At 39.9% G+C, this 72,089-nt stretch overlaps 2 protein-coding genes and 1 long non-coding RNA gene across 4 annotated transcripts in view; all 3 read right to left on the reverse strand.

Annotated features, from left to right (window-relative positions):
* Nucleotides 1–22,991: 22,991 nt before the first annotated feature.
* On the reverse strand, nucleotides 22,992–27,445 carry DMR6 (2-oxoglutarate (2OG) and Fe(II)-dependent oxygenase superfamily protein). 2 transcript variants are annotated; one of them, XM_088975623.1, is made up of 4 exons: nucleotides 27,188–27,445; nucleotides 26,773–27,020; nucleotides 23,546–23,822; nucleotides 22,992–23,445 (listed from the first exon to the last, which is right to left on the reverse strand). In XM_088975623.1, the coding sequence occupies exons 1-4, from the start codon at nucleotides 27,383–27,385 to the stop codon at nucleotides 23,200–23,202; spliced, it is 969 nt and encodes a 322-aa protein (XP_088831749.1). In that variant the 5' UTR covers nucleotides 27,386–27,445; the 3' UTR covers nucleotides 22,992–23,199. The 2 variants fall into 2 exon arrangements, with proteins under 2 accessions (XP_088831749.1, XP_088831748.1); XM_088975622.1 differs by having other exon boundaries at nucleotides 23,546–23,870.
* An 18,362-nt stretch (nucleotides 27,446–45,807) lies between these two features.
* On the reverse strand, nucleotides 45,808–53,022 carry PRPL11 (plastid ribosomal protein l11). Its single transcript, XM_088977577.1, has 4 exons — nucleotides 52,544–53,022; nucleotides 52,058–52,230; nucleotides 51,727–51,790; nucleotides 45,808–46,182 (listed from the first exon to the last, which is right to left on the reverse strand). Exons 1-4 carry the CDS (start codon nucleotides 52,764–52,766, stop codon nucleotides 45,974–45,976), a joined length of 669 nt encoding a protein of 222 aa, XP_088833703.1. The 5' UTR covers nucleotides 52,767–53,022; the 3' UTR covers nucleotides 45,808–45,973.
* A 16,865-nt stretch (nucleotides 53,023–69,887) lies between these two features.
* Nucleotides 69,888–72,089, reverse strand: part of LOC148864287 (uncharacterized) — a 2,943-nt gene continuing 741 nt past the window's right edge. Inside the window, exons 2-3 of the long non-coding RNA XR_016110401.1 lie at nucleotides 71,800–71,880; nucleotides 69,888–70,562 (exon numbers count right to left, since the gene is read on the reverse strand). This is a non-coding gene — a long non-coding RNA (uncharacterized LOC148864287). The remainder of the gene's footprint in view (nucleotides 70,563–71,799; nucleotides 71,881–72,089) is intronic.

A 72,089-nucleotide genomic window follows, 5' to 3' on the forward strand; every position in this document is an offset into this window, starting at 1 on the left:
CCTTGAGGTAAAGATGGTACATGGGACGGACCTCCGCGAAACATCACACACGATTTCTTCGAGGGCCCTTCTTTCACATTTCAACGGCATAGTCATTGCGCGGTTTGAGTAACCTCAACACAGGGGGTGAAGTCCAGGCAAGCCGGCATGGTGAAATGGTTTCGTCCTCATAAATGGACACCAACATAGGCAAGACCCGAGTTGGCCAAGCAAGCCCTGGAACTGGCATAGAAGTGGATGGCGTGGGACACAGATGCCCATTCATCAGAAAAGCCATTGTCGAGGATGACAATGGATTGAGTAGGGGAGCCTGTTACAGTCTGACACAGGCATAGCCTTGCCTACGCTTGGCAGGCTTATGTTAAGGGACATCACCGTCATTTTCACTTGTAAGTTTTTGAGAGAATTGATGTTATTTTCAAGCAGACCACCAAAAGCTTAACGTACTCTTTGAGGAGGGGTGGTCGACCTCCTTGGGTGCCTAACCTTGGCACTCCTAGACCAACTTCCCTTGCGGGAAAGCCTTGGTTAATGGCTAATATGGCTACCAAGGTTCCTCATGGGTGCACACATGCTCATGGGTACAGTGCATGGACTGGCACTGTGCTACCGACACTCAAGGGAGGCTTGGCATGCGGGCCTAGCTCAAGCATGACCCTTCACCATACCAGTCCCTTGCCCAAGCTGAATGAGCTATCCCGTTGCCCATAGCGCACGGGTGTGTTCCAGCCCAAGCGGTTGCCTATCATCATGCCACACAGGTGCCTACATCATCGATATACAGGAGATCCATCACATCGGTGCCCAATCACCTCTCATCGGTGCCCAATCGCCTCACATCATAGTCATCCCCCTTTAGCATGTAAGAGGCGCCTCCAATGAACCAGCAAGAGCCAGCCGAGAGCCTCGGCCATGTGACTTGAGGTCATGATACAGTGATACTGACCTTGGTGGAGCCATCTCATTAGGCAACTCCTATCCTCCAAGCATACAAAGGCTTGTCCTGGCCTACCTTGGCTTGAATGTCACACGGGTTTCTTCTGCTGTAGAACTACTCCCATGACACTATGGCACCTCCCACCCATGAATTGGGAACATCTTCCGAATGCGGAGATGTGCATGTGGGGCAAGGAAGCCATATCACCTAACTATCATGGGGCTATGCCACCCATGAATTGGGAACATCCCGCATCACCTCCCACACATTGTAGTGTTAGGGCCTATGTCTAATCTTTATATTTTAATTCTCTTTTAACTATTTGATGTTAAACTTTTAGGATTAAGACTTAAGAATGTTAAGAAAATCCTACTGATAATTATAATAATGTAATTGACAATCCCTCACATACAAAATGCATACATTTCCCTACCTAAAACACACACGACAACACTCATATGACATGATGATGGCGCGATCGATGAAATCAACTATGATGGTCTCTCTCATTGAATTCAATCTTTATCCTTGAAGATTCTTATTCAAGCACTCATTTAGCTTGAGTGCAAGGGAAGGAGGTCTTCTACAAGCTCCTAGCTAACTTCTACAGCATGCCCTTTCCACTTCATCAACTATTTCCATTGAGGTGTTTTAGAGGATTGGGATGTTCTATGGTTGAGGATGAAGTCAAAGGCTTGATTCTTGGGTCATCTGAGAGCTGGTGTGGACATTGAATCTGATTGCAAGAATCATCTTGGGTGTAAGCATGGTAAGGTTTAAGTTGGCTTACATGGTATATGGGATTGACTTCAAGCCAAGGGGTAGTTTGAGCTGATAAGTAGATTCACCTACTTTGGTTATGATTTCACAATGTTCCTCATATTTTCTTACAAGCCTAGGGTGAACAATCTAGAAAATTTTATAGCAATGGGTGTAGAGTTTAACTAGGTCCAAGTGTCCTACTTGGAGATCGCCTATCCTGATCCACCCATTTCTTCATTCTCCTTAAGGTTTTTTCTAGGGATACTTTGGTGAGGTCAAGATATATACTTCTTCCACTCCTAGCTAGTGAAGGCAAAGGCTCGTTGGCTTTCTTCTTTGATAGTCCATGCAAACATTCACAAACACCTTGGTAGTTGGTCATTCACGACTTCAAAAGGACTTTAGTTGGTGGAGGTAGGGTGGGCATTCGGTTTATTCAGTTAAAACCAAACTGAATAAATCAACTTTGTAAAGCATAAAATCAAACCTAATGAAGGGTGATTTGGCCCGATCTAGTGAGAAGGGGACATGTGGGCATGATTTGATCAAGGGATGATAGCTCAGCCTGGCAAGCCTAATTTGCAACATTTGAAGCTCAAGTATTTAGCCGTTTCGACCCAAAACCCACCTCAGTGTAGAGGCACCTCGGCATCCAATCCAGTTCAAGACCGAAGAATTGAAGTACTAGCTTGGAGCTAATGACAAAATCGCCATGTAACCGACTCCAAAGGTCTCCCCAACAGATCCCAAGATACTCGACATCACGATGAGCTATTAGATCCCAACTTTTCCGAGATCACGATGAGGACTCATCCCGGCTCTGTCAGAGTCAGAGGTGAAATGACAAACCTTATCTACGTGCTGCTCCTTTGAAAGCGAAATGAACCTTATCTCCATACCCCGAAGATCCTACAGCTTTTTCGTGAGACCCACGACTACTCCAGTATATAAAGGCAGAACCCTCAAGGCAAAGGTACGCGTGATTACTCTACTCTCTAGCACTCAAGCTCTCAAGCATTCAGCTTGCATTTACAGCATACTGACTTAAGAATCAGAATGACCTCGTCGGGTTAGCCACCTCGGGTTCTCTGATTGTTTTGCAAATCACTGATCCAGCTCGCCGTCCACCTGGAGTCTGGATCATCCTCCAACTAGGAGTAGTCAGACCGCACACCATCAATTGGCGTCTGCCTCAGCAACTGGCAATTCGGACGAATTTTGGAGTCAAAATACTCTAAACTACGTCGCCGCTACCTGAAGAAGCGGCAACTGCCAAGATGGTCTTCGAAGACGTAGCCTCCTCGGGCACGCGCGGTGGGGAGGGCTTGCCCGAGTCCCCCTCAACCAGATCTATCACAGGAAGTTGATCGGCAGTTGGTAGCTGCTCGGGCTCAGGAATGACAGCTGGTGGGTGCTCAACGCAAGCCTTCTTGGAGGCTCTCTTCTTCTTCCCCCTCTTCATGCTCCCGAAGAGCTCGTTGGCGGGGATGTCCATGACAGCTGTGACAAAAAATGAGCTATCAAATACAGTACCAAAGTAAAACTGATAGGGAAAGTACAGCAAACAACGACCTACCAGGAGGACTCAGACTGGCCTGCACGAGCTTCTCCTTGGTCACGAAGTCTTCAAACTTCAGGTCAAGCTCCGCCCAAGACTAGAGCGCCTCCCTTGTCTTCAGGTCCAACCTAACGACAGGGTCATGGATGGCTGCCCTCCAATGAGTCGGGAAAGGCCACCCCTCGGTGTTGTGGACCACAAAATAGTGCATCTTCCAGGTCGGGACCTTGTTAGGGAGCTCGTGCAAAAGTTTGAAACCAAAATCATGAAAAAGTGAAATGGTCCCTACGTTGTTGCGGATAGAGTTTGGGTGTAACTGATCTATGGTGATGTTGAAAAATTTTACGATCTCGACTATGAGAGGGTGAAGTGGAAGGCGAAGACCAGCTGCGAGCTGCTCCTCGAAGATCACGATCTCATCGTGACAGTGATCCCAAGGAAAGTTGCCTAAGGAGATGCTATACACAAAGTCGTTGGGAAGTTTCTACTGAGCTACTAAGGTTAGGAGCCTGTCCACCGTCATTGTCGACGGGCCAAAGTTGTCTGGCAACCAACCTCAATGTGAGGTGGAAGCCAGGTTACCTGAGGCCTCTCACTCCCGCCGAGGTGAGTTCACCTCGGGAGGACCGTGGACCGCATCCTGACCCAAAGTAGCCTCCTCGGTAGAACGAGGATCCACGGTCTAAGTCGAGGTACCCACCTTGGCTCTAGTGGATTCACCGCTACCATCTAAGAGACTATCAAAACTAAAGCTAGACATACTAAAAAGACACAGAATCGAAAAGAAAAAGGAAAGGGAGACTCACCAAAAGGAAGATCGAAGAAAGGAAAGCGACCTCGGAAAGTCTTGAACACGACTTCAAAGATTGCGGATCTGCGGGGATCAATGGTCGAGATCAACACGATCCGATGACTCCTAAGGGAACCGGTTGCACGACCCTCGAGGTTGAAATTGATTTAGCATGTGTTTTGACATTTGCAGAGTTTATATAACGGCGTGGCATCCGCGCGTAACTCAGATGTGACCTGGGTTATTCCTAGGTTGAGTCGGGCGACCGAACAGGTCCAACCAACGATTTGCCCGTCAAATTGCCTAGACCTCATGCCAAATCCTCCTGGACCCGTCATGAACTCCCTACACCGGGTTGAGACCCCTAGCTCAGGGAGTGGGGGGCAATTGATGAAGGGTGATTTGGCCCGACCTAGCGAGAAGGACACGTGGGCGTGATCTGATCAAGGGATGACAACTCAGCCTGGCAAGCCTAGTTCACAACATTTGAAGCTCGGGTATTCAGCCACCTCGGTGTAGAGGCACCTCGGCATCCAATCCAGTTCGAGACTGAAGAATCAAAGTACTAGCTCGAAGCTAATGATCGAATCACCACATAACCAACTCCAGAGGTCTCTCCAATAGATCCCAAGATACTCGAGATCATGATGAGCTAACAGATCCCGACTTTTCCGAGATCACAATGTGGACTTGTCCCAACTCCACTAGAATCGGAGGTGAAATAACAAGCCTTATCTACGTGTTGCTCCTTCGAAAGTGGAACGAACCTTATCTCCATACCCCGGAGATCCCAGAGTTTTTTCGTGAGACCCATGACTACTCCAGTATATAAAGGCAGAACCCTCAAGGCAAATGTATGCTTGATTACTCTACTCTCTAGCACTCAAGCTCTCAAGCATTCAGCTCACATTTACAACATACTGACTTAAGCATTGGAGCGACCTCGCCGAGTTAGCCACCCCAGGTTCTCTGATAGATTGTTTTGTAGATCACCGATCCAGCTCACCGTCCACCTAGAGTCTGGATCGTCCTCCAGCTAGGAGTAGTCAAATCGCGCACCATCAAAACCGAAACCAAATTATTAAAAAATGAAAAAAATAACTGAAACCAAAATTTTCAAATTAGTTTTCGGTTATTTCGCTTAAATTTGAAATTGAAATTGAAACCAAAATTTTAGAAAAATGAGTTAACTAAACCCAAAAACCAAAAATCGAAATAATTGAACCAAATAAACAGAAACCAAAATTTTCAATACGATTTTTTTGATTTAACCAAACAATGGTCACCCCTATGTGGAGGAGCTCTTTTATGTGTTGACCAAGAAACCTACAATGTCGAACAAGAGAACCCAATTATTGTCCCATAAGACCTGGAAACAATGTGGAGGTGGTCAATATGTTCCTTCAAAAGTTTACTATAAATTACAATATCACCAATGTGCACAACAACAAGTTGATCTAAGTGAGGATGAAATATTTGATTCATCAAGGTACAAAATGTACCAGGGGCATTAATGAGCCCAAAGGGCATTACAACAACTTCAGATGAATATATCTTGTTACACAAGTGATTTTGAGTTTATCACTGATAAGAGTAGAATTTATCATATTTTTATCCCCAATATTCTGTCTTTTATACTAAATTATCATCTAATTGGACTCATATCTCTTGTATTTTGGTCCAAGGTATGAAAGAAGGCATCAAGAGCAAAGAAAGACAAATCGGATGATTTTTTACAGTTTCGACATCGTTCAGTGATCTGGGCCTAACTCGCGTCTCTGAACTCCGAATGGGCTGATTCAAGATCCAATGGAAAGATAAGAGAAAAAGACACAATTTTCATGTTTTGGGCTTTCGCAGAATCGGCCTGCATCAAAGTCTAATCTGGGCCCGAAGTCAGGGCAATTTCGTAGGAAGGCCCAATCCGCAGCTGAAGCCCAACTCGCAGAAAAGCCTAGCTGAAGCCCAATTCGTAGAGGAGGTCTATTACGAATCTAAGAACAAGAAACTAAGAAGAATCCTTCTAGATCTAAATTTTTGATGTATTCTTAGAGTGAAAAAGGGATTGAGTTCAAGAGATAAAGAGATAATGTTAGAATTAGGAGAGGACTTTCTATTCTTGTAAGATAAACTTCAAGAGGAAGTAGGAGACCACCCCCTCCCCTTCAATCTATATAAAGGAGGGGGCGGACCAGCTAAGGGCATCACTTGATCACTTAATTATTCAATCATTCAACTTCTGATCTGAATCAAGAGCAATGAGCAATCAGTCAAGAAGGGTTCAAAAAGGTTCAAGAATTCAAGAAACTTCAAGAAGAAGAGATCTCAGCACCATGGGCGAATTCAAGAGTTCTTTCTTCCCCTTTGTTTGTTTTAATTATTCCATCATGAACTGATTTGTTTCTTGCTAGGGCTATGGAAAGCCTAACCACGTTAATGAATATATTTTTATTTTCTTGATTTATCCAAGATTGTGATTTCCATATAGTCTATGAATTTTTGTGCTTAATGCAATTAAGAGCTTGGTCACATCTTAATTGATTTGGGTTATGTGAATGAATTGAGAGAGGAATTCACATAATTGATAGAATAATTCATAGTGTGAACTGAATGGTATATAGAGATATAAATACATGATTCATCTGAATTTAATGGTTTTCTTGGACTTAATGAACTTCCATCTTGAGAGCTCTACTTGAGAGATCGAAGAGTTACCTGATAGGAGTAGGTTTAGTATATCTCGAGAAAGAATATTAAATAAATTTGTGAAAATCTTAGCTTATGGGAATAACAATTAGTCTTGGATAATTGAACCCATCAATATTCATTACATTGGTTAGGTGGACCTAAAGTCCTAGCGATTCTATCATTTGTTCCAGTCTTTATTTTTAGTTGTTCTTGTTTCCTCAAATCTAAATTTCGACTATCCAAATAATTAGGAAAGACTATGATTCTAATACTTATTTTGTTAAATCCCCGTGGAAACGATATTTTTTAAACTACTTGATAACTAGTGCACTTGGTAGGGTTATATATTTATAGCTATCAATCACCTTTTGCAATGTGGACTTGGTAGTAGCCAAACCTTAAGTCTAATTAGGTAAAGTACTTAACCTGACTAAGTTGGTCAAAGGGGTTAGCCACTAAGGGTATGGGATACTTGTTCTTGATGGTTATGCTTGTTCTAGGCTAAACAATCAATGTAAAGTCGAAGGGAACTATCGTGTTTCCTCTAAAATAGCATGAATGCTCCAAAGAGGGCCTTAGAAGGTTGAATAAACCTAGCATCCACCACATTCAACTACTTTTGGAGCTCAACTCAAGAGGAGATATTTAGTATAGTGGACAAGATGGGGGTTCAACACCAAGTTCAAATTCAATTCTATGGTCAACTTCCCTTCTTAGAGGTAGCTTCCTCTACAACTTGGAGGGCGTGACATCCTTGAATTCATCCAATACCACTGCAATTACTAAAGGAATGTCCTTTAGGGCTTGGTCCAACATAGCCAAGTAAGTGGTTTCACCCTTTCACACTCTATCTCTAAGCTATAAGGCTAAGAGCATCTTGGGGGTAGCTCTTGTCTCTAGAACCATTGGTGTAGGTGGAGCTTGGTCTTCAAAGATACATACTAAGTTAAGATAGGGCATGGGAACTGCCTTTACTTGTGTCAAGAATTCCATGCCTAGGACCACTTGGAAGTCATCCATGGACACCACTAAAACATCAATCTCTCCTTCCCAATCACCAATTTGTAGGGCCACTCGTTGAGTTATGCCTTGTATTGGTCTGTCATTTGAGTTCACAAGCTTCAACTGATTAGCTTCATTTGTCGGTGTAACTCCCAATTTAATGAAGATGAGGTTGTGTGTAATACTTGTATCCACCATGGCCTTCGTGTGTTTCTCGTTTAGGGAAGTTTCCACATACATTAACCTCTTTCGAGTAAATTTTATCGATTTTGGAAAACTTACCTTCTTCAAAGCATTGATCCTTTATAGCACCTCCATTTTTGTCCCCTTAGGGTCCTCCTTGTCACTATGTTCATCATCACTAAGCTTAGCGAAGAGGGCATTCAATTGCCCCTAGTTAGGGTATTCTTTCATCTAGTGCTTTCCTTTACAGATGCAACAAGGAGAGGGAGGAGTCCTCTTTGTGAACTTACCACACTTGTAGCTAGACTCCCCCTCTAGCCTCTTATAGAATTTGAAGTCATTCAGCTTGCTTGACCCTAAGTTTCCCTTGGGTCCATAGTAAGGTTTCTTATCACTTCTGACTTGCCTTGATATGTGAGTTAATGGATTTAGGGGCATATTTGTTTGACCATATTAGGTCCATCAATTTTTTCACAATTTCCATGACAAGTTTCTTCACGCCCCCGTTGGTGGAGTCCAAGGTTGACCTACCATTGCTAGCCATCCATGAAATTCAATAGCAAGTCTTCGTTAGATATATATGTGATCATGAACATTAGCATGAAGGACTCCTTCACATAGTCATGTAATAAACCATTGTACTTCAAGTTTTTGAGTTTTCGACAAAACTGGTATTCAACATTCTCCAAATAAAATTGGTGTTTTTATCTTTTTCTTGAACACGACCCAAGTATCAATGGAGCACAAGCCTTCCTCTACATCTGCACATCTCCTACACCACCATAATATAGCAACATCAGTAAGATACATAACAACAGTGCATACTTTATCCACCTCATCAATTAGGTTGATGGTAGTAAAATATTATTCCATTTTCTACAAGAAGTTGTCAAGTTCCTAGTTATCTTTAGCTCCCACATAAGGGGTAGATTCTCAGACTTTGATCTTGGGAGGATCTAGAGCTATTGATTGGTGTGTTGGTGGCACTAACCATCAATTTCTTCAAAAGGATCACCTCATCCTTCAATTCCTCAAGTTTTTTTTGTAGCTTTTTACCAAGATTTCTAGTGGGTTGCCTATTTCATCAAGGGTGTCAATGGAATGACCCTCCAATCTCTAACTACAATTGTTAATCTTTCAATATTGAGGTGGAGCTCACCAACATGATTACAAGCTTCACCTATAGCCACCTCACATCACATGATGCACTTGTCCATGGCCGCAAATTTGTCGATGGACTTTTCATGTTGCTAGCCTTCAATGTTGTTCCTTTGACTTTGGGAGAGTTGACTCTAGGCTCGTCCTCATTCAAATAAACCTACGATATTCCCTTTGTATATTGGCATGGATCTCTCATTCCTTCATCATGTTGGAATCGTTGTGTAGCATGTTGATAGACAATGCATGGTTGCTGGTACTTGAAGGTAATCATGCTCTGATATCAACTATCACGGGGCTATGCATCAAGTCCTCGTGTTGCATTCAATGATGATTGAATAAGTTTACGAAATGAACAAAACAATCAACAAGCAACAACAAAGGCAAACGAATTAGACAAAAAGCATTTGTATTGCATTAATGTGGAAAGCATAAACACATAGTTAAGTGTTAGAGGTCCCCCTGCTCAACCATTACACCTCAATTCTCTTCTAACTACTTACCTCCCTCTAAGGCCTTGTTCGCTTTTCGGTAAGTTACTTACCCGGGTAAATGCAGTTACCTGGGCAAGTTTTTCCTGGGAAACACTTACCCGGGTAAATGCATTTCCCATGTTTTTTTTATTTCTCATGTAAATAAGGCAATGACCAATTTAGCCATAAAAAAATCATTATTAAAAGGGACATTTTTGTCCCATTCAAGTGTTGGCAACTTTCCCCCTAGGTGGGAAAGTTATTTACCCACCTAGGAGATGGATATCACTTACCCGGGTAAGTGGTACCCAGGAAAATGAAATTTCCTTGGTCCCCACATAAATCTGAAAAAAGTACAAGGGAATCTTGGTCAATGGGAACCAAAATCCCATTGACCAACTTTCCCCCCTCTCAAAATCCGAAAAAAGAACGCCCCCTAAAGAGGATGTTAACATTTTGGGAATTTGATAGAATGATACATCAAAATGTTAAAAAATCATAGTAATAATTATAATATTGCCATTTGTAATCCCCACATACAAACTACATACATTACCCCACCCAAGACATACAAGATGACACTCAAATGGCATGTTCATAGCACGGTTGATGAAATTGACTATGATACAGTAGTAGGCTAGTACCATCAATTGTCTTTTCCATTCTAAGTTTGGATCACCTGCCAATGAAATAGGTTCCAACACCCTCCAAACATGATTTGGCACCACGCATCTCATACATGACGGATCCTAGTTTTAGATTCCAATTCCTCCATTCCACAATTCTCTGCCTCTTTAAATTAAAAAATGACAAAAATTAAAATACATGCATATGATTTTTATTAAAATGACGAATATGATATATTATATTTATATAAATTATAACATATATTTTATACATGTATCATATAATTATTTATATTATAATCATCACTGGCGAGGGTGGATTTGGCCCACCAATGATATTGTAACACATGGCACCTCGGAACAACTAGGTGACACCCGGAACCACTTAGGCAACAACTTGCCTTAGCCAAGTTGATGGTGTCCCACCTGGCGGCCTGGCACAGACGCCGACCTGGTGGCCTGGCCCAAGCGCGACCTAGCGGCCTGGCACAAACACCAACCTGGTGGCCTGCGAAATGTGCTCGCCGACGAATTCGGCATGCATATCCTAACACTCCCACGATCCTTGGAAGTTGGCCCATGTACCGAACGATCCGGAGGGTGGTCAATGTGCATGGCAGTTACCTCTGGGAATCTCAAACCACTTAGATGACCTCGCGAAAATCTCAGATGCGGTGCATGAAGCCCACGCCAATCAATGCCTATATAAAGGCACCAACCCCAATGGCATAGGGGGGGCAAGTAAGCATATTCTAGCTTTCATACTTTGTGATTTTTAGCTCGCAGTCTACTATGTGAATACTGACTTAAGCATCGGAGCGACCTCACCGAGTTAGCCACCCCGGGTCCTCTGACATTGATTCCTTGCAGGTCTCTAAAGAACAACAAAGCTCAACAATCAATCCAGCTCGCCACCAAGCAGCTCGGCACTCTGGTCAGCTCGGCACCTAACCTACCTAGCTCGGCTCAATCAGCTCATCACCTAACCTGCCCAGCTCGACCCAATTAACTCGACACCTAATCTGCCCCCAACTCAAACCAAATGACGAGGTACTTAGCACAAAAAATTAGTACATCACCAACAATTGATTCATCAATTGGCGCCGTTTGTGGGAAAAGCTACAAAAAGCTAAGTTCTCATCCTCCAAAAATTGATTAATCAATCACCTAAGCCTTTCTCCTAGTGCCAACTATATGAATTCATATATACATCATTTTTCATCATTCCATTATGGTTAGTGTCATATTCAACATTAGATTAAGAACACATAATATAAATCATTATATTAGTTACTTGGGCCTTTCAAAAGAATGATATTAGTGACTAAGGCTCAAAGCCCAACCAGCCCGGCCCATGAGCAACCCTTACTTCCCTAGTCATAAACTCCTAATTGTTGGACAGTTTTTGTATGCCCTTAGCTTCAATCAGTTTTGATGTACTTTTGTTATTTAATGTAAATAAATGAAGTACATGTTTGATTCATGTCATGTGGTATACTTCTGTGTGTAAAGCCCTAAAACTGGACACTTAATGAGACTTGTGTTGGTTTTAAATGTTCATAGCCATTGGATAAGTCTGTGGAGATTTATCCTGCCAAGGTTGACACTGGTGTGCTACCAACTGTTGGGGTGGCTTGTCTCAGCCGCCAGGGTGAGACCCAAGGCACATGCAGTGTAGTATTACTTGAACCCTTGAATCGAACCAAATTTCCAGTATTGCCCTAGACCTTGGAGATTGATGGGAAAAACTGAAAAGTTACACCTGACCCCTAGACCCGATTATGGTACTGCACTAGGTGTCGGATTGGGCTGTCTTTGATATGCCAATCAGTGAGATCTTTAGCGGGGTCAAAACCTGGGTACGTTGGGACAGTTTGAGAATTCATCTGAGTGGGTGATCATAGTGACGGGATCAACCCCTTTGTCAAACAAAGGTAATGATCGGGGATGCACTCTCTCTGATGGAAACCAAACTGCCGGCAGTTGATTTCAATCGTTGGAATTTTGTTTTGCAAAATTTATATATATGATATATATTTAAGTATGGTTTCAAAATGTTTGCAAATGGTTTTAATCTAGAGATCCGTGTAAGTGTAAAGCCATTTGGGATGATACCTGATGGGCTAATCTTACACCTGTCCACAGTCCCTGGGTTTTTATAAGATGGCTTGGCCAAGGACCACTTAGTGTGAGTGTTGGGCCCATAGGGTCCATATGATGGGTTCAAGGGATTCACTGAGCTCACTAGTGAATTTGGCTAGGCCTTGTAACAGAGGCTGGGCTAAACCCATGTGGTTGGTGTGTAGATCAATGCTTGGATCCCACGCCATAGAAAGAAGCCCAACTGGGCACCAGTTTGGAAGACATTTGAGCATATAACCTTATTGGGCCTAAAGCCCATTTCAAACTGGGCTGATTTGATCAGTCATTTTAAGGGGGCGGATCTGAGATTAGGATGAGCCCAAAAGCTTATCTGATCTGTAGATAGGATTAAGAAGAGTCCTAATCCAAATACAGATTTGGATAAGGGCAACTCCTGATATGTTCAGAAAATATTTTCTTAATCATTAAGCAACTAGAGGAAACCCTATTCGATTTACGAGAATTCGAACCCTAGGCACACAGCAGGCACCCTATAGTTTTGTGAGATAGGATCTCAGAAACCCTAGAGAAGAAAAGCAGTTCGCCACCTTCTTCTCTAGTTTCCTCCTGTTGCAGCCACCACCATCTGTTATAGTTCGTTTTCTCTATCAGAGAAAGATCAAGAAAAGTTCTTGATATCAGTATTTGTTGAAAGGCCGATTCGGTTTGGTGCTCATTGTCATCCAAAGGATTCTTGTGAAGGATTCAATGTGTAGGACGCACTCTGCTGGTTCTGTTCCATAGTTGTTGTGTCATCTTCAACAAGAGCAGATCTTGGTGCCTTCTTTGGGCATGAACACCAACTTTGGGAGATATTATTTCTCTGGATCAGGTATAATCACTCCCTTCTCTTTTGGTTCAGATCTGGTTTGGTTCTGGTTTAAGTAGGATCCTTGAATCTTGATTCTAAAATTAGGGAATGCGATTCCCAGTTGAAAGGTAGGTAGAAAATTTTTGAAAATTTCCCTCCCATTCCACAATTGTTTTGGCGTCCATACGATGGATTCTAACATCCCTTTCAGTGGTATAAAAGCCACATGTTCGAATCTTAAACCAAGAATTCAGATCTGAACCTATGCAATTCGATAGATGCTGTTCTATCCGGATATTGTGCAGTTTGCTGTTTTATTTCAAGAAACTCTTTCTTGTTGAGGGCGATTGATCTGAAATTAATTTTGCTTAAATCTGAGATTTATTTAAAATGGTTATTGATTTATTTCTTGATTTAATGGATTGTACATACCTGGAGATCGAAGTGCAGATTTGGCGTAGATTGTCTACGCATTCCCTTTTGTAATTTTTATTCAATTTGGTCTGTAAAATAATTATTTTTTTATTTTTATTTTTTTAGACTGGATGTATAAGATTCAATCAAGGATGTAATTAATTAATAGAAATAATATTTCTATTTTATTTTATTTTCTTGATTGAAGAAGATGGCGGCACTAGAGATTTGTAGATGGAGGGATTGCATTCTGCGTTTTGCAGCTTATGAAACTGCAACCCTAGTGACTAACCTTTGTTTTGCAGGTGGTGCAAACAGTCCATGTCTGATTTTTTATTGTCTAAAAAAATCAGAAATATTAATTTCAGATCTTTCCTTATTTAATTCTTGAATTGAAAATCAGTCTCGGACTAGATTGGACCAAATCTGTTTGGACCGAATCTAGGGTTCGAAAAGGGACTGTTTTCAGTCCAATTTTCTCACACTATCAGGCCCAAATCTGATGTTCAATTGTAGGGAATAATTCATCCCAACCTGTAAAGCCTAGTTTTAAAGAGTTAAAACTTCAAAAGCCCACTTATGTGAGAAAAGCTATATGGGTCGAACTGCTAACTGCCATTCAGCCCATATACATGGATGATATTAATTGCTAATATTGTGTTTTGTTGGGTTGATTGATGGGCTCTACAGCTAGTGATTGATTCGATCAATTCTTCCATATCATGTGATGTGTTGCGACCATGGGACTTCGGCTTGTACCAGATTGGACCTAAGTGCAAGAGAGAGGCGTTGGACAGTTTTTGTATGCCCTTAGCTTCAATCAGTTTTGATGTACTGTTGTTATTTAATGTAAATAAATGAAGTACATGTTTGATTCATGTCGTGTGGTATACTTCTGTGTGTAAGGCCCTAAAACTGGACACTTAATGAGACTTGTGTTGGTTTTAAATGTTCACAGTCGTTGGATAAGTCTGAGGAGATTTATCCTACCAAGGCTGACACCGGTGTGCTGCCAACTGTTGGGGTGGCTTGTCTCAACCGCCAGGGTGAGACCCAAGGCACATGCACTGTAGGATTACTTGAACCCTAGAACCGGGCCAGATTTACAGTATTGCCCTAAACCTTGGAGATTGATGGGCAAAACTGAAAAGTTACACCTGACCCCTAGACCAGATTATGGTACTGCACTAGGTGTCGGATTGGGCTGTCTTTGATATGCCAATCAGTGAGATCCTTAGCGGGGGTCAAAACCTGGGTATGTTGGGACAGTCTGAGAATTCATCTGAGTGGGTGATCATAGTGATGGGATCAACCCCTTTGTCAGACAAAGGTAATGATCGGGGATGCACTCTCTCTGATGGAAACCAAACTACCGGCAGTTGATTTCAATCGTTGGAATTTTGTTTTACAAAATTTATATATATGATATATATTTAAGTATGGTTTCAAAATGTTTGCAAATGGTTTTAATTGCAGGGATTCATTTAAGTAGAGAGTGCAGCACTGTTCCTTGCAGCCGAGAGAGAGGTCCTCTCTTGTTAGGCAGCGCTTGATCATTATGGGCTGAGAGGTTTAGTGTAAAGCCATTTGGGATGATACCTGATGGGCTAATCTTACACCTGTCCACAGTCCCTGGGTTTTTATAAGATGGCTTGGCCCAATGACCACTTAGTGTAAGTGTTGGGCCCATAGGGTCCATATAATGGGCTCAAGGGGTTCACTGGGCTGATCAGTGAATTCGGCTAGGCCTTGTAACAGAGGCTGGGCCGAACCCATGTGGCTGGTGTGTAGATCAATGCTTAGGTCCCACGCCATACAAAAAATCCCAACTGGGCACCAGTTTGGAAGACATTTGAGCACATAACCTTATTGGGCCTAAAGCCCATTTCGAACTGGGCTTATTTGATCAGTCATTTTAAGGGGGCGGATCTGAGATTAGGATGAGCCCAAAAGCTTATCTGATCTGCAGATAGGATTAAGAAGAGTCCTAATCCAAATACAGATTTGGATAAGGGCAACTCCTGATATGATCAGGAAATATTTTCTTAATCATTAAGCAACTAGAGGAAACCCTATTCGATTTACAAGAATTCGAACCCTAGGCACACAGCAGACACCCTACAGTTTTGTTAGATAGGATCTCAGAAACCCTAGAGAAGAAAAGCAGTTCGCCACCTTCTTTTCTAGTTTCCTCCTGTTGCAGCCGCCACCATCTGTTACAGTTTGTTTTCTCTGTCAAAGAAAGATCAAGAAAAGTTCTTGATATCAGTATTTGTTGAAAGGCTGATTCAGTTTGGTGCTCATTGTCATCCAAAGGATTCTTGTGAATGATTCAATGTGTAGGACGCACTCTACTGGTTCTGTTCCACAGTTGTTGTGTCATCTTCAGCAGGAGCAGATCTTGGTGCCTTCTTTGGGCGTGAACATCAACTTTGGAAGATATTGTTTCTCTGGATTAGGTATAATCACTCCCTTCTCTTTTGGTTCAAATCTGGTTTGGTTCTGGTTCAAATAGGATCCTTGATTCTTGATTCTAAAATTAGGGAATGCGATTCCCAGTTGAAAGGTAGGTAGAAAATTTTTGAAAATTGCCCTCGCATTCCGCAACTGTTTTTGCGTCCATACGATGGATTCTACCAGATTGGACCTAAGTGCAAGTGAAAGGCGTTGGACAGTTTTTGTATGCCCTTAGCTTCAATCAGTTTTGATGTACTTTTGTTATTTAATGTAAATAAATGAAGTACATGTTTGATTCATGTCGTGTGGTATACTTCTATGTGTAAGGCCCTAAAACTAGACACTTAATGAGACTTGTGTTGGTTTTAAATGTTCACAGCCATTGGATAAGTCTCGGGAGATTTATCCTACCAAGGCTGGCACTGGTGTGCTGCCAACTATTGGGGTGGCTTGTCTCAGCCACCAGGGTGAGACCCAAGGCACATGCATTGTAGGATTACTTGAACCCTTGAACCGGACCAAATTTCCAGTATTGCCCTGGACCTTTGAGATTGATGGGCAAAACTGGAAAGTTACACCTGACCCCTAGACCCGATTATAGTACTGCACTAGGTGTCGGATTGGGCTGTCTTTGATATGCCAATCAGTGAGATCCTTAGCGGGGGTCAAAACTTGGGTATGTTGGGACAGTCTGAGAATTCATCTGAGTGGGTGATCATAGTGATGGGATCAGCCCCTTTGTCGGACAAAGGTAGTTATCGGGGATGCACTCTCTCTGACGGAAACCAAACTGCCGGCAGTTGATTTCAATCGTTGGAATTTTGTTTTACAAAAATTATATATATGATATATATTTAAGTATGGTTTCAAAATGTTTGCAAATGGTTTTAATTCCCGGGATCCATGTAAGTAGAGAGTGCAGCATTGTTCCTTGTAGCTAAGGGAGAGGTCCTCTCTTGTCTGGCAGTGCTTAATCATTATGGGCTGAGAGGTTAAGTGTAAAGCAATTTTGGATGATACCTGATGGGCTAATCTTGCACCTGCCCATAGTCCCTGGGTTTTTATAAGATGGTTTGGCCCAGGGACCACTTAGTGTAAGTGTTGGGTCCATAGGGTCCATATAATGGGCTCAAGGGGTTCACTGGGCTCACTAGTGAATTCGGCTAGGCCTTGTAACAAAGGTTGGGCCAAACCCATGTGGCTAGTGTGTAGATCAATGCTTAGGTCCCACGCCATACAAAGAATCCCAACTGGGCACCAGTTTGGAAGACATTTGAGCACATAACCTTATTGGGCCTAAAGCCCATTTCAAACTAGGCTGATTTGATCAGTCATTTTAAGGGGGCAGATATGAGATTAGGATGATCCCAAAAGCTTATCTGATATGCAGATAGGATTAAGAAGAGTCATAGTCCAAATACAGATTTGGATAAGGGCAACTCCTGATATGATCAAGAAATCTTTTCTTAATCATTAAGCAACTGGAGGAAACCCTATTCGATTTACAAGAATTCGAACCCTAGGCACACATCAGACACCCTGCAGTTTTGTGAGATAGGATCTCATAAACCCTAGAGAAGAAAAGCAGCTCGCCACCTTCTTCTCTAGTTTCCTCCTGTTGCAGCCACCACCATCTGTTACAATTCATTTTCTCTGTCAGAGAAAGATCAAGAAAAGTTCTTGATATCAGTCTTTGTTGAAAGGCTGATTCGGTTTGGTGCTCATTGTCATCCAAAGGATTCTTGTGAAGCATTCAGTGTGTAAGACGCACCCTGCTGGTTCTGTTTCACAGTTGTTGTGTCATCTTCAGTAGGAGCAGATCTTGGTGCCTTCTTTGGGCATGAATACCAAGTTTGGGAGATATTATTTATCTGGATCAGGTATAATCACTCTCTTCTCTTTTGGTTCAGATCTGGTTTGGTTCTAGTTCAAGTAGGATCATTGAATCTTGATTCTAAAATTAGGGAATGCGAGTTGAAAGGTAGGTAGAAAATTTTTGAAATTCGCCCTCCCATTCCGCAACTATTTTGGCGTCCATACGATGGATTCTACCATCCCTTTCACTAATTACTACTACTAATCATGGGCACAAACAAACCAAAGCCCATTCCAACCTTTGCAAAAGAAATCTTGTCTATTTCCATGTATGCCCTTAGAGTTTGGCCAAGTGGCAGCCATTCCAGTTTTAGTAGCACTCTCCTTTTTTTTTTTTTGCAGTGTTCTATGAGTTCATGATGTTTGTGTTACAAATTGTATTACCATTCACCAATAACTAGCGGTGACATGTGCGGTGCACAGGCTGTTGTTTAAAAAAATATTTTTTAAGTGAAAAAATGAAGTAAGAGTGACTAACAGTTTTTATATATTTTTAGTTTTTTAATTATAAAATAGTAGAAAATTAATTTTATTTTCTTTTCAGTTATTGAGCTTCGAACTTATTCTTTTGTATATAGCTTATATAGTATGAGTACATAAAATAACTACTTAGCATGAAAATCATTCGATGGTAGCTCAATTGATAAGTTTAATGGCTAATTGTAGTGGAGACTTGAGATTAAATACCGTTGTTCTTAGGGTTGGGGGATAGGCTACCCCTATTGTGTAGCCATATAAATCCAAAAAATGTGCTTAGCATGAGATCAAAAACCAAGTTAAAAATACAATTTCATAATTGAAATGACACAAATAACCCATGGAAAAGGAGTAATGATTTCTTTAGACTTTTATACAATAAGAAGATTGGTTTACCCCATGTTCTGGGTGGGCAAATTTGGGTTTTGACATTAGTTTGAGTTCAATTTAGGTTTCATATTTAGGTTGGTCCTTATCCTACCCCAACCCATCTAATTTACACCCCTACTTTATTAGAGAGAGCCAAAAGGGATTAAGAGAGATTTAAAAGGAAAAAATGGGTTTAATGGGGAGTGATTAAGAGAGATGCTATAGATGTTGACTATTAAGGTGGAGGAGAGAGAGACTTGAGAATGACTTTAGTAGAGAGTAAATATGGATTTTTTGAGAGACAATAAAGACATGTCAGGGTTTTATTTTTGATTTATTTTATTTTTAATGAAAATTTAAAAATAAATATGCACATGTATGAGAAAAGAGAGGAAGATAAGATATGTGTGAGCTTTTTGGTGAGAAGACCCCTCCTCTCCCCCTCTTTCTTCTTTCTATTATATATTTATAGATAACACCCCACTAGCCACTTGCCAGCCATAAACTGCATATGCCCCACAACCACTCAATCTTTTATTTCGCATGCATGGCTGGCATGGAGAGTTATATTGGTTTAGTCCAGGCATGTCCAACACAAGGTCTCAACAAGCGGTCCCAACATCCATCACATTGAAAACATCTTGCCATGAAGGACAAGGGAAAGGTTCCCAACATCCATCAGTTTCTGCTCCCAACAAAAACCGCTTCCAACATGTTCCAACATGATCCGACACCACACATCTCGGGTGAGATATGCAGTGTTCGAATGCATTGGAAGCATTCTTTAGGTTGTGAGTAGATCTGATCCCCCCCCCGCCCCCCATGTCCAAGTAATCCCACCTCTGGTTCTACACTTTTTAAAAAACTTAAATATATCTTATGACTTTTTTAATATATCTTTCCTTCTCTTTAAAATTTTCAAAGTATATCCTAAATTTTTCAAATTCATGTGGGTGTTGGGCATGTCTGTAAAAAACGCCAAAGCACAATAGGATGAAAAAAATAAAAATAAAGAAAGAAACATGATAGTTTTCACGAAATGAGATAATGACTGAAATTTTGTTCATTTCAATATGTGAATCCATCCTATCTCTAACTCCAATTTTTTTCTTCTCAATATTCATGAATTGTAGATTCCTGAAACCCTGGAAATGGTCTCCAACCAAGACTTGATGAATGAACATACTATTGGTTGTTAATATCTTGTTCTGTAAAACACATTTCTTCTGGTTAGCATGACTTTGAGTAGGAACTTGAAAGATGAAACAAATCCCCTCTCTCTTTCAACCGTTAAATCCAGAATATCAAATGGAATAAAATTCATAGAAGCCTTAATTCCTATAAACAAATATTTAATATTCACTTTTCAATCTCTCTCCTAATTTTTAACCTGTATTTAGTATTCCGTTTTTTTCTTCTCTCCTCTCATTCTCTTTTTTCTTCTTCCACCTCAATTATCCTTCTTCTATTTCTATTGAAAAGGGAAAAATAGGGTTTTCAAAACTTTAAATGAATTTACGAATGTTTCATTGATGGAGGGTATGTTTAAGTCCAATGTTTTTGAACCGCCGTTGACTCAGATGGTTGGATTGTTTGGCCTGGGACCCGTCCAAACAACCGGTTCCTAGCCAAAAACCATTGAATTGGTCAATGACCCATTGACCTGGGCGGTCGAACCACCAACCCATTGAATGTTTTTTAGCCATTTTTATTTTGATTATTATTTTTAAATTTTTTTTGGTAGAACGGACTGTTTGTTTGAACCAAATGGTTGAACTGTCAAGCCAGAAACCAATGGTCAGAACAGTTCGATTCTGGGTCATTTTTGAAACATTGTTTAAGTCTGATTGAAATAGCCCATAAGGTATATTTAAGTCTATTTGAAAAACTTAAAATATATTTAGGTGAAATTATGAAAAATCAGGATACGTTTAAATCTTTTACCCAATAGAATACCTAGAATCAGTGATTAACCCCCGAGTAAATTGGGTTAGGCCAGTAAAAGGAACCTCTTATAGAAATTGAGGCACTCACCAATGTAGTGGAAGTCGACTATGTATTCACAGGCAGGATGTGGTTTATAGGGGGGCTACTAGTAGGCTAAGAGGGGACTGAAAAAAAAATTCTGAAGGGGATTACAGTCCAAAAATCTCGAAAAAAAAATCTATAAAAAACTGAATTATCTATTTATATATTTGGGATTTTCATTTATAACCCTGATTTGTCTTATTGCCATTATGTGTCAACAGGGCCATAGCTGACCTGTCTTTCCACCTTAATTATCCACAGTCCACCATTACCGTTATATTTTCATTTAATTATTCACCAGCCCATACCTCACTTTATACAAGACTCGAGTGCTCTAGTTTATGTTACATTGCAGTCCAAGCCCAACTTCTGACGAGGCTATTACGTGATACGTGCACTGCCACCCTATTATAATACTTGACCCGAGTCTGGAATAAGAAAGAATTCATTTCATTTTCTGACATTATACCTTTGAAATGATTCAAAGCAGATTAAAAAGATAACATTAAATATATAACTATTTGATCTGGTCTCACTTGACCCATCCAATCATATGATGCATGGTAATAAACTAATAATAGTGTTCATGGTGACAACCTTTGACCCAATTTTTATATATCCTTGGCTGCTTTATTCAATAATATCCAATATGTGGATAACATGAGAGAGTAACTGGCTTTTAAAGTGTAAAAGAAATGGCGGGTCGGAATTTTGTTAAAATTTGAAAGAACCCTATCCAAAACAGTGTAGAATGTTAACTTGAACTAATCCGAGTTGCACCCCTAGTTATTGGGGGATTATACTCAGTAAATCCAATCAAAGGGCATTTAGTTCAGATAATTGGTTAGCCATAAAAAAAAAAAAAAAAAAAAAAACTGAAGCAGTTAATTTTGCTTTTAAAAAATACTTAGGCTGTGTTTGGTTGCAATGCAAATACATTTGTACTGATGTAAAACGATGACAGTGCAAATGATTTAAGTGTAAATTCTGACCTATTTTGTTTCAAATTTTAGCCTTTTCTGTTTGATGCAATAAAAATAAAGTAAATTAAGACATGAGGTAGGATAAAGTAAAATCCAAAACAAAATTAAACAAGAATTTGCATTTTTTACATTTGCACTCGTATACATTTGTACTAGTGCAAATAAATTTGCACTGCAACCAAACATAGCCATAATTCAAATAAGGTGGGACACTAAAATTTCTAATTGAATTTTATTAAAACACATCTACCACAAAAAGAATTTTGTTAAAATACAAACATTTACAAATAAAACCTTATTTGATCTCTTAAATGAAATAAATAATGGATTAACAAAAAAAATCAAGTAAATAATGGTTGTCAAGCACAATATGTCAAAATTATGGTTTGAAAACCAAACCGGACTGGACAGTTAGACTGTTTGACCCAGGAACCGATCATGGCTCCAGGTCTGGTTTTGGACCATAAAACCATTTAACTGGGGTTCAGACTGCTTCGGGCCATTTGACCCAGAAACCGGTGGTCAAAACAGTTTCGTTTATAGGTCAGTTTTTAAAACCATGGTCAAAATAATATCCCCATATTAAGTATAGGGTGATCATTATGTAGTATAGATACAGTTTAGTTTCAGTGTTTCACTTCAATCTTCTAAGTTTAAAAAAAGAACAACCCTCGAAATAAAAGATGATTTATACTACATAAACCCAATTCTGGTCGGAATCATACTTTACCTAATGGGGGAAATTGGCCTTCAAATTGTTAAAATAAAATTCAATAATCTAGATAGGAAATCAAAATAAACCAATTGTATCACAGAATAAGTAAATTGATAAGATTCCTACCTAGGAAAAGTATATGCTTAAATGAGCAGAAAAAAAAAAATCAATCCCTGCCAAAGAAAGAAGATAGTAGGAGCGAGTTCAGGTCACAAAAAAAATATATATAAAGAAAAATAAAAGCAAAGAATAGAAGGTAAACCTGAACCAAACTAAAATAAGAATTCCAACAATATATATGAATTAAAGACTGAGAGTGCATTAGAGAGAGAGAGAGAGGGGTGATGAAGCAGATAAAAAAAAAAGAACTGAGATAAACACAGGACTGTCATGGTCAAATTAAAAGAAAATTCATTGACCATCCTTAATTTGTCACCCAACCTGCATAAGGTATAATATCTACACCTTTTTAGTTTTTAATGTCCTAGACCTGTATATCAGGACTCCGCCATATTAACAAAAACTATTTATGGGTACGTAGAATGAAGAAGATAAAAGTTGTGGGACAAATTTTCAAGGGAAACTGAAATCCAATACAAAGTGAAGAAATAAACAAGACAAAGTTTGAACATTCTCCATAAAATTAATACACAATAAGGTTTACAGTTCTAGCTAGAGTTCAGAGAAAGATGATAAAAGCGAATAAAAGAAAGCAAATTCAAAGCTCGACTTCAAGAGCGAATCTAGAGCTTCAATTATTCTTGAACAGCTCTAGGCAATGTTGTTGATCCAAGTTCCTGCTCCAGAACTTTTGATAGTACTCCTCGTAAGTAAAACTCTTGTACATGGCAGGAGTTCCGTCCTCAGTGAGCCCCTCCGCCGGGGCGATCACTGCATGATTGGCAGGGCACAAGAATGTAGCCACCGAGATCCTTGGCTTCTCAGTGTTGACGACGGCTCGATGCCACACACTTCTGTACTGCCCGTTACTCAATGCCTACAATTAATTAATTTTTGGATTTGAGTTGATCAAGGTCCTTACATTATTACATCATTTTAATTCATGAAATTGGCCATTAATTAGTGTATTTTGTTACCTGTAATTGATCACCCATGTTAATGATAAATGTATCCGGTTGGGGATTTACCGCAAACCAGTTTCCATCCTTGAACACTTGCAAACCAGCTACTTGTTCATCTTGAAGAAGGATGGTAATGGCGTTGGGGTCTGTATGAGCCGGCAATCCATATGTTAGCTCTGGTTGGGGGCATGGTTGGTAGTAGTTAATGGCCATGTGTTGCCCTTGTTCACCCAAAACTTTCTCCATGTATTCTGCTTCTAACCCTAAGCTCTCTGATATGTATTCCAGTAATCTGAACCCAAGTTGCCGAACTTCTTTACTGTATCTACTTACTACATCCCTACTCATACCAATACAACAAACCTCAACTCAAACCATTATGGGGTGGTAAAGCTTTATATCCAGAAGCATTAATTCAATAAAAAAATATGCATGGACCCGGCCATGATGGAGATGGAGTGGTGTATGGTCATTTAATTACAATTATATGATTATGAATACTTAATAGTGAACAAAATACGTGGAGAGCAAAAACCGGATTCGTCAGTCATTGAAAACTGGATCATCCCAATAGTTTTAGATTGGAAAAGATAATATATGAACAACCTAACTACATCATCCATGAAAGTGAAAATGGTTCAGAATGAAACAGACCCAAAATCTGGGTGAACCAAAGACCAACCGGTTTGGCCGTGGGTTCAAAACACTGAACTCGTCACCACACATATGAAAGAAAGCCCACGAACAAAAGGGCGATCAAACGAAAAGTCCAATAGTTAAGAGAGAATGACTTTGGTTAGGTTTTCCTTCACTAGTTCACTGGCGTGGTATGCAGCTGCCCCACGTGTGAAACTATGCGATAAGGATGGCAGAGCAGCAATCCACACCAAAAAGTCCAAATTGGAGAATGGAGATGGCCAGATGCCGATGGGTCGTGGGTCATGGGACTGGATTCACTTTCACTCTTTTTCTGACGTCACGTGGAATTTTTAGATTTTTCCAAACAAGAGAGACGTAGCTAATTTATCTACCGTTAGGAATTGCAACGGGGCGGGTTCGAGGCGGGCAGTACATACCCCATCCCCGACCCCCAAATCACCCCATCCCTGTCCCCAATCCCCAACGGGGAAAGGAATCCCCGAAACTAAGAGAAAGAGAGGACCGTTGGGATTTGGGAGAGTATGTCGATGATGATTGATGAGAGAGAGTCCAAAGGGTGACAGCGGCGACGACGATGATGAAGGTCAGCGGTCTGCGTATCAGCGACAAAGACAAAGTCTCTTCCTTAGTTCTCTGCCTCTCCTTTGTTTGATGTCCGATGAGCGAGTGGGTAGTGGCAACAGTCAGTGATGGCAGTTGGCAGTCGGCGAATCGACAACAAAGACGAAGCTAGGGTTTACTAGTTTTGTGGTTTAGTCACCTCTCTTGAGCCTTCTTTGTCGAATATAGAAGAATGAAGACTGGTAACTCATTTAGTCGAGGGTTAAGGGTTTTCCAACTTTTCAAGTTTTCTTGATTTCTTCGAATTATGTTTTAGACTTTCAGTTTTTACTGTTTTATAAATAAGTTAATAATTATTATACTTATATAATATAATGTTATATATAATATATATAATATAATAATAATATAATATTATATATATAATATTAATCAGGGATGGGTCAAGGCGAGGATTGCATTCTTCATCCCCATTCCCATCCCCGATCAGGGATTCATGAATAGCCCCATCCCCGACCCCGACCCCGCCAAGGTACCCCCATCCCCGACCCCAACGGGTTGGGGAGCCTGGGTACCCATCGGGGACGGGAAAATTGCCACCCCTATCCACCGTGGGAGCTTGGAAGTAGGAACCTAAGTCAAGTGTATTAGATTATATCAATCAATTGGCCGAAAAGTTGGAAAATTCAATCAATTGGAATATTAAGACCTATCTATTTATGACCGGATCATATCACATCTACATAACTTATAAAAAAAATCATATCTGCATAAAATTAATTATTAGCCAATCACCTCAGCTTGGCACCTCGGATCAAGACCTCGACTACTAAGGCTGCAACTTGGTCGGGATGATGTTCGGGTTAGGGTTAGCGTTGAATTCATGATCTCGACTTTACTATCAATCCGATCCAATTCGAACTTGACTCTATAGTATATGCCATATATAAATATATGTTATATGTAATATATAAAATACATTTATTTGTTTAGATGCATGATATTTGTATAACCTCCATTACATAATATCATGTATTTCTTTTAAGATAATCACTTCACTAAATCCTAATTAGAAAGACTAAAACCTTAATAACATTATTTTATGTTTATTGAAAATTTTATTCTTCATCTCCTCTTTGTTGTTTGTTGTCCATAAAAGATTTATCATAAGTCATAACTCATAATAAGCTATAGTTATTTCTAACACTTGTTTTTTGAATTTTGTACCAAAAGAATAAAAAAAAAGTGTCAACAAACAAATAATAATGAAACGTAAGATTAATATATGTAGCGAAAGTTGAGCTAAGATCTAAAATCGAGAAATTCTATGAGGTTTTAAGGGATGGGAAGAAGGTTGGGTTGGGCCCAACCCAAGTCCAACCCAACCTGAAATTGGCTTCGGGTTGGGTTGGTCGGGTTGAAGGCCGGGTTGGGGTAGTTTAGGGTTACTGGTTTAGAGCTTAGGGTTGGCCTCAACCCGACCTAACCCGGCCCGACTTACAACCCTATCGACAACTGAGGAAGGCCTCAATTTGGCACCTTGGCTGTTGAGGGGGACCTCAACTTGACACCTCAATAGCTGAAGGAGACCTGCAACTAGAGGCAATCAAGTTGAGCCCAAACTTTCGAGCTTTTGACTTGAGTTGCGCTTGAACTTAAGTCTCTAGCTTGAAAATAACACAAACTCGAGCCTAATAATTTATTAGCGAGTCGATCTCGAATAGCCAAATATTTGATTCGGCTCAAATTCAATCCTAAGATCTCCTACACTTTACTCCTTGTATGAAGGTGTATACTAACTAACAATTGGAAATTTACATGCCAAAGGGGATGGTTTAGAATTTTGATGAATTTTTATTGGTTAGTGTAAATTAAGAGGCCAAAGGGGTGGTTTAGAATTGTGGGAATTTTTTGTTGGTAAGTGTACGCCCATTAAGAGATCGGACAGTATTTTTGAGTGGAATCCAAGAAAGACAAATTTCAAAGAAGAGAAAGGCTGAGTAAGAGGAAGAAAATCGTACTTGAAGGAAGAAGGATGAGAAGGCCATTCATGCACGTATTTGTCTAGAGGATAACAATGAAGGCGGAGATAGTCTCTCCAGTTGCGAACCGTTTCTTTCTTCACATTGAAGCTCGTAGACAATCTTAGCGTCTTGGATGGATCATCCGAGTAGTACTTCATCTTCTCTTCCACTGGCATGTGGAAGAACTCCTTCGCCATTTCCAACATTCTCATCGTTGATTCCACCGGTATTCCATGGTTTATCACCTACGATACACCCATAACTAATTAACCATCAATAATATAATAAGATTAAAGAGCCCCCACCTCATCAAGAAATTAAATAGGATATAAGTACATATACAGACAGTATATGTATTGCAGAGAAAGAGAAAGAAAGAAAGAGAATGAAGTGAAGAATAGCAATAGAAGACCTGGAAGAAACCAAAGCAGCGACATGCATTCCCAATTTGCTGGCTTATTCTACTTCTGTCCACGCAAGCCAAATCCACAACCGGAATGTCCGGGCAGTTAGTGACTTGTGATAGTCTAGGCCTCTCGGATTCTGGCCGGACATAGTTCTCCGGCAGGGTTGAATATTGGAACCCGGTGGAGAGGAATTTCGGTTCCATGGATTGGGTCGAGAGAGAGAGAGATGATAAGATGGCAGGATGTGTTGCTGAATGCTGAGCGACAACTTCCAGGAAAGCGAGAAAGTAATTATTAAGCTTAAGGGTCCCTCACGGAGTAGGATATACTTTAGTTGATTAAGCGTTGACGACAAGTTAAAGTCTACGCGCCACTAATTGATTGACATCTGTTCGATTAAACAAGAGTGTAATGAGATAGCTGATAAAGTAGCGGGTAAAGTTGGAGGGAAGGGAGAGATACAAGATGTGCTGATCACAATACATTGTTGGTCACGAACATCTAGTTATATATCGAAAATATCGGTATTTTAAAGTATAACCAATGTTTCTGATGATGTGCAGCAAGATGTGCGTGGCCAGTAATGTGTGATTATCAGTATCAGCATATCCAAACTCGAGATACAATATACTTTGTTTCTCCTCCTAGCTGGCGTAGGGGCCATTTCTATGGCCTAAGCACAGCATGGAGATGTAATCTTTTGTCGTAAGAAGACGTTAGAGGCTTCATCAACAAATTTGTTAGTCAATAAATATAATAATAAAAACATGTTTATGTAGTACTGTTCAAGTTTGAAAATGCCACTTTAGATCCTAAAGTTTGAAAAGGGGCCACCACAAGTAAACTTCAAGATCTATAGTGGTATAAAGTTAATCTTAATTAAGATAATTAAGTAAAGTAAGCCAACTATATAAATTAAACAATTAAATAAGTAAATTATATTAATCAAGAAAGCTAAGTTAATTAAATAAACAAAATTAATCAATCTAAATAAGTAAATTAAGCCAATTAAGCAAGGTTTTGAAAACCATCCAAAATGAAACTACTTTGACCACTAGTTTTTGGGTCAATGGTTCGATTGTCTAGTTGAAATGGATCAGCCCGTGACATTTTGAAAAATAAAAATTAAAATGATATGAAAGCCATTTATTGGATCAAACAGTTTAGCGGTTCAACCATTCAGCTTAGCTGTTTGTTGACCAAGTTAATGTTCTTTTTCTCGAAAACTTCGGACCAGGTATAAAATGGAACTGGATATTTGATAGGTTCTTGGGTCAAACGGTTTGATTGCACGAGTCAATCATGATTTTAAAACCATAAAACTAAGCAAATTAACTAATTATTAAGATAAGTAAATAGAGCAATTAAAGAAATTAAGCTAATTAAACTAAATAAGTAAATAAATCCAACTATGTAAATTAAGCAATAAGTAGATTAAACTAATTAAAGAATCTAAGTTAATTAAGTAAAATAAAAAAAATAAAGCTAATCAATCTAAATAAGTAGGTTAAGCCAATTAAGTGAATTAACTAATTGTTTAAGTAAATTAAGTAAACTAAGCTAAGTAAATAGAGCAATTAAAGAAGTTAAGCTAATTAAACTAAATAAGTAAATTAAGTCAATTAAACAAATTAAGCTAAGTAAATAGAGTAATTAAATAATCAAAGATAAGTTAAGGTAAATTAATAAATTAAGTTACTTTTAATTAAGTAAATAAAGTAATTAAAGAAATTCTGTAAAGTAGATTAATTAAGTAAATTAATATTGTTGGCTTACTATTACTTATGTTAATTAAGTTAGTGTTTAAGTAATAATTTACTCTTAATTGTGTTAATTATTTACTATTGTTAATTTAATGACTTTAATTTGATAAAATCCTTGAACTAAGTAACAAAATTTATTTTTTAACACAATTAAGAGTAACATCTAAAGTGGCCAACTTTAGGGACTAAAGTTGCCTTTTCAAACTTTGGAAGGCGTTGGCCCATATTCTCAGACTGGGCCCTTTCAAAGTTTAACAAACTCTCAACCTTAGCCCAAACTGCTTCTCTAATGTCTTGATCCATGCCGCCTCGACCAACTCAATTACCAACTTCAAGAGTGATTGATTCTTCTCATTACTAGAGAATAGGACCAATTGTTTAAATTGGTTGAGGAGTGACCATTACTGTGGAGTTGTTAATATACTGAATTCTCTACCCTTTTTCTTTTATCTTCTGTTCTATTAATTTTTTTTGATACTACGATAAGGGCATGTGTCATGCACACTTAGAATTAATACTTAAATGGTATAAAAGATGAAAAAATCATTTAAATTTTGATTTTTTCACTGCATTTTTATAAATGATTCAATTTATTAATTGGATTTGAAGAATAAAGTATTTGAACAACTATCATTTATGTGCTACTAAAATGTTTTAGTTTCACTTTTATGTAAGGTTTTAAAAGCCAACTAAAAAATAGAACAACTTTGGTCTTCAGTTTCTAATCAGCGGTTCAACCAAACGTTTTGGCCCGTTATAATCTGAAAACCCCTCTATTAAGGTACGATCCAAAGGTGATAAACTTATATATTCATATCAAGACTGAAACCCTCTATTACAAACTTAGAGTAACTTAGTAAGAGATGTTCAATCAGTTATTGTTTGGACCATGGAGCGAGTAAGAAAATTTAAAAAGTATGCATGAGGCTATGACAAAATCAAAAAACGTGGGGAGTTTGGATCTCTTCTTCACAGAGCATGCCTCATATCGACCTCACAGCATGTTTTAATCGTGTATTGAAAACAATGGCAGAGTTAGAAATTTTCTTTTCGGGGGGCAAGTTAAATAAGAAAATGAGATGGGGAGTAGAAGATGTAGGGCTTTGAGAAAAAATGGCCTAATAAGGTTTGGGTCTATTGTAAATTTTTTTTAGTAAAGGGCAAACCTTTTAAAGTATTCCTATAATTTAGTTAATTGATAAATAGTACATTTACTGTTTGATTATTATCTTAAAGTACCCTACTATTAATGACAATTGTCATCACCAACAAGTTGTAAGAGAAATGAAGAAATGTCCCTTTTTGCCCTTATTCTTTGCTCAATGAATGTGATTCTGTTTTCACCGGAAGCGACCTCAAGTAGTCTAATAACAATCCTGATGGAGCGCGATCCGGCCGGTCTTAGCTGTCCACGACCTTGCTTCTGAACGGGGTAGCAGGGAACCTGAAACGGAGGAGATGAGGAAGCTCCGGGGGGGAACCCGGTGTAGCGGCTCCGAAGCTCAAGTTAGAATCCTTCAAAAGCAAGATAATACCAGATAGCGCAAAGTTTGCATACCTTGTTTTTTGGGGGCAGGGGGCTCTTATAATCACTTCGCGCACTCGCTCCGAGGCCCTTGTCAGATCGGATATGATTACCCTTGTGCTTGTCAACTCGGCCGTCGTCCTTTCTGCTGGGACAGAACCGTCACTACCTAACCGTCTCTCTAACTGGAGATGGTGGTGTCAGTGGCGGTGGCAGGTGGCCGTTTAGAGTGCGGCCGCCAAACGTCAGATCCCAAGTCAGTCAGGTGCGGCGCCCTCGGGCATGGACTTCCTCAGTGTCAGGCATGGTACGACTTGTTTGGTTTTGGTGCCCAGAAGGTGATGCGGAGTGCTGAGCGAGGCGAAGTCTTGAGCTCGGATATATCTATAGGGCAGGTCAGTTCGGCGAGGTGTATCCCGAACTGTTACAAGGTTGGCCAGTTCGGCGAGGTGTATCCCGAACTATTACAAGGTGGCCAGTTCGGCGAGGTGTATCCCAAACTATTACAAGGTTGGCCAGTTCGGCGAGGTGCATCCCGAACTGTTACAAGGTGGCCAGTTCGACGAAGTATATCCCGAGTTGTTACAAGGTTGGTCAATTCGGCGAGGTGTATCCCGAGCTGTTACAAAGTTGGCCAGTTCGAATTACTCTGGTTTTGGGCTAAGGGTGAGTTTGGGCCCCCCGTAGGGAGTTCAGTCCACCGGTGTTCCCTTGTTCACGCCTTAGGCTTGGCCCCTTTTGCCGAGCTGTTGTTTCTGTCACGTGTCGCGTAACAGTGAGGTCGGGCCAAATCTTCCCTCATCAATTGCCCCCCACTCCTCGCGCCAAGGGTCTTGCCCTGGTGCGGGGAGTCTCGCGAGGTAGTAGGTGGATTTGTCCCGTCCTTCAAATCATGACTGCAAGAGTTGCTTTTGCCAGGGTTCTTCGGTTTCCGAGAAGGCTGGAAACATGCCTACTCATGAATGTTGATGGTTGTGACAGCGCGCGTTTTAAATTTCAAAAATTCGCGCCACTGGGACGTGACAGCGGGTCATTCAAAAGGCGTGCCATGCATCAGTTTCGGAAAGACGCGTGTCGAAGCGACGTCGGTTTCAAAAAGGCGTGCACTAACGTTTCGCTTTTTTCGGAAAGACGTGCGCCAATCACGTCTCGACCTTATGGGACGTGCGGTCAGCGAAAACGTGGGCCGTCGGATCGTCTTCGATCTGCACAGTCGATTCTTGGTTACTGTAGCTATAAATAGTGGGGGACCCCAGTCGATTTGTCACTTCTGCAGTTTGTCTACTGAGCTCGCGTCCAACTTTTCAGCTCGCATCCAAGTTTTTTCCAGCTTGCATCAAGGCTGGTTACATAGCTTCAAGGTTCTTTGGCTTGTTCCAGTCTCTAGAGCCTTCAAACTTTCTTCCGGTGAGTACTTTCCTGAATCCACCTTTTCCCCAATGTCTAGCTTTGATAGCTCAGATGATTCTTCAAGTAGGACCGGCGTAGGTTCTACCAATCGAGCCGTGTCCCCCGATTGCCTCAGTGATCCTGAGGTGGAACTCGAGGACTATGAACCAGTAGGCCAAGCCGCTTCGGGCAGTTTGGCGTCTACCTCCCGCCGAGGTCGGATGCTAGACAGGTTTGATCCCTCGACCATGACGCCTGAGGGGCTTCAATCCATACTTATGTCTTACAACCTTCCTGGGGGGTATACATATTTTATTCCTTCAGGTAGCTTTCCTTGGGAACATGGTCCTGATGAGATCGTGATTTTTCGAGAGCAACTCGCTGCGGGGTTGTGACTTCCTTTCCACCCCCTTCTCGTCGAAGTCATAAACCACTTTGGTGTCACCATTGGCCAACTTCATCCGAACTCTATTCGGAACCTGGTGGGGACAGTTTCCTTTTTTTGCGAGCAGAACTTCCCCTTGGACTTGGAGATATTCTCCTCTATCTTGATGCTCAAGAGACAGGCGGGTTCTCTTCCTGGGGGAAGACGGGCATATTACCTTTCTCCTCGCCAGGGTTTTAAGCTTCTGCACGATCTTCCTAATAAGGTCCCGGCATAGAAGCGGGACTACTTCGGCGTGCGAAGTGCACAAGGATGGCCCTTTCAGACCGGGTGGGGTGAGGCCGCTCCTGATTTAGGCGTTACTCTCAATAAAGAGATGGTGAAGGGCCTCCAGCATGGACACGACAAGGTTTAAAGTGCCATCACTACTTAACGGAGGCCAAACTTATTGCGGCCGACCTGAGTTCGAGTAGGTTTCTAGCTATGCGGTTTCTTGCTTGCTTTGTTCTTTTCATTTTTTCTGATGTCGAACTCGTTTCTACAGGTGTGATGGACGCGGAGAGAACTCGTGGGGGGGCGTCTGTTCCAAGGTATGAAGAGGAGGAAGCAGGTCGCCAAGCGAACTCGTACCGAGCTGCCCCTAGATGAGGAGCCCCAAGTTCCAGACCACACACCGGAGGATCTGCCCAGGGAGCCCGAGGTGACTCCACTGATGCACGAAACTGTCGGGGTGCCTTACGCTGAGACCACTCATACGGGCGCTCCTGCATACTCAAGTGCTCCTGCTCACTCTAGGTCCGCTCATACGCGGGCTGGGCCCTTGGGCTCAGGAGCTCAAGGGGAGTTCAGGAGCGTGTTGACGCCGAACTACGCTCTTCAGAAGAGTAGGGAGACTACTTTCCCTGAGGAGATCGCGGCGTGGACCGATCTTCCCTTGAATCAGGTTGCCTGCCACGCCGTAACACATGCTATGGTGGTAAGTTAGATTCCGTCTGCCTTTTTCATTTTCTGTCACTTTTGTTGTTATTGCTCACTTGTTTCTTTTGGTAGGTGAATTCTTCAATTCATGCCTTAGCGGCCCAAGTGGAGAGGAGCTCACGACAGGCGCGAGCTGCTGAGACTGCCGCTCATGCTGCTGAAGAAGCTTTCTGTGTTGCAGAGGCAAATACCCAGGCTGTTGAGGCGGCCGCTTATGCTGCCGAAGAGGCTGCTCGCGTCGCGATGGCCAGGCAAGCAAGGTCTCAGCGTGACGCCGAGGCCATGAGGGAAGTTGTCAAGCATATGGCGAACTTGAAGTTGGATTTGCAGCATCAAGTCGAATATCTTCAGGAGGACATCAGGGAGAGAACACAGATTTTTTCCCAAGGCATTGAAGATGCCAAGAAGAAGGCAGTTGAAGACTACATTGCCTCTCCGCGTTTTGACGATCTGATGGTGGATTCTTACAGAAGGGGGTTCAAATTGAGCAGGTGGATGATCCGGAATACGTACCCCGACCTCGATGTTAGTGTCATATCCACTTCACGTAAAACTCAGGAGATGGCCAATGCTGCCGATGGCGAGCCGGACTTTGAAGTAGAGGCAGGGCCTTCAGGTGTTGTTGAAGTGCCTTCTGATGGCGAAGAAGTAGCTCCGGGCATGTAACTTTTTTTTTTGTAAGTCCCTTCTGATGGCCAATGTACTCCTGTTTCTTGTAACGGAATAGATAGTCTTTTTGCCCAAGTGTTCCTTTTCCCCGAACTGATTCTTTGTCGATGCCACTTTGTCCGGGTTATTATACTTCCGCGACCTGTTTTGCCACAAAGGCTTTTTTGCAGCAAACTGATTTTTCGACGAGCTGATAATATGCTTGACTTCTTTGCTTGTTTACGCCGAGGTTCCTCTTGGCTCTGCATCGTGGCCCATAGGACCTTATTTCGTCCACTTCGCTTGGCGGTTTATAGGTAGTATCGCCTTAAATTCACAATGTTCCACGCTCGAGGTACTTGTTTGCCTTCCAAGGTTTCGAGTTCGTATGCACCCCCGAGCGCTCTTTTTACTTTATAGGGCCCTTCCCAGTTTGGTCCAAGTTTGCCCACGCCGGGTTCGGGCACCATAATCTTATGAAGGACCAGGTCGCCAACTCGGAAGCTTCGTTGCTTTACTCTGGTATTGTAGTAGCGAGCTACCTACTGCTGGTATGCCGTTGTTCGGATGTGTGCAAGGTCCCTTACCTCGTCCAATAGGTCAAGGTTGGTACGTAACTCGTCTCCGTTCATTCGATCGTCGTATGTTTCTAGTCGCAGTGTTGGTACTTCGATTTCCACCGAGATCATTGCTTCAGTGCCGTAGGTGAGGTTGAAGGGGGTTTCTCCCGTGGCAGTTTTTTTTGTAGTTCGGTGAGCCCATAAGACACTTGGTAGCTCTTCGGTCCACAATCCCTTATCTCGATCCAGACGTGCTTTCAATCTGCGCAGGATGGCTCTGTTCATTACTTACGTCTGACCGTTTCCCTGCGGGTGCGCGACTGATGTAAAGTTTTGCCGAATCCCCATGTTCTGGCACCACTCTTGGAACTTGATATCCTCGAACTGCTTGCCATTGTCAGAGATTAGTACCCGAGGTAACCTGAAGCGACATACTATGTTCTTCCAAAAGAAGTTCTGTATGTTTCGGGCAGTAATAGTTGCCAGAGGTTCGTCTTCTATCCACTTCGTAAAGTAATCTACTGCAACAACTAGGAATTTTCTTCCACCTGTTGCTGGTGGGAATGGCCCCAGGAGGTCGATGCCCCATTGTGCAAAGGGCCACGGGCTGGCGAGGTATTTGAGGTCGGAGGCAGGTTGATGGTGGATATTGGCGTGCTTCTAACACTTGTCGCATTTTCTGACGAGCTCGAAAGCTTCTGCCTTCACCATTGGCTAGTAGTATCCTTGTCGAAGTGCTTTTTGGGCGAGTGCTCTGCCCCCCAAGTGTCCGCCGCACAGGCCTTCATGAGTGTCGCGGAGTATGAACTCGGCTTCGACAGGTCGCAGGCAACGCAAGTGGGGGAACGTGTAGGACCGTCGGTATAACCATTCATCTATTATGACGTATTTGGCTGCCTGGCGCTGCACCCTCTTGGTCGCATTGCGTTCTACAAGGAGGGTTCCATCTATCAAGAAGCTCGCGAGTGGGTCGATCTAGCTTGGCTCTGCTTCCAAGACGGGAGTGACCTCCTCTGTGTAAACAGTTCTCATGTTGTTGTGACTTGTGCTGGCTAACCGGGATAGAGCGTCGACCTCAGTGTTTTCTGACCTCGGGATTTGCCTGATGAAGTGTGACTGGAAGTTGAGCAGGGCTTCTTTTACTTTGGCCAAATATGCGATCATGGAGAGCTCTCGTGCTTCATACTCGCATGTAACTTGGTTGACCACGAGCTGGGAATCGCTACAGATGACCAAGTGTTTTGCCTTTACCTTTCGCGCTAGGTCCAGCCCAGCTATCAGTCCTTCGTACTCTGCCTCGTTGTTGGATGCCGCAAACTCAAAGCGTAGTGCGTATTCTAATTTTGTGCCGCCCGGGCCGCATAAGACTATTCCAGCTCCGCTTCCTTGCCGGTTCGAGGAACCATCCACGTGAAGGATCCAGGGCTCCTCATCCCAATTTGCGTTTCGCCTGACCAGGAGAGATGCCACACTAGGTGCTACTTCACGGGGTTCGGATTCTATTAGCTCGGGAGCTCCGGGTTCGCCCGAACTGGGGACCTCGGGCTCGACCTGTGGGGCTTCGTGGCTGAAAGTGCACTCGGCGATAAAATCTGCCAAAGCTTGGGCCTTAATAGCGGTTCTTGGTTTGTACTGGAGGTTGTACTCGCTGAGTTCGATGGCCCATTTCGTCAGTCGACCGGAAACCTCGGGTTTGAGTAAAACTTGTCTCAAAGGTTTGTCAGTCAGGACGATGACGGTGTGAGCCTGGAAGTATGGGCGGAGTTTTCGAGCTGCTGTCACTAGGGCGTATGCTAGCTTTTCTATTTGCGGGTACCTTGTCTCTGCTCCCTGCAAAATTTTACTAACATAATAGATGGGTCGCTGGACCCGGTCTGTTTCTTTTATTAGTACCGAACTGACCACCTCGTCGCTTGCCGAGAGGTACAGTTCTAAGACCTCGCCCACCTCGGGCCGGGCTAAGGTCGGCACACTAGCGAGGTAACCTTTTAGCTCGTCAAACGCGAGCTGGCAGTCCTGGGTCCACTCGAACCCTTTGCCTTTGATTGCTTTGAAGAAGGGTAGGCAGCGGTCTGCTGATTTGGACATGAAGCGGCTTAGAGCGGCTATGCGGCCGTTTAGCCTCTGAACCTCTTTTACTTTCCGATGTGGTCTCATATCTAGAATGGCTTTTATCTTGTCCGGGTTGGCCTCAATACCGCGCCGATTGACAATGTACCTAGGAATTTGCCCGAGGTGACGCTGGAGACACATTTGTTGGGGTTCAATTTCATGCTAAACTGATGCAGGATTTGGAAGACAGAATCTAAGTCTTGTATTAATTCTTGTGAAAACTGAGTCTTGACGACCATGTCGTCTACATAGCACTCTATCTTCGTGTCAATCAGGGGCCGAAACAGCCTATTTACAAGTCTTTGGAAAGTCGCCCCGGCATTTTTCAGTCCGAAGGGCATGACCTTGTAGCAATATAGGCCGAACTCGGTTATGAAGCTGGTTTTTTCCTCATCGGATGGGTCCATCCGGATTTGGTTGTAGCCCGAGTAGGCATCCAGGAAGCTTAGCAACTCATTTCCCGAGGTCGCGTCCACTAGGCGGTCAATTCTGGGGAGGGGGAAGCAATCTTTCGGGCAACACCGGGTTGGCCACCCAGCTCGAGTAATGGACTTCCCTTATGAAGTCTGCTGCGAGGTGCTTCTCGACCTCCTCGTCGACCGCCCTCCAACGTTCTGGGGCTAAGTTGCGTTTCTTTTGTCTAACGGGTCAGTTCGATTCGTAGGGGTTCCTCGATGGAAGCTCCGATCTGAAGTGTGCGAGCTGGGTCCGTAGCCGAAGTCGGGATTGCGACCGTTTCCTCTGAGGGCGAAGCTCGTTCCTCACCTTGCTCCGCAGGCCGCTCCAGTTCGAGGTCATTGGCTGCCTTGGTTTTTCCCTTCAGGGCGGCAACATAACACTTGCGGGACTCGAACTGGTCGCCCCGTGCTACCCCCACACCGAAGTCCGTAGGGAACTTCATGGCCAAATAGTAGGTGGAGACCGCCGCCCGTAGGATATGCGTGATCGGCCGCCCTATTATGGCATTGTATGGGGAGGGGGTCTCGACTACCAGGAAATCATGGTTGAGTCTGACTGCACAAGGCCATGTGCCGACTTCCACAGGTACTGTTATTTTTCCGAGGGGCCTGACTTCCTCTCCGCTGAAACCCACCAGGGGAGTGTTCACGGGCTTCTTATAAAATATATAATATGTATTTTATATATTATATAAAATATATAAATAATATAATATTTATTAAAATATATATTTATAATTTAATATATATATATATATATATATATTTATTCTTTTCTTTATAATTTCAATCTCTCTCTTTCTATTCAGCTGCTTCAACATTAATAATAATAATAGTATAGGCTTCGGACCCGAGTCCAGGCTTGGATTTCAGGCTTTTTATAAGGGTCGGGCTCGGACCCAAATTGTAAGCCCAATAGTCGGGCCAGACTCGGGCTCAGGCCTTAAAAAAATTTATTAATACACAGTAAAAGCCCGACCTAGACCATGAACAGGTCTATTTACGAATCTATTAAATAGGATAGGGTTGCCAAAGTCTTGCATTATCGGAAGATTCGGTATCAAATCAAACTGAGCCAACACAATAAAGAAAGAGGCACCACGGTGTCTTCGGTGTGTGGGTAAAAACGATTTATAAATCCAGCCAAATTCTCTATGATTTTCAAGTTTATGATTTCATCATCCTCTAGACGATAATGATAATTAATGATAAATCAGTCTTTTCCTTTATATTGACGTCAATATTCTTTCACCTGGAACACGTGTCTTATGATTTGATTTGGCGTATTAAACTTGATTGTAAAAATGGAATAATTGAAAATAAGATTTATTTCCAGCCGACTGTTCCACCCAACTACCTATCTTCTGAAGACTTTGGCCTTCTGCGCTACGATAAGAGCACCACCAACAGTTGAGTTCTACACTTGCATACAAATTTGATTGATTCAAAATCTGAAACCAACTTTCTAGAGTTTCGTCAATGCTATGCACATCACTACATATAAGGCATAAGCTGGTGGTCATTTGTGATTTGTCCTTTTCTTATGTTACATAATACCTAATACCCCTGGTCCCATTTGATGATCTCAGCTCCGGCTAAGGCTTTTTTCCTACACCCAATGAATCATATTCATAGTTTAGTATATTCGTCTCCCCTTTTCGGATGATTATGTTCGTGTTCATATGGCAAGTTTTCCTGGCCTTGCCTCCCAACCCAATCGGATTCGGTAGACAAACTTTTGTGGTGGGATGGGAATGTATGGCCAATAATTGAGATATTCGATGCCCCTATATATTCCATTAATGATGTTAGTTAAGTGTGAAATCAATTTAAATTTATAATTTTATTTATTCCTTTTAAGTTTCTCAAAACAAAATCAGACTTTCAATTAAAAAAAATTGGGGGTATTAGAGAATACTAACCTATTCAAATACCTCATCTAACATTTTAAGTTTTTAGGTTAGATGTCACTTAAGATGGTAAGAGAGTCTGTTTGATCAAGTAATCTAATCCCATTATAATTAGTTGGTTGATTTTTCCTACTAATGACGATTGAGGTCAGGGTTGAGTAATAAAAAAAAAATCGGGGTTGGGATGGAGAGTACCTCTACACCCCAACCCCAACTCCACCCTGCTGCCATTCCTATTCACATTATGTGGCAAATTGATGTAACGGAATCTGTTCCTCATAAATGAGCATATCATAGGCACATCCACCATGTATAAATATTAAGTACGGAAGATATTCTCAATAGATGATAGGATGTGCGTGTGAGACACCAAGTGTGAAGAGCAGATCCGGTCTCCAAACTGACAACCATCCAAAGGGCAACGTGGCAATCTGGATCTCATTACATTCCAATTTCCAATAACAGCCTCACCCCTGTCATCAACCACCAGTCCACAACAACAACAATGAAACCAATAACCATATAAGTAGATCATACCCAGACCAACAATGGTTGAATTGAAGATGAACATTTCACATTTTCACCTTGAAATTAAATTAGCAATGTTATATTTCCAACCTAACCACACGTGGTATTATATTGTGCATAAGAATCTTTAATTTCCTACATACAAAAAATTCATTAATACAATTCAATCAAATGTATAATATGATTTATTAGAAACTCCATACCCACCAAGCACATCATCATTCAGTATTTTGAATCCTAAACAGAGAGAGAGAATATGAGTTTATGTTGTATTGGAAGCGGCAAATAATTTTTAGGTAACTCTTCTACAACCATTCACAAGGAGATGCATTAAGTCTTCAATTTGGATCTGTTCATCATCCAATCATCCATTTTCAAACCAATCAACTTGGCAAATTGGCAACCATTTAATTTGAAGCAAAAATCTATATGCAGCAAAAAACGTAATTGGCTGTATGCAATGGTCAAGTATGTAAAAATATACTTTAGAATTAATAAAAAGTAAATAAATTGATTGAGATCTAAATTTAACATGCATCTAATATTAATGAACCAATTAACACTGCCTGCAGCCATGTGCATGCAGTACCACCTCCAGTCTACGTTTATCCCCAAAAAAGCAAGGAAATACATGTTCCTGCCTTGGGGCTTGGGGTAGGGATAATGCATTAATGCCACAACCACAAGCGAACCACATAACATAACCGATCCATAATCAGTAGTCACCACATGTTCGATTAAATTCCTGACGTGTTTATTTGTTATTGTGTTCTGTAGCTGTCATACTAGCCTTATTTTGTAGCACATCCGGATTTCCTGAGTCAATGACAACATTAATTAATTCATATTAAGCAAGTGCAGAGGACAGGTCGCTTCATGGAAATAAGATACTTTGGTACACCATTAGCATTAGTTTCTCGCACATGGAGGAATTTAATTTTAGGCAAATACAGAGTCCAGACCATGAACTGAGACTATCCACCAAACAAATTTTCACCTTTCCATGTTGATGGTTTTACAACTAATACAAACCATTTACCACCAATCAACTTCAAGTGAAAATGGAAAGCATAAGCCCACAGAAAACTTTTCAAGTCAATAGATTTTGCGACGTCTAGCAGGCAGAGAGACAGACACAGACACAGACTGGGTGTGGAAGGCGATGTGTAGGACTAGGACGGATCTGAGATGCCAATTGCCAGAGTCAAGTACCGTCCAGAAACAGTGAGCGATCACGAGTTACGACCAAACAATAGGAAAATGAAACCTCCTCTTAACATTATTCAATTTTGTATCGAGTTATCTGTCTATCACGGGAATGCTTCAGATATGAGAGATCAGGATGATGACGATCAAACAGTTGAAACGACTTCTCCTCATATGTTTGTCCACTTTGTGAGAATGATGCCACTCCAAGCCAAGGTTGATGGCTCCATGGTCACTCACCAGTCACCACACATCAAAATCTTCCCGAAGAAAGGGATTAAAAGGTTCTTCTCACTTCTCTTTTCATTTTGGAATGCTGCGTGGATTGCGGAATGTTGAATATCTTAGTTCACACCTACATAATTCCAAAGATGCAACTCAACTGAGGTTAGGTCGGGTTGATCTCAACCCTATCTGGCCCAACCCAATGTGTTCAACCTTCATTAGTCCATTTTGACCCTAACCCTAATACATCTTCACACCCCGATGCAAATAATCATGGTTTTCAAAATCGGATCGGACTGGACGGTTGGATCAGAAAAACCGGTAACCGGTCAGTTCTTTGGTTCCGATTTTATTAAAAACTGAAAATTATTAAAAAACATTGGAAAAGTCAGAAAACCACTAACCCGAGCAACGGTTCACGGGTTAGTATTTTTATTTTCAATGTTTTAAATAAAAAATAAATAATAAAATACCTTCTATATCCCCAATCCAGTTCGAATCCCTTACTCCCTTTAACACTTGCAACGGCAACTTGTAGCGACGAACAGCAAACTGCGAACGGTGAATAGTGAACAAAAAATAAAATACCTCACCCTCACTAGCACTTGCAGTTGGGACTTGCAATGGCGAATGGTGAACGACGAACAAAAAATGCACCTTCACCAACACTTGCAACGGTGACTTGCAGCTAGACCTATTCATGGGCCTGGTTGGGTCGGGCTAAGTTTGGGCTAGGTTTTTATTCATCATTAATGAAAAATACATTAGGCCCGAGCTCGAGCCCGAGCCTGGCCGATCAATGGGCCTATAACTTGGGTCCGAGCTCGGCCCTGATAAAAGTCAGAAGCCTGAGCCCGAGCCTAAAGCCCGACCTAATAAAAAAATTTACAATTTTCCCAATTCAAATTAGAATTAAAAATTCAGATGGTTTTTTTTTTCTATTTAAATGAACAATGGGCCTACAAGATTTTTTTCCCTTTCTTTTACGTTTTAAAACACAGTTTTACATTCTTAAATCAAAAAATTTATTCAAATAAACATTAATTACATAACCCATTTTAAGTCTAATTTTAGGTCAGGCCGGACTATTTTGACAAAATCGAACCTGACTCGAATTTATTGTGGGACGGGCTTTTTGACCCGAGTTTAAGCCCGCAGGCCTATAAACATGTTCTCGTCCGGGGGCCAGGCCCGGCCCGTCGAGCCACCAGGCCCATGAACAGGTCTAGTTGCAGCCATGAACGACGAGAGTGCAGCAGCACTCGACACTAGACATTGGCGACCAAGCCCACTGTCACCGTTCGCGATCATCTCAATCCCGAATCGCAATCGTCTCGATCATTTCTATCTCGAATCCATCTCCGGTCGCTCCTCTCTCATCTCCGCCTCCGTCCAGCACTTCCGATTACGATGACACTTATGAAAACGACGTCCATGTTGTCGCTTACTCTATCTCCGAGGTTGAGCAAGCTTCCACGCTCGCAATTTCGGATCTCAAGTCCATCGCCGGTTGCATGATTTCCTCGAGCTACAGTAAAGAGATCAAAGGTCTCTAGTGTCTCAGAATCGAGCAACTCACCGCCTCTAGCATCCAAAAGATGGATTGGGAAGTTGGGATGTCTTAGACCTTAAGATAAAAACCTGGCTCAACGCCGCCAAGGTCGCAGTCAAGACTCTTTTTAAAGGGAAGAGATAAGAGAGTTATTTGCTATTTTTTATTACATATAAATATTTTTTATCTTTTATCTATTTATAATATCACGGGTCAAACGGTTCGACCTGAACGATTAAACCATGGAACCAAAAAACGGTGCCCTGACCGGTTTGTTCTCCAGATCGGTTTTAAAAACCTTGCAAATAATTACAATGAAAACAAGTCCTCTTTATTAGTAATTTAATATTAATATCAGGGTAAAATACAAAATCCTCCCTTAAAATTTCTGACGATTATAAAAGCCTCTCCTATAATTTTATTTTAGCAAAAGCCTCTCCTAAATTTTTAAAGAATTCGCCAAAAACCTCCCTCTCGTAAATAACCCAAACAGAAGACGTTTTTATTTATAAAATTACCTGAGGCTATCCAAAAAGAAAACGTTCATATTTATAAAATTACCCTGAAGCATCATTTAAAGATTTTGTAAAGTAGCATGGCGCAAACACATATCCGGCCTCCTCAGTTATTTGGTCCCACATTTCCTATCCTTCTAGTGAGCTTCTCGGCAAAAAAAGCTGATTTTTCCCTGAAGCTTCCATTATCTAACTATTTGTCGTTATGCTTGTTGGATTGTTGGGTTATGGAGTATTTCTTTTTCATTAATGCAAGTGGAACGTGTCGGTGCTGCAAATAATAAAAGGTTCAATCACTATACTCTTTAATGACCGTCTTGGGATGGCCATGTTCTGGTTAGGTGAATTCAGTCAACAAATCTGAATGTGTGCGTACTTTTGTATAGACAGTTATCACAGTGTTAGAGTGAGCTTGAGCCTCGGCCGAATACGAATGACCGGCGTTAATTCCATTGCCCGATATGTGGTACCATCGATCACATTGCTTGTGGTCCTCCTGGTCTTGTGTTGGTCGGCTCCATGACTGAAACTGCATCGGTTTAGTTATGGGAAGAAGGAATTTTTATTTATTTGTTTAGATATTAATATGAGTTTTGATTGGGCAGGAATTTTTATTTATTTGCTTAGATATTAATATGAGTTTTGATTGGGCAGGGCTGTTTATGGCGCTCCAACAGTAGTAATGGTTGCGGCTTCCATTGCTATTGGCTTACGAGGCCTGCTCCTCCACATCGCAATTTTACAGGTCAAGCTCCCTCAAGGGATTTGTCCATTTCGTCTTCGCCAAAGAGTATAACGTTCGTCTAGCAATAAAGAGCTAAGCTCAGATTTGATATGTTGTTAATTTACCGTGTTCAAAAATTGATGTTGTTCAACGTTTAAATTTTAGGGCGATGTTTGGAATGTTAATAGCGTTATCGATCACATTGATTTACTACCATGTTCAGAGATGGATGGTTTACCGCTACTGGAAGAAAAGAAAGAAGGCGCAAAGGATTTGGGTGTGTGATAAGGGTAATTTCGTAAATGCAGATGAGTAATTTTGTAAATGGTGAAGTTTTCCCTCTAAGTCGTTGAATACAGAACTGACGTCAACTATAAGTTTTCCCTCTAAGTCATTGTCTAATTATTTAAAAATTCAGAGGAGGTTTTTACTAAAATAAAACTATAGAAGAGGTTTTGATGATTGTCAGAAACTTTAGAGGAGGTTTTTATATTTTATTCTTAATATTAATATATTATAAATTTCAATTATGGTTGTTATTTGTGGAAAGCGCTAATAAAAGATAGAATACAGAACTGACGTCAACTATAAGTTTGAACAATGGGCTCAGATTTGTGTTAAGACCCATTAAAAACTTAACAAATTCCCAATCCAATCTAGGGATAGCAATTTCTACCCTACCTAGCAGTTATCTATTCCAATTGGGTGGTATTTCCTTGAATGATAGGTTTTGGAGCAAGGAGGGTTTTGAGATTTTACAACACATACGGGTATAGATACAGTACAGTATTGAGCTAAACCTGATGAGGGGTGATTTGACCCGACCTAATAAGCAAAGGACATGTGGACGCGACCTGCCAATTAGATGATGACTCGGCACCTCCGGCCACCTTAACAAATCGAGTCACCTTGAGTGTCCCGGTCACCTTGAATAGCACCGAAGTCTGGGTACCTCGGATGACCAAATCTATCGAAGTGACACGTAGCAAATTTTAGAAGCCCGCTAGCTATCTCCGAGCTTTTCAGGATCATATCGTGCAACCGTAGGCCTCATCCTCATCCTGCCCGAATCAGATGGACACGATGAGCCTTATCAGCCAGCACGTTATCCACCTCTCGAAGCGGAACAGACTCCTACAAATCGAGTCGGAGATCTCAGAGAGGTTTCATGAGGCTTACGGCGATTTAACTATATAAAGACATCAGCCCCTAGTACCCATGGAGGTGTGCGATCAAGTGCATTCTAACTCTCAAGGTTATTGCTTTCCAGTTCGCAATTCACTACTAAGTACTAACTTAAGCATTGGAGTGGCCTTGCTAGGTTAGCCACCCTGGGTACTTTGATCCATCTCACTTGCAATTCGAGCAATCCATTTGACAACCGACATCCGAGCTACCTTCTAACTAGGAGCATTCAGATCGCGCACCAGCAAAACCCAACCCTCCCTAACCCTATATTGTTGAAAAAAATATAACATTTATGTTTTAGGTGCTGAATTTAATAATATTTTTAATTTTATGTGAAAGATAACTGATAACTTATGCATTTTTTATAATGTATTAATCTAATAATTGGAATTTTTGTTGTTTGTTTGTATTTATGTATTTTTTACTTATTTATTTATTATATATAACGAGAAATAATAGGAAATTAGATGTGGATTCTAAACTCAACCCACCCCCTACCCTTGAATGCAGACAAGGTAGGGTGAAAGAGGGTTTTGCATTTTCATGTACAAGAAGGGTTTGGATTTTCAAAATCTAACCTGCTACGAGTTTTGGGGTGGGTATAGGTTGGGAGGTTTAGGGAAACAGGTAGGGTCTAGAATTTACAAACCCGTCCCATTGCCGTCCCTAATCCAACCTGACCCAAGTGGCTCCCCTACACAAATTCATAATGCTTGCACATAGCAGGAATGGGACCAGATTTGTGCAAAATATTTTTTCTGTACAATACGCTTTTCAGGCCAAACTTTGTTCCAAAATTATGGTTCAATCAGCTATTCTGGTCACCGTGACAACTCAATTAATCTTAATTTAATTTGTTCCATAACTGATGATCAAAATCAGCTATTCTCGTCTGTGACAACTCAACCTATCAACCTTCCCAGAGATGTCCGCTCAATACGTAAGGCAGTGTAAGACTCTTTATGGTACAAAAAGCCATTCTGAGTGATAAATACCGATAATTAATGATTCATATAAAACAATGACAGGAAAAAGAAGTACCAAAATGAATGTCATCTCTTTGTTCCTCATGAGGATGGTTCTGAATACAAGTTAAGCAAAATTGCAAACGTAAAACTAACATGGCTATACAAGTACCTTCTTTTTGGGTTCCAGAACAGGAGGGTCAACATCAATGCCCATGTTAGCAGCAGTGCCAGCAATAATTCTCATTGCTGATTCAATGGTCGAACAGTTTAAGTCTGGAAGCTTTTCTGTTGCAATTGCACGTAACTGGTCAATTGTGACCTTCCCCACTTTCTCTCTCTTTGGGTCTTTAGAACCTTTCTCCACTCCTGTACACCACGTTGTGTGATCATAATTAGTTTCAGATATTCTGCTAATCATGCAAAAAAATTTCCCTATGATATTTTCCCTAGCATAAACAAAATTTATGCTATTTTCACCAGTATGTTCCTAATCTTCATTTTAATAACTATCATTGGTCAAGTCCAAAACTTGTCTTACAACAAATCATGATATTGACACCCCTATCTTCCTAATTCATATACTAAAACCAACAGTACATTTTATTTTTTACTTATCTTTTACCACATCTGTTGTTTTTTCTTTTTTTGATATTTTACATAATAATACTACTTGTGCACCCATAATTTAACGATGGATATGACACTGAACAGAAGGGAATGGTGAAGCAGGGTTCATGTAGCTGACTCAACATAGCTGGGACAAGGCTTAGATGATGATGATGATGAAGATTTACATAATAATTCCACTTGTATAATAAGATACCTTATCAATAGCAATGATGTAAATGCACATGGACATCATAGGTTACTATGGACACCGATTATTTTGTAAGGTTTACCAGAGATGCTCCTTGATAGGATTGCATGGCCTTCCCAAAATGAAGTGTTTGTGTAGGACATGCATCAGATTCTGACATACAATGAATTCTTAAGGAATGCTTATGAACATTTTCTTTTTTTCCTCCTAGCTTATTTAACATAAATGAACAGCTAAGGCTCAGTTTGGAAAGAGTTCAAATACAAATATGTACACAAATACAATGTTTAGAAATACTGTATATAAGCTTTTGCACTGTACATATTTGTACTTTTACTCTTCTCAAATGGAGACTAAAGTACAAACTGAATGTCATTTTTCCTATAAAATGTTACTTAGTAACAAAGGCAACATTTTGTACCTTTTTTAACCAGGATATGATGCTAAAATTCCAAAAATATGAACTATTTTAATGGTGCATGATTTTCTTTAGATGTGACCAAGAATCCATGTTTTTTGTCTTGCCAAGTCAGACTCTTGAAATGCATCAGATTCTCACTCCTGTGTCTATCTCCGTGCTGTTCCTTGGTGAACTTAAGTATGTCAAAGTGAAAAAAGCATCAGTTACACTATTTGTTGATGTTAGCACCCAGGTTCTACAGAAGCCTTGCCATATGTCCTCCCTCTCTAATTAGATGTCTATACTGCAATGTCCTTTGACAATTAACATTCATTTTTTCAACCAGCTTACTACCGCTTCAAATCTCCCTCCACCTCAATGTTTTTGAGATAGAAAGGATTTCCCAACTTCAATCCTTGTAGTAATTCCATTACTTCTCTTCTTGAGTTTCCAACCTGAGAAAATTTATTTCTTCTTAACTGAAGATTTTCTTGTCCATGCATATGCCTTCCCCCTTTCTTCCAAAGTTCTCAACTCAATTGCCTCTGGTATCTCGCTGGTTTACTTCTTCAAGCCTGGCAAAGGACAGTCCCAAGAACACAGTTTGAAAGTTCTTCCTCCCTGGGAGCCTCCTCCCATTCGTTGCCTAATAATTTTCCTTCACCAATGCAATTATAGTAATTTATGTACAGCTTTGCTAAACCCCATCCTCAGATAGTGATTTTTTACCACTTTCTCAAGACTCTAATATTCTAACAGTATGACCTGGGGAGTCTCCCTTCTCCACTCCCAATCCCATACACCATCATGCTTGAACCTTTGAACAGTTGCTGACCTACCTCCATCAGCAAAAGGTTCTATAATTGAGTCTGCGACCTCTCTCCCTTTGTCCTCCCTATAATTTTATGCACTAGCATGAGAAGGCACTTGTAAGGACTCCCTCTGAACTTTCTGGAGACCACAGTGATGATTGGAGAGCCCTTTTAATCACAATTAACCCTGAGCTGGACCACTTCTAGGTAGTCAATTTATTAGGTGGACCAATGAATCATGGTTCGGATGTGCTTCATTGTGGGTGCCCTTCTCTGCATGGCAGATCTGTTTTGAATATTGAACTCCCTTCCTGATCTATGATTTTTTACATCTTCCGTCATCTAAATATATCCTGGGGGAATTCCTTCCTTTCCGATTCCAACCATTTGATTTTGGGTAGCCTTTTTATTTTCAATCTCTTGTGAGCATCCCTTTATCACCAACTTTAGCTAGGTTTTAGACAGTTGCCATGTATCCCTAGGATTTCTTTTGAAATTTAAACTTACCCTGCTCATTGTACAAGAATAAAGACAGATGTCTATGATTTAGAACTAGGTCATCTTTCATATAGTCCACCAAAACCATGGGCCTACTTTCTGCCATGTGATTAGGCCTATCCCTTTATCCTCCTGAGTCACACTATTAGCCCTTGCTAGATTCTCCACCGTCTATGGTAAAGGGTATAAATGCATAAATTATTGAGCTTGACTAGACCCACCCAAGTTACCAGATTTGCTAGCACATCAAGAGAACTTTTCAAATAGCTTTAAACACCTGCTCCCATGATTTTTTTTTTTTTTACCTTCAAGAACTTTCTATCAGAGAATGATGTGTTGTTGGATAAAATTTGACTTCATGTTGAAGGTATACATATCACCCCATCCACACAATACTAACCATAACCAGAACTACCCCTCTCCAATTCACCTTCATGAACACACAAGTGAGAAGCTCCTGTTTGTAGTTTTCTGTGGTATTATAGCCCCACAATAACCCCCAATTTCCAGATAACCTTGGGGCACCATAACATTAATGCTAAGCCATAAACACATAACGGCATAACCACAGGACCTGGTCATGTACTTGTTTTTGTAGTTTGTACTAAGATTCTACAAAAAAAAAAAAAGAAAAAGAAAAAGAAAACTGGGAAAAATATCTCTTAAGAAACATTTCTGACTATGTGCTTGTTGCCTTCAATATATCTCCAAAAAAGTCAGCTGGACAGTTTTACTCATTGGTTCAAACCAGGAGGCCTAAAAGTTAATAGAAATTATTTTGAGACCAATATAGAGGATTAGGCCTGAATAAAAAGACCAAAATTATGAGCTGGTACGCCAACTTTCATTGCCCAGGATAATTTATCTATTGCACTTATTTTATCAATCTAAATTATCTATGGAATTGATGGCTTTAAGTTGATTTTTCCAGGTTAAATTAGACTAGCACACTTTTTTATTTGATGCTCAGTTGATTCCAATAACCGTGCATCATAAACCAATTCAAGTTTTCAATCCTGAATGCTGAGCATGGATTTTACTCAAATGAAAGAAATAAACATCTCACTGATGATTTAGATTAGTTACTATTAACAAGGTGACCAATCTAAAACTTAGAAGTACAATAAATCCAGATCATTATCATATAAGAAACTATGATATTCAACAATATGACAGCTAGACCATAACTCATAGAGAGAATAAATAAGCAATTATTTACAGCTTCTTATTATTTTTGTATTTTTTCCTGATCATTTGCTTTTGACCAGATCTCTCTACCCAAATCAAGTATGTGCCATGTTTCTAAGGCATGCGAAATCTAGCAGACCAGCTGAAATGCTAAAAGAATGATTTTCATCCCCCCCAACAGCTGACACAAAAAAATGGTTGCACTAATGTATTCACTGATGTTGTGTTTATTAAGAAAATAAGTGGATATCAGAAACCTCAAGAACTTTATAAGAATAAAGATACCATAAGCAATTATTTACAGCTTCTTATCATTTTTTATATTTTCCTGATCATTTGCTTTTTACCAGATCTCTCTACCCAAATCAACCATGTGCCATGTTTCTAAAGCACACAAAATCTAACAGACCAACCGAGATGCTAAAAGAATGAGTTTCATCCCCCCACCCCCACAGTAGACACAAAAAAAAAAATGGTTGCACTAATGTATTCATTGATGTTGGGTTTATTAAGAAAATAAGTGGATATCAGAAACCTCAAAAACTTTATAAGAATAAAGATACCATAAATTAAAAGATCATGCGAAGGAAAACAAAATTGCACAACAGCACAACTACCATATGAAGGTACATGTGGTTCACCAATTAATATAGGCTATATCTATAGAATATAATCAGGAAAAAAATAAACTGCTGACAGAGAATGCAAGATACATGGCAATTAATCTCACCCACCAAAATCCCAATAATAATGGTCCAAAGTTTCCTTTCATATGATATGACAAATAATTCACCTCCTAAAATTGTCACTAGAATCCATCAAATGTCTCTTTCAAAAAACTGCTGAAATCCTGAAATCATAATAAAGACTACAGAACAACCTTGCTAGTTCTCTTCTTTACCTTTCTTCTTCTTTTGTCTCTTTAGTAAGACTGAATTTGCATTGACGAAAATGACGCCCAAATGTGGCTTTAGAAAAGCAACAATTGGTAACCACTTACTAGCTCTAACTTGTCTGGACCTGTTCACGGGCCGTGCTTCGGGCCTGACTTACACTATGTTGGGCTCGAGCTTTGGGCTGGGCCCCATTAAAATTTTGGCAAGAGCCAAGCCCAAATCCGGCCCATGAACAGGTCTACTTGTGTCTATTTAAAGCTTTAAACCCATCTTAGCCAAAGAATCAAATGGATTATATATAAGGGTATGGAGTGCCAATAATGCATCTAAATGTCCCTTAATGAACAAGCTAAATTCCATAAGTCCCACACTAACACACTCAAAGTGCACCTAATGCATTCAGTCAATCACTTTCTCCTGAGAAGCTCTCACATTTCTTTATTTTGACGAGCAAGTAAAGGATGGTTTATTACTATAAGGAGGAAAGACATCCTATCCGGAATTTTGGGTAGCCAGACACAAAGAAAATAGTAAAAGTGCTGACCTAATTAGTTACTAAGATACTGCCGCAGTGCCGCCATGTCTCCCTTACAACTCGTGGATCAGTGTACAGCACAACAGTCTCATCTGAGTCATAGACCAACATGGCCCATTAGGAATGCCATGTCATGGAGGCAGAACATGCCATCAACCCAGCAAACGAAATTAAACCAACTCCATCAGAGAACCTATAGGTTAGGAGTTTGAGATTCCACATATTGAAGAAAAAATCAAAACAAAGGAACCTAGGGAAATAATTGCTAGCAAGATAAACAATTTGTTGGAGTATCACAAAAGACCTGGATCTCTTTCCTACCTACTCAATAGTCAATGCTCATCATGGTCCCTTGGCCCCTTCAAATGCCTAGGGTTTCTTAAGCCTGATTTCTTAGAGAGTTTTTTTGCAAAGATTTCTTAGAGAAATTGAAGACCTTACAACATTAAGAAAGAAATGGGAATGGCTCTATTTGTTATGTACTCCAAAACATCACTTAGATGACAAAAGAGAAACAAAGGACTCAACCATTCAATAACTCCATTAAGTACAATGAGATCTCAGTATCATAGGGGATTTTCAATTAGGTAGGAACAGAGAAAGCCAACAATGCAAATTTTCCTGAAATGTCAATGCTTGCCAAGAATACAATATATTGAACAAGTAGACATGGTCAAGTGTAGATAACTAGGAAATCTATATATTTGGACCTCTACACAAATTTTCCCATCAGTATTTTCTGTTTAATTAAGGAAGAAACATACCTGCAGCTTTAAGGAGCAAAACAGAGGCAGGCGGGGTCTTCAAAATAAAAGTAAAGCTTTTGTCCTGTAAGTGAAGAAAAGAATATCCCATGAATGAAACTGAATGAAACATTGGCACAATATAGAATTAAATTGACACCTACTGAATAGAGAGCATTTTATCCAACCATATTACACCAAAGAAATATCTTTTTAAACACAAAATAAAAGTCTAGCTTTTTTTGTCTAAACTTAGCAGACTATAAAAAGGGTGGTAGGACAAATTAAAGCACCTCGACGGGAAAACTTTAGAAGAACTTGTTTACTATAAAGCCATAACTTAGTAACTTACGTCATAGACTGTAATTTCTACTGGAATCACATAACCCGCTTTGTCGGCAGTTCTTGCATTGTAATCCTTGCAGAAAGCCATGATATTGACACCCTTAGAACCAAGGGCCGGACCGACAGGTGGTGCGGGAGTGGCCTTCCCTGCCTCTAGAGCAAGCTTAATCACTCCAGTTACTGTCATTAGAACAAAGGCAACCAATTAAGTGCAAACCATATGAAGAAATTGAATAATAGATAATAGACAAAGATGACGGTTCCAATTAATACTGCAAAAAAACTATGAAGAAAGAAAGATTTCGACGGCTTAGGAACCGGTCCCAAGTGAGAGTGCTAATGACCTTCCTAGAACCACACTTTCAAAAACCAAAAAGTTAACCAAGGTATGGAGCACGCTCAACCACTCGAACAATTGAGGAAGAGAAAGGCTCCTTAAGAAGAGATCAGGAGAACATAAGTCGACCTACTTCTAGAAATGAAATAGGCATACCTTTCTTGGGTTTTCCTCCAGGTTTGGGAGGCGCCATTGATTTCACGGTAAGAGACCTTGAAGTTGAAAGAACAGATTTTCTGTTCAGAAATTGCAGAGAAAAACGGGTGTTTGAACTCAAGCTGACCGATGAAGGAAAGAGAGAGGTGGAGAGCCTTCCATTGTTTAAGGAAGGAGAGGAAGGATGTGAGAGAGGGATACGATGGGCGGACAGGGACGCCATGAGAGAGGAGGAACCGAAGAGATAAAGCTCTGGATTACTCTTCCCTCCTTGGTTCTTTGTTTCGCTCGTTAAATGTTGTTCTCCTTGTGTGACGACTGACGAGGATATCTAAGGTGCTCGGTACTGGCGATCTATCGTCATCTTATTCCCATCTTAGCGTTAGCATAGACAGAATGATGAGATCATCAGCAGATCAGATGCTTTGGTCGTAGAATGACCTTTGATGGGTGTTCATATTGTCTACAGTTCTTTTCATAATACTGATGAGCCATCAGTCATGATAAAGTGCTAAACTAATCCGTATACGAGTCCCACGTACCGTAATCGGTTCACTAGGACTTAAGAGTGGTCTGAGTGGCTGAGTCTGATGGTGCATTTGGTTTGGTTTTATTGATACGGGCCGGTTTAGGGTAAGGTTTGATGAATGATGATATGATATTTTGGCTCGGTGGCCAGCGCGAAGAAGAGTTGAAAAGGGATCGGATCGAATTAAATTCGATTTACCTAGATCCAAATTTGATTCGTTAATAACTTAATATCCTCTTCAAATCGTATCTTATCCATTGGATTTTATATGAATTAAATAATTACTTATTTAAATAAGTGGTGGGATTACATAATAAATAGAAAATAAGCACTTATTTTTAGTTGGCAAAAGAAGCGATGGATAAGTGTTTATTTCAAAAACAATTACTTAAAAAATAAATAACATTTGAGTTGCTTATTTTAAGTGTTTATTTGTATTTTCTGAGATGAGTTTGCCCAAAAAATTGAAATTCATAAATTACCCTTACAAATGGAGAAAACCCTATAATCTTCTCATTTGCATAGGGTGTTCTTGTAGCGGGGTTGATAGAGAGAGGGCAGCCGACAACCAAAGAAACGGCCAATAACTTCAAGGCCTCGTTTGCTTTTCGATAAATTATTTACTCAAGTAAATGCAGTTACTTGGGTAAGCTTTTCCTAGGAAACATTTACCTGGGTAAGTGTATTTACCCAATGTTCTTTTATTTCTCAAGTAAATAAGGTAATAACAATTTTAGTATAAAAATCCATTATTAAAATGGGCATTTTTGTTCTATTCAAGTGTTAACAACTTTCTTCTTAGGTGGAAAAGTTATTTACCCACTTGGGCATGTGATACACAAGAAAATAAACTTTCTCTGATCCCTACATTAATCTGAAAAATGAGCATGGGATTCTTAATCAATGGGAACCAAAATACCATTGACCAACTTCCCCCCCTCTCAAAATCCAAAAAAAAGAATGCCCCCCAAGAATGTTGGTCATTTTTTTTTTCTTTTGTTTCTCTTCCATTTACAATCTAATCTGGACTATTTTGTGAGATTTTCATGCCTGCAACTAGATCTAGGTGTTTTTTTTTCCGCATATCTAGTTTTTGAACGGAAAAGTGCTTAGATTCTCACCAGCAACAACAAGTATGACAATCCTAATCGACTTACTTCGATCGTTTAGTGTTATAAATTTTTGCATATTCTAGTGAAAATCCATAATCCAAAGTTTTTTTTTTTGCATTTTAAAAGTATCATTTGAATAATAATGCATTATTGGTGCTGCTTGTTTGGATGTTCTTGGGGACACTTGTGTTACATATGGACCCATGTGTATTTCGAAAGAGTGACGTGATAAGTTCTTTGGAAATAAACAATATAATATTCAAAAACCAATATTTATATGAATTTGTGAAGTAGGGGCTAAAAATGCCAATTCCTCAAAATTAAGTACTTGTTGGAGAAATGGCTTGCTAAACATCCTCACTCCAACGAGTAAGTGGTTTGGGAAAGGAGTCTCCAAACAATAATAAGTACTTATGAAATAGGTGCTTGTTTTTCAAACCACTTATTTACCAAACATAGATAAAACTGGATTGCTATCAAATATTAAATAGAATTAATAGATTAAATTAAAAATTATCAAAACATTAAATATTATTAAATTTAATGTGACTAAAATCAATTATTTTAGAAACCAATCTAGAAATGGAATTGCTTTGACCACTGGTTCCTAGGTCAAAAGGTCTGTCTATCTGGTCTAAATCCCAGTCAAACAATTTTTGGGTCTAAAACTAGACCAGGACCATGACCAATTCCAAGTCAAACTGTCCAACCATTTGATCCAATCCAGTCTTCAAAACCATACTAAAAACAATTTGATGTTGTATATCATTAACAAATTGAACTAAAATAAAATTGTATGAAGATTGAATATGATCAACATTTATGCCTTATCACAACTATATAGGGTTGACTGCATGAATCTTGTTTCACCATTCCATTGGGCTTAGTATTATATCCATTGTTAGATTGTGAACCCTTCTAACTTGAAATAGATTGCTATTTATCAGTCACATGTGGATGGAAACTTGACCATATAGCTCTAACTCTTATGTTGTGTTTGGTTTAAAGATAAAGGTAGGGAAAAGAACTAAGGCTATGTTTGATTTGAATGAAAAGGTAAGGAAGGGAAAGATAGGAAAACCAATACAAGGATTGTAAAGGTTTTCCCACCTTTCACTACATTTTCCTTCAAACCAAACATAGGGTAAGGAGACCGGGTTTCCATACATTTCCATTTCTTTCTCTATTGTCTTTTCTTTCAAACCAAACATAGCCTTAAGTAAAATCATGGTATTCTTAAAAAAACGTAAAACATCACATTTGAACCAAATTATTAATAGATCAAATATAGATATCCCTTAAACGAATCGTTTTTTTTTTTTTAATTCAAATCTAGACAAATGGATATCAAGTATATTGTAGCTTCATGCTCAACCTCCAATATGGTTTGAAAGTAAATTCTAGCTAGGAATGTTGGTTGGCGATCATTTTAAGACATTTTTTTATTAAGAAATTGATTCTAATTTGTAATATGTTGTGATAAATTTATATTGAGAGAATAATTTCATATTTTAGATGGCTGAAGTTTAAGTTACAGGTGTTGAAATTTGGTCTTGTAAACATGCAAACTGAAAATTGGAAATCTCAGTAGAAATGTTGGTCAACAACCAACTTTGGGCTACCGTAAATCAGCCATTTTGTGATATTTTCTTTAAGACTTTATTCTAATTTGTAATATGTTGTGAGAAATTTATGTTTGAAGAATAATTTCTTATTTTATGTGGCATGAGTGTAAGTTACAAGTGTTGAAACTTGGTCTCCTAAACATGTAAACTGAAAACTAGAAATCTAAGAATCTTGGAACCTAAGTTAGTAGTAGAGCGGTATGATTAGCTAGAAGTATATGCATCGTGAATACAACAATATTAATAGTGAAATGAATGTAAATAATTTCTCATTGGTTTATAAGCTTTTGGATACGCTATAGCTCATTTTTTATTGGTGCATTGGATTTATCTTTCAATTAATTTTTCTGTGAACTATAAATTAAATTAAAAAATATTTCTTGGTTACATATATATTTATCTTTTTATGTTTATTTGAATTAGGATTCAAGCATGTAAAAACTTGTTATATTATGAATTTAGAATATGAGTGAATTTTTGACCGCTGTAGTACATTGATACTTATTTCAAAAACTTATGTTTTGTTATTTCTTAGAATAATATACATCTTTTCCGAACTTGTTATTCTTTTATTTAAGGGAAATTTCCCAATAGGTATCATGTACTTTAGGCTGTGTCAATTTAGTACACAAACTTTAAAATGCAATAATTTAGTACCTGAACTTTCATTTTGCAACGATTTAATACCCGGCATTAACCAGCCGTTAATTGGCATGAAAAAAGACAAAAATACCCTTCAAGTGTCATTTAATTTTCTTTATCAATCATCCGGAAAAACCAGACCAACAATGCCACCTATTCATTGTCTCGCCTCTCCTCACTCTTTCCTCCTCTCTGTCCCTCTAATTTGCTAGTCTAACAATGCTGCCATGGATTCTTTGATTGGGTTGCGCCATGAGGATGATAAGAGCATCCTAATTGCTGTTGCACAGGGTGTGGTTCTAGTTCTTGTTCAGTTACTGGATTTGAGCTCCCTGAAAATAAAGGAGAAATCAGTTGTGGTGATTTCGAGGATTTCGGTGCAAAAGAACACTTGTAATCCTGAAAGCTTTCGAGTTTGGGATTCATGAGTTCCAGAGTTACAGCATGATTCTTCATTTTCATGATCTTTACGTTACTGGTGTATGCTTGCGGATACTACTCACCACCTCACCTCGCCCGAGATCGCCAAAAGCCCCCCATCGCCCACTGTATTGTTCTCATCCACCATCCCCACTGTAGCATGGAAAAGAGCGACGTACATTCGTTTAATTTACATGGTGGGTGCCAAAATCCTGAAACAAGTTGAAGAATGTTACCAAGCTAATAATTACCACCATATTATAACATCATGAAAGGCCTTGTTATATTAGAGACTAATACATACCTGAAGCCTACCTTGACACCACTGTTCCAATCTTGCTTGTATCACATCAACCTTCCATGGAGGTCATTCTTGATTCCACGAAAAGGGACGAAGGTCTCTTCCATCTTGTTTGTTTGGCAACTCAGTCAACTGGGTACTCTTTCTTCAATGGCTCAGGAGAAGGAAGGGTGAAATTTGAGCATTGCAGAATGTGAGAAAGTGCAATGCTAACAAACACTAAACAGAAAAGAGCATATTTGTATTTAGGGAATACTAACAATCATCAAGCCGACAACAGAATTACATAATCCAATCCCACTAAAAGACTCTAGCTTATTCTCAACCAGACAAACCAAGCCCAAAGACCCACAAACAGAAGACAGGAAATTTAAAAAGGCAAGAACACCGAATGATTACACACAAACAAGTTAATCATTTTGCTTGCATTGAAGTTGTTCTTCAAGACAATGTGAGCACATGGGAGGTCTAAGAGGAAAGCTCCATATATATAACCTCGAAAAGGGTTGAAAATGGAATTGTAGATTCGATGCAGAGAATGCAATGTGGGTCAGGAGGGAATAAAAGGAATCAAGGATGTTCGGTGGCAGTGCCCAACAGAAACCACAAATTTAGAAATTAGAAATATAGACTGAGACCACAAGCTAAAAGGTAAGAAAAAGAAAAATTAAGAGATAAGAACATATTAAAAACAAGAGGCTCAAAGTAAGTAATGGCAATGTCGTAGACCACATACCAGCTCAAGTACTTAGAGAGGGTAAAAAAGAAGAGAGAAAGTTGTTGTCATTTTTTCTTCGCACTGTGGAGAGAGAGAGAGGGCGCCAATCCATAACAAGTTGGCGTACATGAACCTTTTTGAGAAATGGAGCAACTTCTCTAGAAGTAAAAAAGTGGAATCTCCGTTAGTACCCTCCTTCAACAGGTAGTAGTGGTGGTGGTCTTACACCACCTTTTGGAGGTGGAAGTGGACTTCCAGGGACAAATCCTCCACCTTCAACCAATCCGATATGCTCGATCAATGTGTTGAAAACTAGGGTTACTCTTGGGTGTTCTTCGTGGGTTGGTGCACGTTGGATTAGAGATCCAGTGGGAAATGTTTGTTGTCCAGTGCTTGGAGGTCTGCTAGAGCTTGAAGCAATTGTCTGCCTCTCTTTTATTTTCTTGAGAAAGAAGATGATGAACAGTGTTCAAGGGTAATTTTGACATTTTTAAAAGTCTTAAATCTCACATGAGGTCATGTGATATACGTAACCGACGATCCATTAACGGTAGGTACTAGATTGTCGCAAAATGAAAGTTTGGATACTAGATTGTCGTGTTTTAAAGTTCGGGTACTAAATTGACACTTGGCCTAAAATACAGGGTACCTATCAGGAATTTTCCCTTTATTTAATTATATTATTATTATCCTTAAATTCGTTTTGTGAAACTCATGCATTGATTGAGATATTTATCATATTCTATTGATATGTAACTACATTTTGGATCCTACCACTGGAGACAAATACAATGGCATTTTGGAATAGTCTATTTTGAATTTAGGCCCTCACCATATAGCACAACCGCACATATATGGTCCTTTATCATTATGGTGAAATTGGTCATAGTCTATCTTTGTTAATTATTTGCTATGTGATCTTGAAATTGAATTTAAATATATTGGAACCAACCACAACATGTGTTATATACAGTTTCTCCTTAACAATTTTTGAACCACAACATGTATGATTTTGGGAGAATATGTAGGTGATATAAGTCATTCATTTATTACATGCTTGGTCCATCTAGGGAGATGAAATGTTAATTAATGAGGGTCATAGTCACTATTTTTAATTTTCTTATTTTCTAGATGTTGAAGAATAATAGTTTTTTGTGAAGGGTTACTTGAGAGAGAGAGAATGCTACTACATATTTCTTTACATTAAACTTTTGTGCTAGATTAAATTGAGGGCAAATTTCTTAAACTATCCCTAAGGTTTAGGAAATTGACTAACTATATCCCCATTATTTTAGTATTGTCTTAAAGTACCCCTACTATTTTTGACAATTGTCACCATTGTTAAATCGTAACAGGAAAAAATAAAATATCGAATTTGCCCTCCATTGTTTCTCAAATTTTCAAAATATAACAAGACTACCTCAGCTTCGGCTTTAAACAACAAAGAAGAAGAGAAGGGTGTGCGAACCAGTTCCACCATTGGTGGTGCCAATTGCCAAGAGGAGAATGATTGTGAGCTATTGGGGCATGCCTTCGGCTAATCTCACGAAGTAGGATGACTCGGAGTGGAAATGAAACAACTTTAGGATACCCTTCTTATTTGTTTATGGATTCGAGTTCAACTTATGCATTGTTATTATTATTTCTGTGATACAGCCATAGGAGACATATAAGGCAGACACAGACCTATCGATTGATCTAAAGAAGCACCATTCACCTGTTACGTTCATGGACAAGCTGACTTACTAGACCGTCAAAGCACTCAAATACCCAACTGATATTTTCTTCTAGGTGTCTTCTGCAATCCGATCGAGTAGGCTCGAGAATAGTTGAATTGGTCTAAAATAAAGAAGATTACAATTTATGGTAATTCCTTTTAACTTGTGATTCAATTTTTTGGTGCAAAATCGGTATGGTTGTCGGGCAATGATGTTGGAGACGGTTGTTGTCGTGCTAGGAATGGTCGAAGGGATGCTCTTGCACTATAAGTTCCTGAGGCGATTCAAGCACAGTGGAGGTTGGATTAAGGCTCTGTTGGAAGAAGCAGAGAATGAGCGAATGCATACGTTCATGGAGGTATCGCAGCCCAAGTGGTATGAGTGAACCGAACAGGGGCGACGATGGTAGCAAACCCCTCTCAACTCTGATCTCTCTCTCTTTTCTTCTCTTCATCTTTGCAGAATTCACAACACTACCCTGTAACTCCACCCAATGGCGGGATCACCCATCCATTCTCCCCTCTTTCTTTCCTCCTCTCTCTATTCTCTTATGTTTCATATTCTCCCTCCCTCCTCCATCGTTTTATCATTCTTTTTGAAGGGAATAGAGATCCATCATATGGATGGCCAAACCCTACAAGTAGGTTGGGCGAAATTTCAAAAATTTCCTCTCCCCTCATCTGGGAATCACATTCCCTGTTTTAGAAAATCTACATTTTCAATGATCAATCTTGAACCATAAACCAAACCAGATCTGAAACTAGAAGCAGGAGAGGGATATACCTGATACGGAGAAACAGTATCTCCCAATGAAAGTATGCTCACTGCCTCCAACGAATTCTTGTGAAGGGTTTGGTTCTTTTAGAAAAACGCTGTTGATTCTGCTCCATCCTACACTGCGCCATCTTCAGTTGAAGCAATTTTTGGTTCCTACCTTGGGTGTGAACACCTCCATTGGGAGATACTGCTTCTCAATATCAGGTATATCCCTCTCATGCTTCTAGTTTCAGATATGGTTTGGTTTATGGTTCAATATTGATCCTTGAAAATGCAGATTTTCTAAAACAGGGAAAGTGATTCCTAGATAAGGGAAGAGGAAATTTTTGAAATTTCGTCCAACCTACCTGCAGGGTCTGGCCATCCATATGATGGATCTCTAATCCCTTCAGTGGAATCAGAGCCATGGTTCAAGTCTTGAACCGAATTGATGTAGATTTGAACCTACGCAAATGGGCATAAGGCGTTCTACCCTATTTGCGCAAATTAGGGTTTTATCTGGAAAATAGTTTCCCAAATGGAGGGCGATTGATCTGAAATTAAATTTTATAAATCTGAATTTTATTTAGATTTGTTTTTTATTTTTTTCTTGATTTATGGGTTGTTCGTACAATTGGAGACTGAAATCTTGATTGGCACAGAAAACTACGATTTGCAGTTTCTTGATTTATTACATTTGGCCTGTAAAATAATTTTTTTTTAATTTTTAGACTGAATGTATAAGATTCGATCTGATGTAATATTAATAGAAATTTTAGGGTTTCTATTTTTATTATTTTTGGATCGAAGATGGTGGCGCAGGAAGTAGATTTCTTAGATGGGGATATCGCAATCTGTGATTTGTAGTTTATGAAACTACATTCTGTGATCTAACCTCCGTTTTGTAGGATATGATCTGCGAATAGCCCTTATTGACTGATTCTTGCTTTTCTTTGATCAGTATTTAATTTCAAATCATTTTCTTGAATTAAATCTTTAATTAAAGATCAAACCCTAGACCCATTCGAACCAGATTAGTCCAAACTGGTTGGACCAAATCTAGGGTTCGATGGAGGTTGATTGTCAGCCCTACTCGACAGAAGGTCTTGAAAAACTTCATGACCACACAGATGTCCAAGGGCCAACAAGTTCACGACCATTGTCTTCGTATGATGGGTTATATCAACGAACTGGAGGCTCTTGGATCCAGGCTGGATCTGGTAACCCATATCAATGCTATTCTCAACTCTTTACCTTCGTCCTTCAATCCATTCATCATGAACTACAACATAAACAAGTTGAATGCCAGCTTGCATGAACTCAGCAATATGTTGCAAAGGGCCGAGGAATTGATTAAGAAGGATGAGCCCATTGCCATGCTTGTTGAAGCAGGCAAATCGGGCAAGAAGAAGAGAGCAAAGAGAAAGCCCCAAAAGAAAGCCACCAAACCCAAGAAGCAGAGAAAGGACAAGGCATCATATGCCTATCACTATTGCAAGCAGACCAGCCACTAGAAGAGGAATTGTCCTCAATACCTGGAATCCAAAAAAGGTAATTTCGAATCTTGTGTCATAGAAACCAATTTGTTGGTTGCTTCTACGTCCTAGTGTATTGACTTCGGGGCTTCAACTCATGCGTGTAACTCACTGTAGGGGTTCAAGGTAAGCAGAAGGCTGAGTGAAGGAGAAGTAACGCTTTACTTGGGGACTTCTACAAGTGTTGCAGTTGCGGCTATAGGAACCGTAGAGTTAATTTTTAGAAAATGAATAATTGTACTCAAATATTGTCTTTTTGTATAGAATTTAAGAAAAAATTGATTTCTGTTTCAAAACTGTGCTGATGGTTATTTTGTCTTCTTTAATAATACGATTACTATTAAAAAAAACAACAGATTCATCGCATACGGGGAACTGGAGAACGATCTCTATGTTCTACATCCTTCTCTAGAAACTAACATAGCCGAAACTACGTCGGCTGATATCCCCAAGAAAAGAATATGTGATACAGTTAATCCCGCGTTCCTGTGGCATTACCGACTTGGCCATATCAGTACTGACTATATCACAAGGTTGGTAAATGATGGTCCTTTGGATTTTCTAGTTGTAGAAGATCTTCCCACTTGTGAGCCTTGTCTTCAGGGTAAGATGACAAAACAGACGTTTAACAGTAAGCCTAAAAGATGTACAGGCGCGCTTGACCTTATACATAGTGATGTATGTGGTCCCCTGAGTGTTAGGACTCATAACCAGCATGTGTATTTCATTACATTTACCGATGACTATTCTCGGTATGGTTACGTGTACTTAATGAGATACAAGTCCGAATCCTTTGAAAAGTTCAAGGAGTTCAGATAAGAGGTCGAAAAACAGTTAGGGAGACAAATCAAGGCCCTTCAATCAGATCGATGAGGCAAATATCTCTCTGACGAATTCAGAGACTACTTGAAGGTCAACGGGATAGTATCATAGTTGGCTCCTCCTACTACACCACAACTTGACGATGTTTCAAAGAGGAGGAATAGAACCTTATTGGATATGGTCCGATCACTTCTCGTACACTCAGAGTTACCCACATCTTTTTGGGGTTACACATTAGAGACTGCGATATACGTGCTAAATCGGGTTCTAACCAAATCGGTTCCGAATACTCCATACGAATTTTAGACCGGAAAGAAACCAAGTGTTAGACACTTGAAGATTTGGGGTTGTCCTGCGCACGTTAAAAGAACGAGTGCAGACAAATTGGATTTCAATACCAGTTGTTGCCTATTCATAGGCTACCCAAAAGGCTCTGTGGGTTACCTATTCTATGACCCAAGTGAGCAGAAGGTGTTCTGCAGCCGAAATGCACAGTTCTTGGAGACTGATTATATCCTAGACTCACCGTCAGAAAATAGTTCTTGATGAGGAGAGCTCAAGATCAATGGAAAGTGTCCCACAAGTTCCAGGTATTGACCAACCTAGAAGATCTACCCGAGTGTCCAGGCCACCAGTCCGTTTTGGCTATGACCAGGATAGTTACCTGGTGGAAGCCTTGACTAGTGAGAAGGATCCCGTGACTTATGCGAAAGCTATGTTGGACATAGATTCCCTGAAGTGGGTAGATGTCATGAGAACTGAGATGGACTCAATGGAGACCAATGGAGTCTGGACTCTAGTAGATCCCCCCCCCCCCGGGGTAAAAGCAATTGGTTGCAAATGCATCTATAAGAGGAAGAAAGGCCCCAATGGTAAGGTTGAGACCTACAAACCCCGTCTTGTGGCGAAAGGGTACACTCAGAAAGAGGGCATCGATTATGAGGAAACCTTTTTGCCCGTGGCCATGCTTAAATCCATTCGGATACTGCTAGTTGTAGCAACATACCATGACTACTAGATTTGGAAAATTGATGTCAAAATTGCGTTCCTGAATGAAGATCTTATTGAAGATATCTATATGCAACAACCACTAGGTTTCATAGTTGCGGGTCAGAAACACATGATATGTAAGTTAAATAGATCCATATATGGACTTAAGCAAACTTCTAGAAGTTGGAACATTCGGTTTGACTCTACCGTCAAAAAGTTTGACTTTGAGCAGTATTCGGATGAGCCCTGTGTTTACAGGAAGTCCAGTGGGGACAAGGTTACATTTTTTGTTCTGTATGTAGACGACATTCTACTCATTGGGAATTACGTAGGAATGTTGACTATGGTGAAAGTGTAGCTTTCACAGCAATTCTCCATGAAAGATCTTGGAGAAGCCTCCTATATACTAGGTCTTCGACTCTATAGAGATAGATCGAAGCAGATAATAGGATTATCACAATCTGCTTACATTGACAAAATTGTCAAGAGATACAACATGGAAAACTCCAAAGGAAATGTCCATTTCAGGCACAGAGTCACTCTCTCCAAGAAAATGTCTCCAAAGACTTCTGACGAGATTGAGGGCATGAAGGACGTTCCATATGCCTCAGTCGTAGGGAGCATCATGTATGTCATGCTGTGCACTCGTCCTGACATTGCTCAGGTGGTGAGTGTGGTAAGCAGATTCCAAGCCAACCCAGGGCAAGAGCACTGGACCGTTGTGAAAAATATACTTAAGTACTTTCAAAGGACAAAAGAGTTTTGTCTGGTATTCAATGGTAGCTCACTACAGATCCAAGGGTATACTGATGCCGATTTCCAGTCGGATCCAGATGATAAAAAGTCTACATCTGGGTATGTTTTCACGATAAGATCGTGTGTTGTTTCCTTAAAGTCAGTAAACAGTGGTCCTAAGTAGCAAAATAACAGTCCACAACCCAAGTTAAACACATTGTCGTGAGGTTGCCTAATGAATGAAGGTGTTCATTCCTGAATTTGGAATTCAGCACATCACCCATTCCACTATTGTGTGACAACACTAAATTTACAAGAGATTGATGTTAAAAGGTAGCATCAGCGGAGAATGTGGCAAACCCATAGACTAATCCACTAACACAGAAAGTGTTCGAGAAACACGTGGAAAGTCTGGGACTCCAGCTTGTATCAGATTGGACATAAGTGCAAATGGGAGTTGTTAGACAGTGTATGCCCTTAGCTCCAATCAGATTAATGTACATTATGTCATTTATTGTAAATGAATAAAGTGCATATTTGATTCATGTTCTTGTGGTGTGTTTTTGTGTAACCCTTAAATCGGACACTTAATCAGACTCGTGTTAGTTTAGAATGTTCACAGCCGTTGAATAAGTCTGGGGAGATTGATCCTGCTAAGGCTGACACTGGTGTGCTGCCAAGTGTTGAGGTAGCCTGTCTCAGCTGCCAGGGTGAGACCCAAAGCACATGCAGTGTAGAATTACTTGAAACCTTGAACTGGACCAGATTTCCAGTAATGCCCTGGACCTTGAAAATTAGTGGGCAAAACTGGAAAGTTACACCTAACCCCTAGACTCGATTATGATATTGCACTAAGTGTTGGAATGGACTATCTTTGATATGCCAATCAAATATGCCAATCAGTGAGATCCTTTCTCCAAAGACTGATATCAAGATCCAATTCGACACCTAGTGCCTAGACTCGATTATGATATTACAGCTAGGGGTCAAGTGTAACTTTCCAGTTTTGCCCACTAATCTCCAAAGTCTAGGGCAATACTAGAAATCTGGTCCGATTCAAAGTTTCAAATAATCCTACACAGCATGTGCTTTGGGTATTACCTTGGCAACTGAGACAGGCTACCCCAACACTTGGCAACACACTAGTGTCAACCTTAGCAGGATAAATCTCCCCAGACTTATCCAACAGTTGTGAACATTCTAAACTAACACAAGTCTCATTAAATGTCCAATTTAAGGGTATTACACAGAAACACACCACAAAAACATGAATCAAATGTGCACTTTGTTCATTTACAATAAATGTCATAATGTACATCAATTTGATTGGAGCTAAGGGCATACACTGTCTAACACTTTTTACCACTACCTATTATCTATTTCGACAAACAATAGAACAGTTGTCACGACAAAGACTCTCATTCGGTCCATTATAACTCCTGGCAAAATCCCATCATTGTCTTCCATTTCTCAATGCAACAATAGCAAAGAATACTAGCTTGTAGTGACCTTTCTTGATTTCGTCGTTGACCGGTTAACAAAACTCACATCTGGACACACGTTCTATCTCCATACTGTCATAATCCCTAAAGGCCACCTCCGTTCGATTGTTAGCGACCAAAGATCACAAACTAGAATAGACTACATCCTCCCCAACCTAGATTCATACCCAAAGTTCCAAACACAAGCCTCAGCGAAAGAAATGAGTAGAAGAGAGAATCCATCTTCCAACAACAAGACACGAGAGCTTCCGCCAAACCTAGATTTGCAATTCTTGTTTTCTCGAATTCCACAAGGTCACGAGCAATGGTAGTCGATGGTGCTAGTGTGAAAAAAGAGAAGGGACAAGCGAAGTGAAGAAAAGAGGGATGGAGGGTAATATTGGGTTTTAAAAATATTTATTGGCCAAATAGTGTTACATGTGCATGGATTTTGTCGAAATATTAAATGATGTTAACGGCAAAGGTAGAGCTAGTCAATTGTCAGAAACAATAGGGATACTTTAAGATAATAGTCAAACAGTTTAGCTACGATTTTTTGTTGGTGGCGGATATTGGCATGGCTAAAACCTATAACCACGGATATTGTACATTGTGGCTACAAATATATGTATAACAATGGTTTTAATCGTTGCTAATAAAAAAATTATTGCAACGGATTTATTTTGTACCGTTGTTAAAAGTATTAACTATTTGTTTATATTACCATGGTTTTTTACATTAACGGTTCCTATAAATAAATAAATAAATAATTTCACCGGTTCTTGTATGACAAAACCTGTACAATTTTATACAAAATATTCATAGTAGTCTTATAATTTTTTTTTCATCACCAAAAAAGAAAAGAGATTTAACAAAATTATCCTAACTGCATCTAAACAGTTGATTATATGCACGTGCATCATACTCAAGACCTTTGCTTTGGATCATAAACTTTGGTCTGTCATGTTCAACAAAAATGAATAAATAAGGGTTGATGTCAATAATTAGATAAGCATAATTGTTCACTCAAATATGAATCATTAAATGAAATGTAATTAAACTATGATTAGACGAATCAAATTCAGAACTGAAGCAAATCTTAGCCCAGATCAATGTAATTAAACTATGACAAAGAGAAAATGTATCAAGTGTAAAAAAAATATATAGAGGGTGGACAACCCTCAAGCATGCAGAAAAAGTGTCTATATACATGCACAACACATTTAGCTGGAACTCCCATAAGCAGCCTTGAGGTGGCTCTGCTATGGCTAACTAATTATGTAAACAAAACCAATTCATGTAAGGTATTTTACCAGAGTTCCCTTAAGAAAAGATAGCGAGGGAAGACTATAAACAACACTTTATCTTGAAAAGATAGCGAAATGAAGCTCAACTTATTGAAGTTAAACAAACAAATTAAAGATTTCAAAACACACTAACAGCAGATGCTTTACCCTTAAAGCATATTGGGAAGGAAGTCATCCTTTCACACAACTGACCTACTGTTTTACTTATTCAACACATAAGGCAATATCAGTCACCAAAGGAGTTTTCAAGAGACCAAACTTCAGCAACTTAGAAGGGTCCAAGGAAGCTACTTCCTATCCAGGTCTAAATTGATATGACTGCTTTTGATTTAGTACCCAACTCCCTTTTCTCTTCATTTTGCCCAAACTAAAAGCCAACATCTAAGAGTAAGGATCCACACTATTTCAGACCCAAAGAGTATTTATTTCAAACAGGGGAATTCAGACTTTTACCTTTACAATAAAGAAACCAGGACTGAAATTAAACATAGAGACCTAGCTAAGGCAATCCAGCCCCGAACCTAAATCTCTTTAGCCGTTAACTGTGCAGGTATTTTATCAATTAAACCTACGGCTGTCTCAATCTGAGAGGGGAATGAAGGGAGACTAGAATGGTGGTCCCAAATTCAAAGTTTCGGTCCTGTGACTTTACAGAGACTGCACAATAATGTCCAGAACTTGAGGTAACCTGGTATCAGCCTTCCTGAATGACTTCCAAATCCATAAACGCCCATCTTGTTTAGTCTTCCCTAAGCCTAGGTCCTAGGATGAAGGCAACTGACTTCTGAGGAATAGGACAAGTGGTAAACATAAAACAATGGTGAATCTACCCTTGGGATTATATTCACATCCAACCTAGACAAACCCAATCTGAAATCAACTTATAGACAAGTCCCTTAAGAATGCCAGATACTTCTTTTCATCATGCCCCAAGTCTAAGTTTCCGATAGATATGCCTGGTTTGTGTGCCAATTCTGAAGTCCAGCAATGGTGATTCCCTCAAATCAAGAAATGATTCAGGAAAACAATAACATGGACAGGTATGATAGTTGGAAAAGTTGCTAACACAGCTCTTGGAACACAGTTATCACAGTAAATTACCAACTTAGAATGTCAACAAGCTTGTGCAAACCTAAGGATACTGAGACAAGCCATTAGCAGGAAATTATTCCCCTAAGACCCAAAATTTATTCAAAACCTCAGAAATAAACTGTGACTAAAGGAACTTCTTACCAAAATCTTCCTTACTGATTTACATTAAGCAAGCCATTAACACAACAAACAACAAAACTACTCAAATCTCAGCTACCTAAAAACAGAATTTACAAACAGAATTTACAAACAGGGCAAAGATTCCAAGAAACCTCAAATCTCAGCTACCTAAAAACAGAATTTACAAACAACTGCCATTGGGAACTTAGAGGAAACAAACAGAACTGCTTTGTACTTTACTCCTTTTTTTTTTGCAGAACACAATAAAAAGAAACCACAAAGGGCTTAAAACTTACAAATACCAGAATGTTGTTTAAGAGTCAACACCAATTGGCCAAAAGGGGAACAGGCGTGAGAAATGGTATTCACACTATTCTCAGAACTCCCCAGTGGAGTTCTATGTTATAAAAATATGTTTTACAATACTAATACTGTGAATTGCACCTTGGGCTGTAAATGTTGCACTCAACTTACAAATAGCACAGCATTATCACTTGTAAACACAGGGGTGGAACATTACAAGGTTGTGACTTGTGAGTGAAAAAGTTACAGCCCAAGGTTCATTTCATGGTACTCGTGATATCATAAAGCATAATCTTGTATTATAGAATTTAATGTTTTGCTTTGTTTTGTTTTTGTTTCCCCATTTTTCGTACAAAGCATAAAATTGCATTTAACCCTAGAATTTTAATTACTAGGGCTCCACAGTCCTCACAGAGTGTGCCATGGCATGTGATTTGGTCTATGTGCATAGCTATTTCAATAGTCATGCCTCTTCTCTTTTGCTAATCAAGAATAAATTTGACTTGGGGTAGATTGCCTTTTACAATGAAGACAACTATGTGATGCTTTGCTTGGTAATAAACAGGAGAGCTGAGTTTGCAACAACTTTTTAGTTGCCTCCTCTGAAACTCTGCAACATGTATCAGTGCAGTGATCCCATAAATAGGTTCTGGCCTCTCAAAGGTAGATTAGAAACCTTCTATTAAGGGAGAGAGAGTATCATGGGTATAGGATCATGTGACCTTTGAAACGGTCTCAGCCATGACTGGTTCAGAGCCATGGCCTAAAGGGTACTACTACCCAACTCAACTCAACAAAGCTTGTTGCAATTATATGAGGTCGGCCAACTGTATCCTGTTCTGTCATTTCATTTCACTCTTTTAAGTTCATCAACAGATAGTTAAACTGAAAAAGAAATATCAGTTACTGAACAAGTTGCTGAACTAAATGCATTCAAAGTTTTGGAATGCCCTAGTCAGGAGAAATTGTTAAGGGTCTTAAAGATGGTATTATTGATATTCTGTACCTTCCTTTCTTCTACCATTTTATTTATTATTATTTTTTTCAATTGGGTATGAGGGGAATTCTCAGGGGTGTGTTATTGAGACCATCATTTGGTGGGCCCACAGTAGGAAGTCTATCTACAAAGCAAAGCAAATTAATGGAGGATCTGTCCTCTTGATTTGATATATCAGGGAGCATGCTTTTCAAATGGGTAAGCATCATCCCATAAGGATTGTCATGTTTCTAAGCTTCAATTTTTAGGTTTTGGACCCTCCACCACATGCCTAGACATGTGGATGTTGTTAAGGGAGCAACTGCCTTAAAGACATTAGGGACACCATACATGTCCTGGGACCCCAGAATTATGGAAGTAACTTAAGAGAAAGGGTCAAACAGTACAAATTTGTGCCTGCCTTAAAGACATTAGTCCAGCCCTGAAGGCAGCTGCATCAATTGGGTCCGGTCCCCTGCATCTGATCAGTACAAATTTGTGCCTAAAGATTGCTGCACTGCCACACCCATTGGGTGCAGGTTTTTGGACGTTTAACAACTGGCCCCAAGTCACACACCACTCTGTCAAAATAGTTGTTTTCTCATGGCAACTTTGTTCTGCCAACTTGGCAACAGTACTGTTCTCTTTCAATTATCCTGATGAGCAGAGATTAGCTAATTAAGGCCACCCGTTTAATTAGCTAGAACAACAGTTGGCATGGATGACACGCTGGTAGAAGTTGCAGGTTGATTCTCATGGCCACTGCTGCTTGGCCTCATGCCACCTTCATTCCCTGATCTCCCATTTTCCCTTTCTCGATACCTCTCCCTAGGCCAGCTACACATGGAAACACCACAGATGTTAACATGTTTCTGTAAAATCACTAAATGCAGCAAAGACTATGTGGTTCGTGGCCACCAAAACATTCTTTACAATAGGCAAAGCAAATTCATAGGAACATGACTTTTTGGTCCAAAGAAAGCTCATAAACCAATTATCCATAATGTATTGGTTAGATAAATTAAATTCTCAATTTGGTATTTTGGAAGTTCAGGCTGAAAATCTTCAGCTGAAGCAAGCTGACAGTGAAATTTTGGGGAATTAGGATTCTCCAATTTGTATGACTTTTGGGCTATTATGACACAGTAAAGGGGTGGCCCATCATATCAAGACAACTCTCCCCTATGCCAGATTGTCAGCCTTGCATGAATGTGTGGTCCAAAGGACAAATCTTATAATAACAGGAAGAGCAGATGTTATCATTGACAAACTTTTGGGATATTGAGCAATTTGTCTCAAGTTGCTTCAGCCTTTTAAGGATTACCATTGACAATGACAATCCAAAATGATCAGAGGACAATACCTCTCTAATGGTATCATTTTCTCTATTATGACACTAACATTTACTTCACACTCCTATCGTACTTCAGTTACTTGTCCCACAAATTCTTAACAATCTCCATGCATGAATATATGCTGTAGCAGGCAGAGTACTAGTTGCATTATATTACACTGGCTGATGTAAATATTGTATAAAGATTATCAGCTTGCAAGGGAAACTCTATGTAAAACATATATTTACCAATATTGGACAAGATACTTGTATATACACCAACATCCATGGAGAGTCTTAAGGCACACACATACAGACTCATGGAAAATGATCCACAAATTTTCGGCATTAACCGGATGCTAAATATTGTGGTTGTCACTCATCAGGTCATTCTTCTAAAAGGTTGCCACATTAATTGAGTTGCCTGGGTCCATAAACCACCTAGATGGTATGTTATGATGGGAAGCTAAGCCCTTAGCAAGCATCCAATATGACTCCTTAGTAAAGCATTCCCTATTCAGTCTGATGTGAGAGCCCTCATTGAAAGACCATTGTAGAAATAATTCAGAGTAGCTTAAGAGAATTTCTTAATAGGATTCAGTATGAGATAAATAAATTCGTTTTTTGATGAAATGTTGATAATTTCCAATATGAAGTAGTCACGAACAATTGCTTGTCTGGCCTACATGCTCTGGATCAAAAAATGTTGACCCATCTCAGAGGAAAGCATATGTAACATACCTACTGGTTGTGGAGGAAGAAAATTCCCGCCTTGAAGATCGAATCCCAGACTGTCTTCTCTAGTTCTCGCTGAAGCTCTCTCTACAAGCAAATAGATTTAATTATTTTTGCAATTTTTTCCATGAGTTCAATAACCAACATAATATAAAGCTAGTATGAGAAGTCCATTGAATTAACAAAACTACGCATGGTTACATGAATTTAGGAATATCAAACTATACAAAATATAAATAAAATACATCTAAGATTTTGACATCAACTATGGATCAAGGGTCACTTATTTCATCAAG

Source organism: Nelumbo lutea, chromosome 3, assembly GCF_056320005.1.
Source record: "Nelumbo lutea isolate HS-2025 chromosome 3, American lotus-T2T, whole genome shotgun sequence".
NCBI lineage: Eukaryota > Viridiplantae > Streptophyta > Magnoliopsida > Proteales > Nelumbonaceae > Nelumbo > Nelumbo lutea.

Excerpts from the sequence above, each read along its gene's own strand:
- PRPL11 (XM_088977577.1), bottom strand. The coding sequence starts at position 52,766 with ATGGCGTCCCTGTCCGCCCATCGTATCCCTCTCTCACATCCTTCCTCT. Across the intron at positions 51,791-52,057 it reads TAGAAATTACAGTCTATGAC|GACAAAAGCTTTACTTTTAT; the intron begins GTAAGTTACTAA and ends CTTCACTTACAG. Across the intron at positions 46,183-51,726 it reads TTTGCTCCTTAAAGCTGCAG|GAGTGGAGAAAGGTTCTAAA; the intron begins GTATGTTTCTTC and ends CGTGGTGTACAG.
- DMR6 (XM_088975622.1), bottom strand. The coding sequence starts at position 27,385 with ATGGAACCGAAATTCCTCTCCACCGGGTTCCAATATTCAACCCTGCCG. Across the intron at positions 27,021-27,187 it reads GCTGCTTTGGTTTCTTCCAG|GTGATAAACCATGGAATACC; the intron begins GTCTTCTATTGC and ends GGTGTATCGTAG. Across the intron at positions 23,871-26,772 it reads TCTCATCCTTCTTCCTTCAA|GGATGTAGTAAGTAGATACA; the intron begins GTACGATTTTCT and ends TGGTATGAGTAG.